We start from the raw sequence: 72,089 nt of genomic DNA, 5'->3' as shown, positions 1-72,089 counted from the left end.
AAATAAATATATTTGATGTATATTTTGTATATAGTGAAAATGGCTGAATTATCATTGTAAAATAATAAAGTTCTATTAATCACTTCTGTGTGAACAAAATATTTCTCTGTAATTTTTTGGTCTAGTAAGCTTTATTTCCTTTTCAGTATTATAATTTGTTTTGCTAATCCATTAATATTTTTATTTTCCTCATCTTCATGGGTTGAAGCTTTTGGATAAGTCTGAGAAGTAGACGGAATTCAGAATATAATTGTGAGAAATCCAGGGAATTCTGCGTCCTAAAAAAGAATTTTACTTAGGTCATTAAGTCATCATATTATAATAATAATTCTAATTCTAAAGACAATGAACCACAGAATGTAGTTGATAAATACGGATAAACTCATAGAAGCTGCTGCAGTCGAATTTGATTGATTCAGTCATTGAACAGCATTAGGCCCTAGTGATATTCGTAAATGTTGGTGGTTAATCTGGGAAAATTGTTTATAACATTAAATGTCTCATCCTATCAAAGGTCAGCTCAAGCTGCAAAATTGGACACAAAATCTATCTTTTTCTGCTGCTGTTCAATTCCCTTTTCTCTCATTCTCGTAATTGGAACATTACTCCTGGTGCTGAAATGAAACAGAATGAATCATTAATATAAAATCTTAACAAAACATCACAACCTGCAAACTAATTCAGGGAGTTAAAAGAACCATAATGTGATTTTGAATATCTTCCGTAATTCTCCATTTGGTGGGGCATTACTTCAGGAGACAGATGAAGTACACAACTTTAAGTTGCACCTCTTTGGAGCTGGTTCAGGAGCAAGTTTGCAAAGGAATGGTGCTAGTTTATCTAAACTTGGTATTTCCTTCAAGATGTGAAAAGATATCCTGGTAAAATATCTTGCAGGTTTTTTTTACCTCTGTATGTGACTATGCTTGATCAGTGTTTTCATTTTGTTGAGTGGTTTGCCTGGAGAAGTTAAGAAGTATTTGTGCAAAAAATGCAGGTAATGAGTTTCAGAACAGAAGAACCTTTACATACAGGTAGAGCCTATTCAATTTGATGCAGAACTTTCCTCAATTCATGTAGACTGTCCCATATATCTAACGAGCAGTTTCTTTTGCACCCAAGGAATGGCTTTTAATAACTCAAGTTCCAAAGATTTCTCCACAGGCATGCTTTGTTACTGGTCAATAATATGAAGATTGATGGCTATTAGGCATTTCTCTGTTAAAATGAAGTCAATATTCCAGTCATCTGGCTGGAACTTAAAGGAGGGCTTATGCCCGAAACATCGATTCTCCTGCTTCTTTGATGCTGCCTGACCTGCTGCGCTTTTCCAGCGACACATTTTTAAGCTCTGATCTCCAGCATCTGCCATCCTCACTTTCTCCTGGAACTTAAAGCCACTCAGTTACATGAGCAATGGGATTGTGTTATCAACTGATGCCAAATTGCAAACCTGCCACTGAATTAGGCAGTTTCTGAAATATATATCGAGCTCAATAGCTGATCCAACCATGTCATACAATTTTTTTGTATATTTGATTAGATTACTTACAGTGTGGAAACAGGCCCTTCGGCCCAACAAGTCCACACCGACCCGCCAAAGCGCAACCCACCCAGACCCATTCCCCTACATTTACCCCTTCACCTAACACTACGGGCAATTTAGCATGGCCAATTCACCTAACCTGCACATTTTTGGACTGTGGGAGGAAACCGGAGCACCCGGAGGAAACCCACGCAGACACAGGGAGAATGTGCAAACTCCACACAGTCAGTCGCCTAAAAAAAGCCTCCAGGTTAGCCTTAACAGATAGGATGGTCAAAATTCAACGAATGCATAAAGAACATTTACGACATTAACAATCCTATACGTAGGTACCACTAAGTAGTAAAAAGAAAGGAAACTTCCAGTAAATGGCTGAATGGATCGTGTAACCACATTTAAAGTTGTAATCTTGCACACAAACTAAAAGCAATATTGATTAGATAGTATTTTGTAACTCTAAATTACAGAAAAAAATACCCTATTTAACATTTGGCAAAAACTGAAAAATTTGCAACTAGTTTTACGTTACTCTGTCCCTTAAGTAGGACAATTTATTCTCTAGGAAGCAATCTGTCCTCACTCCCTTTTTACCTTCCAATCTCTGAACTGATTGCCACACTATGTGCTACATTAGAGGTCTCTTTATTTAGTCAAAGCTGGGAATATTTTCCAACTTCATTTAAACCTTCGTGATCTTGGTCTGTTTAATCTGATTGTGCTTAAAGAACAGAAACTTGCTACCTCTATCTCTCTGTTGACTCGCAGATGTCTGCAGATAGGGTCAGTCTATGAAGACTACTGATACTTGGGAAAATCTGTAACCTGATCCAACAATGGATTCCCATGGACTTTTGCTCTCTGACAACCCAAAGTCATGGTAATGTAAACCCAAATTGGCCTTATCTTCAGGTAGAACCGCTAATTAGTTATCCTCTAAAGCCGAGGAGAAAGTGAGGACTGCAGATGCTGGAGATCAGAGCTGAAAATGTGTTGCTGGAAAAGTGCAGCAGGTCAGGCAGCATCCAAGGAACAGGAGAATCGACGTTTCGGGCATAAGCCCTTCCTGAAGAAGGGCTTATGCCTGAAACGTCGATTCTTTTGTTCCTTGGATGCTGCCTGACCTGCTGCGCTTTTCCAGCAACACATTTTCAGCTATCCTCTAAAGCCGTCCAACTCCATTCTTGGAATTAAATAGGTTAAAGTATAACCATTTCCAAACGTGCTATTCCACACCTCCCTGGGATTTAGAGATAAATAAAATCTGTTCACTTTCAAAACAGTATGTCAAGGCATTGTTTACAGATGTGAATACTTAGCACTTTCTTCCCAGCTGAACAACCTGGGAGCCCCTCTAATCCTTAACTACAACAGCATGTTGACGGCAGAATTTAGAACAGGTCATGTGATCCCCTTCATTCGTCAATTTTAACCTAAATGAAAGACATTGTGCCAAAACACTACAATGTTATAAACATTGTAACAACTGTTTGCAAAGCTAACTTCAACATTAATTATTTTCATATTAATAGTCAAGAGAACAAGAACGAACAGTGACACTATATCGTGTATCTGTGAAATCAATTCTATTTTGTTAATTAGTAGAAAAAACATTTTCAGTTTTCTTGTTTCTGTCCTTCACTGAAGCTATCTGTGCTGTTCTCTTCATTCTGAGCATGTTGACATTGACCAAAGAACAAATTTGAGGCCACCTTTGTCGATACAATAATGATTCTCCAGCACAAATAGTTCAGTCTTCTGAGAAGGATAGACAGGTTCTTGTGAAAGTTAAGGACGGAAAGATTCGAAAACCTTTGATGACGAGGAAAATTGTGAGCTTAGAATGAAACAGAAAGTATATACAAGGTTTCGGAAACTTAAGACCGACAGAGCCCTCGAAGAATATAAAGAAAATAGGAAAAAACTTAAGATTTTGGAGCACTTAAAGGGGCCTTGATATGATATTTGGAATTAGAATTAGGGAAAATCCAAAAGTTTTTTACACATATATAATGAGCAAGAGGAAAGGGTGGGTCTGCCCAAGGACAAAGGAGGAAATTTGTGTGGAGTTGGAGGATGTGGGTGAGGTCCTCAGTGAATACTTTATATTGGAATTTACAAAAGAGAAGGACATGCTAGATGGTGAGTCTAGAGAGGGGTATGTTGATATTCTAGGGCATATCAATATAAAAAAAGGAGGTGGTGTGTGTTTTGAAAAGCATTAGACAACTCCCTAGGACCTAATGGGATCTATCCAAAAATGCTAAGGGAGACAGGTGAGGACATGGGTGCAGCTTGTACAAAATCTTTGTATCCTCTTTAGACACAGAAGAAGCCTCAGAGGACTGGAGAATAGCCAGTATTGTTCCTTTGATTTAGGAGAATCACATTTAGAATATTGCATACAGGTCTGGTTGCCAATTAACCAGGAGGATATGGAGACTTTGGAGAGGGATCAGTAAAGTTTACTAGGATGTTGCCTGGTTTGAAGAGTATGAGCTATGGGACAAATTCAGTTCATTTTCACTTGAATATTGGAGGCTGAAGGATGACTTAATAGATGACAAAATTATGACAGGCATAGATAGAAGTGACAGTCCGAAGCTTTCTCCCAGGGTAGAAATGTCAGTTACGAGGGGATATAGGTTTAAAGTAAAAGGGGGAAAGTTTAAATGAGATGAGGGAGGCAGGTTTTTTTTTACACAGAGGGTGGTAAATGCCTGGAATGCGCTGCCAGAGGAGGTGACGGAGGTCGATGCAATAGCAATGAGGCATCTTGACAGACATATGAATGGGAAGGAACTAGAGATACGGATTGCATAGTGGCAAAAGGCTTTAGTTTAGGAAGGCATCATTTGTTGGCACAGGTGTGGTATGCTGAAGGGCCTTTTCCTATGCTGTACTGTTCTTTGTTCTTTCTGGGTTTTATCTTTCATGGGTGTTTTGAGTGTACCTGGAAAGTGTATAGCTGTTACCTTTGCAATACTGTGGCTGTTACCTAAGCCCTTTAGAAGGTGATAGTAAACCAGAGTTTTGAATCAGGACAGTGTATCTGCTCAGGAGTGTGCTCCAGTGTTCTGACAGTGAAGGAGCAGTGATGTGGTTCCAAGATTAAAATGCTGTGAGACTTCAAGGGTACTCTCAAGTGTTGATGTTCCCACACATCTGTTTCCCTTTTCTAGGCTGTGTTTGGAAGGTGTCATTGAAGGAGGCTGGGTGAGCTGTAGCAGTGCACCTTGTAGATGCTACTGTGCCAGTGGTAGAGGGAGTGACTGTTTAAGGTGGTGTTGAGGTGCAGGCCACTTTACCCTAGATACTGTCGAGCTTATTGAGTGTTGCTGAGGCTACATTCATCGAGAAGGATAGCACTATGTTCCTGGATTGTGCCTTGTGGGCAGATTTTTAGGAGTGTTTAGGAATTCTAGAATACCCAGCCACTGATCTGCTCTTGTCATCACAGTATTTATTTGGCTGATCCAGTTCAGTTTTTAGTCAGAGATAATCCCCCAAGATGATTACTGTGGAGTACTCGGTGGTGGTAATGCATCAGGTGTCAAAGGGAAATGGTTGGATTTTCTTCTGTTGGAAGTGGTCATTGCCTGGTATTTATTCAAACCATGCAAATGAAATGGGCTACTTATCAACCCAATGTTGTCTTGGTTTGCCACATGCAATAGAGATTGCTTCAGTACCTGAGGATTACTGAATGGTACAGAATACTGGCAATCATCAGCAAACATCCATGTCACTGGCCTGATATGGTAGGAATGATTGATTGAAGTAACTGGAGACAGTTAAACCTAAAACATTGCTCTGAGAAACTCCAGCAAAGCCTGGAGCTGAAAGGACAACAATCACAGCCTCTCTGCTAGGTATGACTCTAACCAGTGGAGCTTTTTCCCCCAATTTCTATATTCCTCAATTTTGTATGGCTTATCGATGCCACTCTTAATCAAATATGACTATTATGTCACTGTCACACTACCTCTGGAGTTATACTCTTTGGCTAATGTTTGGACCAAGGCTGCAATGAGCTCAAAGCGCTCCTGGTAGAACCCAAATTGAGTATTCATGAGCAGGTTATTGTTGCTTAAGCAAATTTTGATATTACTTAGAGTGATCCCTTTCCATCACTTTGGAGATGGTTAAGAGTAGACTGATGGTGCAGTTATTGGCTTGGTTTCTTGTACAGGACACACCTGGGCCATTTTTCATCTATAGCTGCACTGGAGCAGATTGACTAGAGGAACCACAATTTTAATCACAAGTCTTCAGAACTGCTTTGTCAGGGCCCAGAGATTCCGCTGTGTCCGGTACCTCAGCCTTTCCTCATATCACGTGGAATAAATCTGTTTTTTTTTCAAAAACACACTGGTATCTGTAGCATCTATGATGCTGGAGACCTTGGGAGCAGGCCAAACTGAATCGCAACAGAAGACACTGAAACATGTTCGTTCACATTTGCAAAACATCCAGCTCCTGAGATTTACAGTACCAAGCAGAATGATTCATGGGAATTTTCACATAATTGTTTCCACCTAATGCTATGTAATTACCTTTTACAGTATGACTGGGCAGGCAATTTTGTCCAAACAGTAACAGAGTTTGAAAGTCTGGCTGCATCTCTGCAGAGAGAAACTGACTTAACATTTCAAGTCCAGAGACCCTCAATAATTGGTCACTGGATTTGAAAGTTTACTCTGTTGCGTTTCTTTTTTTAACTCTATTGCTTAAGTAATGATACTAAAGTTAATGACGTCCAGGATGTTGTTATGTTTGTTATTTGCATGTACTGTGTGGGTAGGGGGTAGTGACTTCAGTCAAGTTTGGTGAGCACTAATTTGGACAGGACTAGAACAAAAATTGTTTAGATTAGATTAGATTACTTACAGTGTGGAAACAGGCCCTTCGGCCCAACAAGTCCACACCGCCCCGCCGAAGCGTAACCCACCCTTACCCCCTACATCTACATCTACCCCTTACCTAACACTACGGGCAATTTAGCATAGCCAATTCACCTGACCTGCACATCTTTGGAGTGTGGGAGGAAACCGGAGCACCCGGAGGAAACCCACGCAGACACGGGGAGAACGTGCAAACTCCACACAGTCAGTCGCCTGAGGCGGGAATTGAACCCGGGTCTCTGGCGCTGTGAGGCAGCAGTGCTAACCACTGTGCCACCGTGCCGCCAACAATTAAATTGTTGTTGGGCACCATGCTGTCATCAGACCTTGATTTGTATTTTGACCAGAAAGTACTGTCCTGTTTGGGCAGTTTGTTGTTTCCTCAAAGGAGGAGGTTAAAAGACCACTGGATGGATTTTAACTACCCACTTGCTCAGTTTGCACTGTAATGATATAGTTCAACTATCTTTAAACCTGAACTGAATGTCTTTGAAAACAGAGAGTGCAAAATGTTGGTGAAGAATTACGAACAGCAGGTGTGCCATTAAAGGCCAACAGGAACTTTACTCGTCACAGCTACTCAATTATCTTGCTGAACGTCTTATCATCCATAATGACACAGATTCCTATTATCTAACTAATTAATAATTTAATTTGCCACATTCTTCAAGATCCCTGTGCATTACTTTTTATCAAAATATCCCTAATGAGAGACCTGAATAAATCCTTTTTGAATTCAAGAATGAATGCATTACAGCTCTCTATTCTGACTTCCTTAGCCAGTTGCAATATCACTGAAATCTGCAAAAGTTTATTGTTCTCAGTCATAGAGATGTACAGCATAGAAACAGATCCTTCAGTCCAACTCGTCCATGCCGAACAGATATCCTAACCTTTATGCATTTGCCAGCACTTGCTGCTCTGGCTTTTGTCAACCAGTATTGATGGGAATAATCTTTTCTTCATGTTAAATGTTCATTGCTTTCAGAAGTTTATGATACCAGTGCCATATGTATTTTATTGTGATATTTTATGCTGTGTTTCCTTGCTTGAAGGTGGGGATGGGAGGGAATAGCAGATTGTCACTTGTTATGAACATTAATTCTATATAAACATGCAGGCATGGACCAGGAGTAGGACATTCAGTCCCTTGAGCCTACTCCATTATTTAAGGTCATGGCTAATCTGATTGTAACCTCACATCCACTTTGCTATCTACCCTGATAACCTTGCTCACTATTAATCTATCGCCTCTTCCTTAAAAATATTTACAGACTCAGTTTCCACCACCCTTTCAGGAACATAATTCCAAAGATTCGCAACCCTCAAGAGAAAAGAAATATAATCACCCATCTTTGTTTTAAATGGATGGCCCCTAATTGTTCATTTTCCCAGAAGAGGAAATATCCACCCTGTCAAGTTTATTTAGTTAAAAATCAAACAACACCAGGTTATAGTCTTAACAGGTTTAATTGGAAGCACACTAGCTTTCGGGGTGATACTCCTTCATCAGGTGATAGTGGAGGGCTCAATCCTAACACAGAATTTATACCAAAAATTTACAGTGTGATGTAACTGAAATTATACATTGAAAAATTGATTGTCTGTTAAGCCTTTCATCTGTTAGAATACAGTGATAGTTTCACTTCTTTCATGTGTAAATCACAAAACCTTTTTTTAAAAAGTTGCATTCTCGTGTTAGCTGTTAACAATAGTGATAGCTAGACAATATGTTGAAGGTGTTGGCCCTTCAGGAAAGATGTACTGGCCCTGGACAGGGTCCAGAGGAGGTCCACGAGAATGATCCTAAGAATGAAAGGCTTAGCATATGGCGAATGTTTGAGGACTCTGGGACTATACTTGATGGAATTTAGAAGGAAGTTGGGGGGGGATCCAGTTGAAACTTTCAGAGTACGGAATGCCTCGGATAGAGTGGGTGTTGGGAAGATGTTTCCATTGGTAGGCGAGACAAGCACTCGAGGCCACAACCTTAGAATAAAGGGAAGGCCCTTTAGAACAGAGTGTGGTGAATCTCTGGAATTCATTGCCACAGAGAACGTGGAGGCCGGGTCATTGAGTATATTTTTTTTAAAAAATAGATAAGTTCTTGTTTGCTAAGGGGATCAAAGATTACAGGGAGAAAGCGGGAAAATGAGTTTGAGAAACCTATCAGTCATATTGAATGGTGGACCACACTCGATGGGCTGACTGACCTAATTTCTGCTTCTATGGTCTTATGGTCCTATGATGTTATAAGAGTCCAAGTTTGTTGTGTGTTTACTTGGAAATGCTTTCAACAAGACACATTCAATTCTTGCAGAAGCCAAAGATTAGCAGATCAAGGGCATTTTAATTCTGTTGATCTAGGTTGTATTTCAATGTAAATTTGGAAGTTAATGGACCTCGTGCTAATCCAAGTAGCACAGTTTATTTGTATTTACCCTGAATCATGTTAATTACCTTCTACGGCTCAATTATACACTTTCTACAAACTATTTTGTAAAGGGTCGGTGACTAATGTCCTTTTCACTAATTTTCTGCCACAAAACACATCTTGGATGCATTTCAAATATATCAAGTATTTTAAAATAGAATTCCTACAGTGTGGAAACAGGCCCTTTGGTCCTACAAGTGTACACTGACCCTCCAAAGGATATCCCACCCAAACCCATTCCTCTACATTTACCCCTAACCTATACATCCCTGAACACAATGGGCAACTTAGCATGGCCAATTCACCTAACCTGCACATCTTTGGACTGTGGAAGGATACCCACGCAGACACTGGGAGGATGTGCAAACTCCACACAGACAGTCACCCAAGGTGGACATGATCTATATGGACTTCAGTAAGGCATTCAACAAAGTAGATTGATTAGAAAGGTTAGATCTCATGGAGTACAGAGAGAACTAGCCATTTGGATACAGAACTGGCTTGAAGGTAGAAGACAAAGGGTGGTGGTGGAGGGTGACCTTTCAGACTGGAGGCCAATGAGCAGTGATGTGCCACAAGGTTCAGTGTTGGGTTCACTGCCTTTTATCATTTATATAAATGATGTGGATGTGAAAGTAGGAAGTTTAATGGACAGTGAAGGTTACCTCAGAGTACAACAAGATCTTGATTGGATGGGCCAATAGGCTGGGGGGGGTGGCAGATGGAGTTTAATTCAGATAAATGTGAGGTGCCACATTTTGGAAAGGCAAATCAGAGCAGGACTTATTCAATTAATGGTAAGGTCCTGGGGAGTGTTGCTGAACAAAGACACATTGGAGTGCAGGTTCATAATTCCTTGAAAGTGGAGTTGCAGGTAGATAGGATGGTGAAGAAGGTTTTTGGTATGCTTTCCTTTATTGGTCAGAGTATTGAGTATAGGAGTTGGGTGGTCATGTTGCGGCTGTTCAGGACATTGTATTCCAAAAGTGGTCTAACCAATGTGCAATTCTGGTTTCCCTCCTGTCGGAAGGATGTTGTGAAAGTTGAAAGGGTTCAGAGAAGATTTACAAGGATGGTGCCAGGGTTGGGGGATTTGAGCTATAGGGAGAGGTTGAACAGGCTTGGGCTGTTTTCCCTGGAGTGTCGGAGGCTGAGGGGTGACCTTATTGAGGTTTATAAAATCATGAGGGGATGGCTAGGATAAATAGACAAGGTCTTTTCCCTGGGGTGGGGGAGTCCAGAACTAGAGGGCATATATTTAGGGTAATAGGGGGAAAAGTTAAATGGGATGTAAGGGGCAACCTTTTCACACTGAGGGTGGTGTGTGTATGGAATGAGAGGAAGTGGTGGAGGCTGGTACAATTGCAACATTTAAAAGGCATCTGGATGGGTATATGAATAGGAAGGGTTTAGAGGGATGTGGGCCAATTGCTGGCAAATGGCACTAGATTAGGTTAGGTTATCTGGTCGACATGGATGAGTTGGACTGAAGGGTCTGTTTCTGTGCTGTACATCTCTAGGACTCTATAGTGGGCGGCACGGTGGCACAGTGGTTAGCACTGCTGCCTCACAGCGCCAGAGACCTGGGTTCAATTCCCGTCTCGGGCAACTGACTGTGTGGAGTTTGCACATTCTCCCCGTGTCTGCGTGGGTTTCCTCCGGGTGCTCCGGTTTCCTCCCACAGTCCAAAGATGTGCAGGTCAGGTGAATTGGCCATGCTAAATTGCCCGTAGTGTTAGGTAAGGGGTAGATGTAGGGGTATGGGTGGGTTGCGCTTCGGCGGGGCGGTGTGGACTTGTTGGGCCGAAGGGCCTGTTTCCACACTGTAAGTAATCTAATCTATAACTATCACTGCACCCTAAGAGCCCCAGTACACCTGACTGTGGGGAGTTAGGAGGTGAGTTACTCACTGCAGCTTTCCCAGCCTCTGACCTGATCTTAGAGTCAGAGAGATGTACAGCATGGAAACAGACCCTTCGGTTCAACCTGTCCATGCCGACCAGATAGAACATAGAACAATACAGCGCAGAACAGGGGCCCTTTGGCCCTCAATGTTGTGCTGACTTGTGAACTATTCTCAGCTCATCCCCCTACACTATCCCAAAATATTCCATGTGCTTATCTCAGGATAGTTTAAATCTCCCTAATGTGGCTGAGTTGACTACATTAGCAGGTAGGACATTCCATGCCCTTACCACTCTCTGAGTAAAGAACCTGCCTCTGACATCTGTCTTAAATCTATCACCCCTCAATTAGTAGTTATGCCCTCTCGTACAAGCTGATGTCATCATCCTAGGAAAAAGTCTTTCACTCTCTACCCTTTCTAATCCTCTGATCATCTTGTATATCTCTATCAAATCCCCCCTTAACCTTCTTCTTTCCAATGAGAACAGACCCAAGTCTCTCAGCCTTTCCTCAGAAGATGTTCCCTCCAGACCAGGCAACATCCTGATAAACAGATATCCCAACCCAATCCAGTCCCACCTGCCAGCACTTGGCCCATATCCTTCTAAACCCTTCCTATTCATATACCCGTCCAAATGCCTCTTAAAAGTTGCAATTGTACCAGCCTCCACCACTTCTCTGGCAGCTCATTCCATATATGTACCACCCTCTGCGTGAAAGAGTTACCCTTTAGGTCCCTTTTATATATTTCCCCTCTCACCCTAAACCTATGCCCTCTAGTTCTGGACTCTCCCACCCCAAGGAAAAGTCCTTGTCTATTTATCCTATCCATGCCCCTTATAATTTTGTAAACCTTTATAAGGTCAGCCCTCAGCCTCCGACGCTCCAGGGAAAACAGCCCCACCTTGTCCAGCCTCTCCCTACAGCTCAAATCTTCCAACCCTGGCAACATCCTTGTAAATCTTTTCTGAACCCTTTCAAGTTTCACAACATCTTTCCAATATGCAGGAGACCAGAATTGCACGCAATATTCCAAAAGTGGCCTAACCGATGTCCTGTACGGCTGCAACATGACCTCCCCAACTCTGCAACATGACCTCAATACTCTGACTGATAAAGGAAAGCATACCAAACTCCTTCTTCACTATCCTATCTACCTGCGACTCCACTTTCAAGGAGCTATGAACCTGCACTCCAAGGTCTCTTTGTTCAACAACATTCCCTAGGGCCTTACCATTAAGTGTATAAGTCCAGCTAAGATTTGCTTTCCCAAAATGCAGCGCTTCACATTTATCTGAATTAAACTCCATCTGCCACTTCTCAGCCCATAGGCCCATCTGATCAAGACCCTGTTGTAATCTAAGGTAACCTTCTTCGCTGTCCACTACACCTCCAATTTTGGTGTCATCTGCAAACTTACTAACTGTACCTCTTATGTTCACATCCGAATCATTTATGTAAATGACAAAAAGTAGAGGACCCAGCACCGATCCTTGTGGCACTCCACTGGTCACAGGTCTCCAGTCTGAAAAACAACCCTCCACCACCACCCTCTGTCTTCTACCTTTGAGCCAGTTCTATATCAAAATGGCTAGTTCTCTCTGTATTCTGTGACATCTAACCTTGCTAAGCAGTCTCCCATGGGGAACATTGTCAAGCGCCTTACTGAAGTCCATATAGATCACATCTACTGCTCTGCCCTCATCAATCCTCTTTGTTACTTCTCCAAAAAACTCCAAGTTTGTGAGACATAATCTTCCATGCACAAAGCCATGTTGACTATCCTTAATCAGTCCTTGCCTTTCCAAATACACGTACATCCTGTCCCTCAGGGTTCCCTCCAACAACTTGCCCACCACTGTCGTTAGGCTTACTGGTCTATAGTTCCCTGGCTTGTCCTTACCACCCTTCTTGAAGAGTGGCACCACGTTAGCCAACCTCCGGTCTTCCAGCACCTCATCTGTGACTATCTTGTAGTCACTGTATTTGTATGGCTAGTACAGTTTGCCTTCTGGTCAATGGTTTATCCGTTCATCTCCAGCCAATTCTTCAAAACTTACATTATTTTCCCTGACTAACCAACCCTGCCCAAGACTTGCTTCTACTAAAGTTCTTTTCTCAGTGATTTGCATTTTACACTCAAGATAAAGCTAATTGTCATAGTTACACATGAACCCTCCACACAAGAAAAATATTGTTGCTTTTCATTCTTTAATAAATGCCAGTGAAATGAATGGGCTATACTCCCCAGAGTTCAATGTGAACAGTTCCTGCAGCTACTCTTCCAGTTCAAGAAAACTCCCCATTTTTCCAATTAAGTTTTGGGTGATTAAAATCTCTCCTAATCAACACTTTCTCCATTTTTTAAAACTTGAATAATTCTATTTCAATTTAAGCTCCTTGCTCTGCTAATCTATAATGATCCCAAATTATTAACTTCTTTCTCTTGATATTACACGCTTCAACCAACTGACAGTCTGCCTCCTGTCATCTGCAGCCCATATGTCCCTCTCGATTAGTGTCAAGTCCTCTTAGCAACATTGTTCTTTTTAAAAATTTTTTTCAGTCTTTTATGAATCCTACCGTATAAAGCTCATCCTCATCCTTGGACTTTAACTCTATTTTTGGTAAGCCAATTGCATTTACCTCCTTTTGTCTATAGCTTTCAATTATATCTTGTACGTTACTGTAGCATGATCTTGCATAAGGAGTTGAAAGGTGAGTAGCTGGGTCAGGGAGAGAGATGGCAGAAAGCAGCAGGATTGGGGATCTAATTTTACAAAACGGTTTCGTTGCCAGAAATCAAACTTTCTTTGATGGGGTGCTTGGAAGTACGGCTACTTACATGTTTTAATGACCGTCCGGTTTTGTAGGACATAGGGACTGAAGTCAAGTTTCAGCCCAATGCTGTTCTCATATCCTGTTACTACACATACAAGCCAGTAAAACCAGAAAATGAAGTGGAAAGTGAAATGAGCTTCTATTTCACATGGCCTCAAGAGCACAAGGCAGACATCCAAGTGCAAAAGTGCAGAAAGAAATTGGCAGTAAACTTTGTGTCTGGGCTCCCTCTTTCCTTCAACTGGCAGAATCCAAGAAGGAATCTCATTCAAGCAAACCATCTTATTTTCTGCCCACGCCCCCCACCTTCCTCTACAGTGGGGTGACTCTTTGAATGGGGAACTGTTTGCTGGGAGTTATAGAGTCATAGTGTTGTACAGCACGAAAACAGACCCTTCAGTCCAACTCATCCAGGCCGATCAGATATCCTAATCTAATCTAGTCCCATTTGCCAGCACTTGGCTCATGTCCCCCTAAACCCTTCCTAATCATATACCCATCCAGATTGTATAATTGGAGATGTAGTGGACAGTGAAGAAGGTTACTTCACAGTACAATGGGATCTTGATCAGATGGACCAATGAGTGGCAGATGGAGTTTAATTTAAATAAATATGAGATGCTACATTTTGGAACGGGAAATCAGGGCAGGACTTACTTATACACTTGACGATAAGGTGGGCATGTTGCTGAACATAGAGACCTTGGAGTGCAGGCTCATAGTTCCTTGAAAGTAGAATCGCAGGTTGATAGGGTAATGAAGACGGTGTTTGGTATGCTTGCCTTTATTGGTCAGTGCATTGAGTACAGGAGTTGCAAGGTCATGTTGCAGCTGTACAGGACATCAGTTAGGCTACTTTTGGAATACTGTGTGCAATTCTGGTCTCCCTGCTAGAAGAAGGATTCAAAGTCTGTGAGAAGATTTGTAGCTCGGGTGCTCGTTGTTGTGGTTCTGTTCGCCGAGCTGGGAATTTATGTTGCAGACATTTCGTCCCCTGTCTAGGTGACATCCTCAGTGCTTGGGAGCCTCCTGTGAAGCGCTTCTGTGATCTTTCCACTACAAATGCCGGAGGAAAGGTCACAGAAGTGCTTCACAGGAGGCTCCCAAGCACTGAGGATGTCCCCTAGACAGGGGACGAAACGTCTGCAACACAAATTCCCAGCTCAGCGAACAGAACCACAACATAGAGAAAGGATATTGTGAAGCTTGAAAGGGTTCAGAAAAAATTTACAAGGATGTTGCCAGGGTTAGAGTGTTTGAGCTATTGGGAGTCTATAGCTGGATAGGCTGGGGTGGTTTTCCCTAGAGTGTCAGAGGCTGAGGGGTGATCTTATAGCGGTTTATAAAATCATGAGGGACATGGATAGGATAAATAGACAAGGTATTTTCCCTTGTTTTAAGATGAGGAGTTGTGTTAATGCAGTTGATTCTGAAGTTGGGGGTCACAGCAGCAAAACTCTGTTTAATCTGAGCACAAGCAATATTGTGGGAGGAAGCTTGTGTAAGACGGTACATTATTACTGTCCTGTATAGGCACAATGCTTAATACTCTTACACTCAGCAGCTTTTCTCTCAAAGGACCAAATATTATCAACTCCTGACACATTTGGTAACCCACAGAGTGATGTGTCTTGTGAGCTGTCATTGAATTAGGGAGGTAACAATTGCGACTGCAGATGCTGGAAATCAGATTCTGGATTAGTGGTGCTGGAAGAGCACAGCAGTTCAGGCAGCATCCAAGGAGCTTTGAAATCAACGTTTCGGGCAAAGGCCCTTCATCAGGAATAAAGGCAGTGAGCCTGAAGCATGGAGAAATAAGCTAGAAGAGGGTGGGGGTGGGGAGAAAGTAGCATAGAGTACAATGGGTGAGTGGTGGAGTGGATAGTTGGAAAAGGAGATAGGCAGGTAGGACAAGTCCGGACAAGTCATGGGGACAGTGCTAAGCTGGAAGTTTAGAACTAGGGTGAGGTGGGGGAAGGGGAAATGAGGAAACTGTTGAAGTCCACATTGATGCCCTGGGGTTGAAGTGTTCCGAGGCAGAAGATGAGGCGTTCTTCCTCCAGGCATCTGGTGGTGAGGGAGCGGCGGTGAAGGAGACCCAGGACCTCCATGTCCTCAGCAGAGTGGGAGGGGGAGTTGAAATGTTGGGCCACGGGGCGGTTTGGTTGATTGGTGCGGGTGTCTCGGAGATGTTCCCTAAAGCGCTCTGCTAGGAGGCGCCCAGTCTCCCCAATGTAGAGGAGACCGCATCGGGAGCAACGGATACAATAACTGATCTCCTGGGAGCAGATCTTGCAAAAATGCTATCCCGTATTCCCAATTCCTCCACCTCTGCCGTATCTGCTCCCAGGAGGACCAGTTCCACCACAGAACACACCAGATGGCCTCCTTCTTTAGAGACCACAATTTCCCTTCCCACGTGGTTAAAGATGTCCTCCAAAGCATCTCATCCACATCCTGCACCTCCACCCTCAGACCCCACCCCTCCAACCGTAACAAGGACAGAACTCCCCTGGTGCTCACCTACCAACCTTTGCATAAACCAAATAATCCACCGACATTTCCGCCACCTCCAAACAGACCCCACCACCAGGGATATATTTCCCTCCCCACCCCTTTCCGCCTTCCGCAAAGACCGTTCCCTCTGTGACTACCTGGTTAGGTCCACAGCCCCCTACAACCCACCCTCCCATCCTGGCACCTTCCCCTGTCACCGCAGGAACTGTAAAACCTGTGCCCACACCTCCTCCCTCACCTCTATCCAAGGCCCTAAAGGAGCCTTCCACATCCATCAAAGTTTTACTTGCACATTCACTAATATCATTTATTGTATCCGTTGCTCCCGATGCAGTCTCCTCTACATTGGGGAAACTGGGTGCCTCCTAGCAGAGCGCTTTAGGGAACATCTCCGGGATACTCGCACCAATCAACCACACCGCCCCGTGGCCCAACATTTCAACTCCCACTCCCACTCTGCTGAGGACATGGAGGTCCTGGGCCTCCTTCACCGCCGCTCCCTCACCACCAGACGCCTGGAGGAAGAACGCCTCATCTTCTGCCTCAGAACACTTCAACCCCAGGGCATCAATGTGGACTCCAACAGTTTCCTCATTTCCCCTTCCCCACCTCACCCTAGTTCTAAACTTCCAGCTCAGTAACTGTCCCCATGACTTGTTTGGACTTGTCCTACCTGCCTATCTCCTTTTCCACCTATCCACTCCACCCTCTCCTCCCTGACCTATCACCTTCATCCCCTCCCCCACTCACCCATTGTACTCTATGCTACTTTCTCCCCACCCCCACCCTCTTCTAGCTTATTTCTCCATGCTTCAGGCTCACTGCCTTTATTCCTGATGAAGGGCTTTTGCCCAAAACATTGATTTCAAAGCTCATTGGATGCTGCTTGAACTGCTGTGCTCTTCCAGCACCACTAATCCAGAATTGAATTAGGGATTTCTTATATTTAGCTGCCAGTTGTGTGGATTTAGTTCCGTGTATCTGTTGGTACTTGCTTTTTAATGAATTTCACTGATTATTTTTCACTGACTGTCATCTTGTTTTTAATCTGTAGATTCCCTTTCTCACAGCACTGTGGGTTAAATTAAACCTACGCTATGATCTGTAATCCCAGTAGCAATGTCATGATCTGAGCAAATAGATTCACAGGACAATAATATTGAGGTTGGGTTCACCTGAAAGGGTTTCAAAAATAGACCAGAAACATTGACTTAAAATAGCTTCAGGTATCACCTGATCATGCTAGTGATGAAGTTTCATAAAATAGATGTAGATTAGACAAGACCCATCTGAGAACCACCTAAAGGAGCGATGCTCCAAAAGCTAGTGCTTCCAATTAAACCTGTTGGACTATAACCTGGTGCTGTGTGATTTTTAACTTAATCTGAGGTAAAATTAACATTTTATACAAAGGCAATTAAAATTGTTAACACAGCCCTGGTATGAGAACATGCCCACCTCCTATACACCATCATAAAAATCACCACTCAGAATTGTGAAGACCGAGAAACACAACGACACCAACAGACAGAATATACAACTTTTATTTCAATAGAGCAAGACAGATGCTTCTTTTCACTGCAAAAAGTGAAATGTCTGCAAAAGTCTTCCTGTCTCCAAAAGAAAAAAGCACCTGGGGACAATATTGATTGGAAATAAACATCAGACCAGTAAAGCCTGAAGGAGTAACAGCAATATTCATTACTGTCGATAGTGCAAGACAATACCCAACTGTGGTCTCAGGCTAACACCTCAAGGACACCCTAAGGTCTGTAATTTACATATCTCCTTACGTTATACTGAATATAATCCCCTTTTCAACTTTGCACTCTGTTTATGTGAGAGTTAACATGATTTTGCAGAGGTTGTATGCTTATTTTTCAAGAGGTTAGCAGGATAATAAAATTGCTCATTTTTTCACTCAAGATCTTGTCATTGGCTCAATATTGTATTTGGTTGGAACAGTTAAGTAAATTTTAACTGGGGAAAGATATAACCATGTGCTAAAAAGAACTTCAGTTTTTGTTGTGATCAACCAAGGAAGTTGTGAAGAGCTGATTCACCCCTCCTTATCTCATCATAACCCCGCCCTGGAATCCTCTGGTTCTCTTCCCAGCTGATTCATTAAGGGAGGGGGGGGGGACCGGAAAAGCTCCGGTCTTATCAAAATGATAATGTTCAATTTATTCAGTTTGCTCTTTACAAAGAATGGAACGTTGTTGTTGGAATGCCTTTCTGTGTTTGAATCCCTGTCACCATTCATTCAGTACACCCTCAAGTAATAAATAATCACAAAGTAAGTTCCATGCAAATAACCTCCACAACATGTTGTAGCCCTAATGTAAAAGGAGTAACTAATACTATATCAGGGAGCACTTCGATTTTTCATAGCAGCCTGTTTGTTTGGGTAAAACTGATGATTGCTAGAAAGTGGCAAACAGCATGGGAGTAGGCTTGAGTTACATTTTGCTTCCTGAGTTGTATTGGAATGATGACCCACTATACAGAAGATGTATACAGTCATCATTGTACCCTTTCACCGTGAACTTAATGCTCTCCCTCAGTGTTGGTTGAACCATCCTTGTATATTAGACCATACACTGCTATCATAGCAAGGACCTCAACTTAAATTCTGTAAAATATTCCAACAAACACCAAAAAAAGATGCCAAATCAAAGAATTTGATATAATCAAAGATAATCAGATCTTCCCACTGTTTAGTCTTAAAGTCAATTTAAACAATGTTTACATGTTTTAAACAATGTGACAATCCTCTAAGTCATTGGATAATGATTGCTTTCAGGAGCAGATTTTCTCAGCTCAAAGGAAATCACCCTAGTTTTAACTTGATACGTACACAGGACAGCAGAGATGGTGCAAAACAAAGAGAAAATACTTTAAATTATTCCATTCAGTAAACAGAAATATTCCCTCAGACGAATGACTACAAATTTGGACGAGCCTGTCATTGTGTTTATTTTATAATGAGGCTCATAGAACTGGTGACAGTGAAGCCAGCTGGATTGAAAAGTGACTTGGCAACGAGAAGGCACAGGCGGTAATAAACAAAAATAAAAATCACTGCCTCAATGTCAGTGAGCAACAGCATGGCACACAAATCTGTGTCAGCTCCCTACTGTTTACAGGATTCATAAATAACCTGCAGCAATATACTTACGTCAAATGTGATGATGATTTCAAGCTAAGTGGATAGGTAATAAACCTAAGATAGATAAACAACATTCAGAGGCCCAAACCAATTAAGCATACTAGGTCCAAGATGTGTAGATGGATTTCAGTGCAGTGAAACATTATTGTTAAAGAAACTGCGCAGATAGATAATGAAGAATTGCTATTTGCAGAATAAACCCGGACCAAAGACAGCAAGACTTTGGGCCACTCAAAAGAAACAGTTTTTGTCTTGCGATAAAAATTGGATAGGAAATGTTTCTGGGTGTGTTTACCAATCATTTTGTTCTCACTATGAAGTTGTTGAAAGTTGTTTTTAAATTGAGATTGTCACGAATAAGACCAGCATTTATTGCTTATCCCTAATTGTGCTTGGGACAAAACTAATCAAATCCTGAATCCTGCCTGGTGACAATTAGAATTTATTCTAAACTTGTAGCAGCCAGTCTCGTTGATGAGATTCTTGTTATGGTCAGACTTTCCAAAGCGTTGTTGTTATTTTAGAAGTGTCAGAGTACAGCAACATGGACTGATTCTGAGATTGAGGGTTCTAAATTACGAAGAAAGATATCTCAAACTTACAGGAGGAAAGGGAGATGGGGAACAGGAATGATTTACATCTTTAAAATGTTGAGACATGTCAGTCACGCAGAGAAAGCAAGTTGTTGGAAAGAAACTGGAACATGCACAGCTTTAAAGATTAAGTAAACCTTGTGTAAGTGCAGGTATCAGTCGGAATGTCTTGATGATTATTCAGCAGTGGCAATATGAAACAGACTACCAACAACAAGAATTAAGGTTGAAAATATACATTCCTCTAAAACAGAATTGGGAAGCAGCCGGTTGGGAATGTTGGTGTAATGATTAACTTGTCAGGTATAGATTTGTCGTGCTGTTGGGATGGGCATGGACAGCTAAGGTGTTTCGACAATGATAAAAAATGTACCATTGCGTCTAAGTAGACAGGGTGGTAAAGAAGGTGTTTGGAACACTTGCCTTCGTTGCTCAGACTATTGAGTATAGGAGTTGGGATGTCATGTGTAGTTGCACAGGACGTTGGTGAGGCCATTTTTGGAGTACTGATTATAATTATGGTCACCCTTCTATAAAAAGGAAATTATTAAATAGGAGAGAGTGCAGAGAAGATTTACAAGGATGTTCTCAGGACTGGATTTGGAGATGCCGGTGTTGGACTGGGGTGTACAAAGTTAAAAATCACACAACACCAGGTTATAGTCCAGCAGGTTTAATTGGAAGCACTAGCTTTCAGAGCACCGCTCCTTCATCAGGTGGTTGTGGAGAATTGTAAGACACAGAATTTATTGCAAAAGTTGACAGTGTGATGTAACTGAAATTATACATTGAAAAAGTACCTTGATTGTTTGTTGAGTCTTTCATCTGTTCGAATACCATAATAGTTTCACTTCTTTCATATGTAAATCACAAAACTTTTTTTTTAAGTTACATTCTCAGGTTAATTGTAACATTTGGTATGAGCCAGATAATATGTTGAAGGTGTTAGCCCCCTGTGTTCTCTGTCTGTGCCATAAAGTTTAGACTGATTCTAATCTAACCTACGCGTACACCGGATCTGTTCAGATGAGGAGGAACGTGACGGACACCTGGAAGTACTCAGGGATGCCCTCATAAGAACGGGGTACGATGCTCAACTCATCGACCGCCAGTTCCGACGTGCCACAGCAAGGAACCGTAATGACCTCCTCAGGAGACAGACACGTGCTGCAACCGACAGGGTACTCTTCATTGTTCAGTATTTCCCAGGAGCTGAAAACCTACACCATGTTCTTCGCAGCCTGCAACACATTATCAATGAGGATGAGCACCTCGCCAAGACCTTCCCCACACCTCCACTGCTCACCTTTAAACAACTGCTAAACCTCATACGGATCATTGTTCGTAGCAAGCTGCCCGGCTCTCAGGACAACTCCATACAACCCTGTCACGGTGGACGCTGCAAGACGTGTCAGAGTATGGACATGGATACCACCATTACACGTGGGGACTCCTCCCACCTTGTACGTGGCAAGGACTCCAGTGACTCAGCCAACATTGTCTATCTTATACGTTGCAGGCAAGGATGCCCTGAGGCCTGGTACATTGGGGAAACTGAGCAAAGGCTACGACAACGGATGAATGGGCACCGCACAACAATCAACAGACAGGAGGGTTCCCTCCCAGTTGGGGAACACTTCAGTGGTCCAGCACATTCGACCTCGGACCTTCGGGTGACCATCCTCCAAGGCGGACTTTGGGACAGGCAGCAGCGAAAAGTGGCCGAGCAGAGGCCGAGCTAAGTTCGGTACCCACAGGGAGGGCCTCAACCGGGACCTTGGGTTCATGTCACATTACAGGTGATCACCATTACACTATACACACACACACACACACACACACATATGGATACACATATACACAGACATGTACACAGCCACTCACACACACCCCTACAGACACACACTCCCACACTCACACATGCATCCTCTCACAGACTTACACCACTCTACACTCTCACACATACATACCCTCTCTCTCACAGACACTCACAACCCCTAACCCAGACACACACACACACCCCTACAGATGCACACACTCCCACACTCTCACATGCACCCCCTCACAGACTTAAGACACTACACTCACATACACACACATATACACTCTCTCACACACTCACAACCCCCAACCCAGACAGAAAAACATACAGACACACACACACAAACCCACATGCACACATATACATATACGTTTGTGGAGTGAATTTGTACTTGCAGAGTTACATTGTACTTTGCTCAAAAACTGCATGAATCCATGTAAGACTCTGTTAACTTACCTTTTAGATTAGAATCAGTCTAAACATTACGGTACAGACAGAGAACACGGGGCCTAACACCTTCAGCATATTATCTGGCTAGCACCAATTGTTAAAGTTAACCTGAGAACGTAACTTAAAAAAAAGTTTTGTGATTTACATTTGAAAGAAGTGAAACTATTATGGTATTCGAACAGATGAAAGACTCAACAAACAATCAAGGTACTTTTTCAATGTATAATTTCAGTTACATCACACTGTCAACTTTTGCAATAAATTCTGTGTCTTACAACTGTGTTCTCCACAACCACCTGATGAAGGAGCGGCGCTCCAAAAGCTAGTGCTTCCAATTAAACCTGTTGGACTATAACCTGGTGTTGTGTGATTTTTAACTCAGGACCGGAGGGTTTGAATTATATGAAGAGGCTGGGATTTTGACTGGAGCGAAATGAAGTTAAGGGTGACCTTTATGGAGATTTATAAAACCATGAGGAGCATGGATAATGAGAGTAGCATAGGTCTCTTCTCTAGGGTAGGGGAGTTCAAAACTAGAAGGCAGAATTTTAGGGGGAGAGGAGAAAGATTTAAAAGGGACCTGAGGGGCAACCTGTTCACGCAGGGTAGTTGTATATGTGGAATGGACTGCCGGAGGAAGTGATAAATACAGATAGTTATAACATTTTAGACATTTGGACAGGTACATAAATAAGGAAGATTTAGAGGGATATTGGCCAAATGCAGATAAGTGAGATTAATTTTGTTTGGGAAACTTGGTCAGCATGGATGAGTTGGACAGAAGTATCTTTTCTGTGTTGCTTGATTCTATGAGATGAGGAGGCCAACTGACTAGTTCAGACTTTGGTTTTATTTTCTTTAGCGATCGAGCAATCTTTCTGAGGAAACCTTACTGAGGAGGCTGAGTAACTGAGTTGGATTGTACATGATTTGAGTTTGACATGTTCAGTTCCACACTTCCAAGCTCTGAAAATTGCTTCATGAATAGTTACTCAAAGGATCATCCTGTTATCAGTCATACACTTAGTGTGAATTACAATCTGATTTCATAGAAATTAAACTGTTGTTACTCAAGGGAAAGATTTGGCAGAATACACTTCCTCTCCAGTGTTAACATTCAGTTGGAAGAGGCAGCTTGTTGGTGTCCTGGCTGGTCCAATAGCTCTTCAACCATCCAAGACCATTGAAGGTGCTGCCTGTTTAATTACAAAAAGAGAAACCAATTAAACTGAGACTTTAAGAAATGATTATTGTCATTCGAGCTCATGCTGTTTTACCTCTGGAGCTGCCTGCATGATTTTATTGTTATGGGGTTATTCATCTCATACTTTAAAAGATGCACAAAAGTAAATAACTCAGAAATGAGCTTTCCTTTTAATAGATTGTTAAGTTGTTCCAGAACAAGCTTTTTTTTCCTTTTCTGCTAACATACACACTGCAACAGATTTTTTAGTATCTTGCAAATTCTTCAAACTGTTGAAAAACATGGATTTATTATAAAAAGACAGATTCAACAGTGTAATGAGGTCAGAAACTCAGTGGTCCCAGAGGAACTCCAAAAACAGCATCAGTGAGAAGGTTATTACTTTCCAAGGGCCACTTGATAACACTTCAATCACTGTACTGATGATCAAGAGTAACTGGGCTAATTTGGACGTCTGAGACAGGCCTGGGTGATTTTCCACATGATCAGGTAGATGCTAATTTTGTAGTTGTACTGGAACAGCTTGGCTGGGGATTCCAGAGCACTGGGATTGCTGGAAGGTGGGCTTTGCAGTATCTAGTGCTTTGAGCCATTTCTTGATTCATGTGGCATGAATAGATGCTGTGAATATAAGACAAGGGTATCAAGGAGGAATTCCGAAAAAGAAATGGTCAAAAGGTGGAATTTGTTTCCAAAGGCAGTAGCTGAATAGAATAGAACATGAGGACAGAAGGAAGAAGCTGTGATTGTTAATCTGGCTGGAGGTGAATGCAAATGCTTCAGCCTTGCGTTCTTCACTTAAGGTGCTGGTTCTCTCATCATTCGGGATGGGGATATGTGTGGAGTCGTCACTTCCTGTTGGGTCTGCCTAATATATATGATTAAATATGGCAGGACTGCAGAGCTTAGATCTTGTTTAGTGATTGTGGGATTGCTTAGACCTCTCTATCACAAGCTGCTTCCACACACATATAGTCATATTTTATCACGTAACCAGGGTGACATGTCATTGTCAGATATGCCTGGTGCTGCTCCCAGCATGCCCCCCTACACTCTCCATTGATCTCTGGGTTTGATGAAATGGTAGAGTGGGGATATGCTGGACCATGAGGTTGCAGATTGTCATCAAATACAATTCTGTTGCTGATAATGACCCACACCACCTCCAAGATGCCCAGTCTGTGTTGTTACATCTGTCCCATCTGGCATATTTGTCATGCCACACAACCCAATGCAAGGTATTTCTAAGGTAAAAGCAGAACATTGTCACCATATTTTGAACAGAGAGGCGAGGAGAGAGGGCGGAGAGAAGCCAGGGCTGCCGGGTAAGTCAGTTTTTTCCCACTTAAAAAGGGACTTTCCTTGAGAGTTGGGCGTCCATTTTGAACAGAGTGGCGAGGAGAGAGGGTGGAGAGAAATGAGGGCTGCTGGGAAATTTTTCAGTTGGTGAGAGCTAAAGTGAGATTGGTTCAAGACAAAAGAAAGCCTAACCTCGGTTGTGGGTAAAATTCTAGAATCCATCATTAAGGATGAGGTTTCTAAATTCTTAGAAGAGCAGAGTCTGATTAGAACAAGTCAACATGGATTTAGTAAGGGGAGGTCATGCCTGACAAACCTGTTGGTATTCTTTGAAGAGGTGACAAGTAGGTTAGACCAGGGAGACCCAGTGGATGTGATCTATCTAGACTTCCAAAAGGCCTTTGATAAGGTGCCACACGGGAGGCTGCTGAGCAAGGTGAGGGCCCATGGTGTTTGAGGTGAGCTACTGGGATGGATTGAGGATTGGCTGTCTGACAGAAGGCAGAGAGTTGGGATAAAAGGTTCTTTTTCAGAATGGCAGCCGGTGACGAGTGGTGTCCCGCAGGGTTCAGTTTTGGGGCCACAGCTGTTCGCATTATATATTAATGATCTGGATGAAGGGACTGGGGGCATTCTAGCGAAGTTTGCCGATGATACGAAGATAGGTGGACAGGCAGGTAGTACGGAGGAAGTGGGGAGGCTGCAGAAGGATCTAGACAGTTTGGGAGAGTGGTCCAGGAAATGGCTGATGGAATTCAACGTGAACAAATGCGAGGTCTTGCACTTTGGCAAAAAGAATAAAAGCACAGACTACTTTCTAAATGGTGAGAGAATTCGTAAAGCCAAAGTACAAAGGGATCTGGGAGTGCTAGTCGAGGATTCTCTAAAGGTCAACATGCAGGTTGAGTCTGTGATTAAGAAAGCGAATGCGATGTTGTCACTTATCTCAAGAGGGTTGGAATATAAAAACACCATTGTGCTACTGAGACTTTATAAAGCTCTGGTTAGGCCCCATTTGGAGTACTGTGTCCAGTTTTGGTCCCCACGCCTCAGGAAGGACATACTGGCACTGGAACGTGTCCAGCGGAGATTCACACGGATGATCCCTGGAATGGTAGGCCTAACATATGACGAACGGCTGAGGATCTTGGGATTGTATTCATTGGAGTTTAGAAGATTAAGGGGAGACTTAATAGAGACGTACAAGATAATACATGGCTTGGAAAGGGTGGATGCTAGGAAATTGTTTCCGTTAGGTGAGGAGACTAGGACCCGTGGACACAGTCTTAGAATTAGAGGGGGTAAATTCAGAACAGAAATGCAGAGACATTTCTTCAGCCAGAGAGTGGTGGGCCTGTGGAATTCATTGCCGCAGAGTGCAGTGGAGGCCGGGACGCTAAATGTCTTCAAGGCAGAGATTGATAGATTCTTGTTGTCTCGGGGAATTAAGGGCTATGGGGAAAATGCAGATAAGTGGAGTTGAAGTGCCCAGCAGCCATGATTGAATGGCGGAATGGACTCGATGGGCCGAATGGCCTTGCTTCCACTCCTATGTCTTATGGTCTTATGGTTAAAATGAGTCAGTTTTAATGCAAGGAGTGTCAGAAATAAGAATGATGAACTTAGAGCATGGATCAATACTTGGGACTATCATGTATTGGTTTCGGAGACATGGGTTTCAGAGGGGCAGGAACGGTTGCAAGATGTTCCAGGGTTTTCAACGTTTAAAAAGAACAGGGAGGTGGAAAAAGAGGAGGGGATGTAGCATTGTTAATCAGAAAGTGCATCACAGCTACAGAAACGAAGGTTATTGAGGAAGGTTTGTCCACTGAGTCAGTTTGGGTGGAAGTTAGGAACAGCAAGGGAGCAGCCACCTCACTGGGGGTTTCTACAGATCCCCTAATAGCAGTAGGAAGATTGAAGAACTCATAGGCCGGCAGATTTTGGAAAAATGCAGATGTAGCAGGATTGTTGTTATGGGTGACTTCAACTTTCCCAATATTGACTGGAATCTCCTAAGTGCAGATGGTTTGGATGGAGCTGTTTTTGCCAGGTGTGTTCAGGAGGGTTTCCTTACTCAGTATGTAGACAAACCGATAAGGGGAGAGACCATTTTGGATTTGGTGCTCAGCAATGAGCCAGGACAGGTGTCAGATCTCGCCGTGGGAGAGCATTTTGGTAAAAGTGATCACAACTGCCTCACATTTACCATAGTCATGGAGAGAGAAAGGAGCAGTTACCAAGGGAAGGTATTTAACTGGGGAAAAGGAAACTATGACGCTATCAGACAGGAGTTGGGAAGTACAGATTGGGAGCAATTGTTCCACAGAAAGGGCACAACAGACATGTGGAGGCTGCTTAAGGAGCAGTTGGTGCGAGTGATGCACAAATTTGCTCCTCTGAGCCTGATAAGAAGGGGTAAAATTAAGGAGCCTTGGATGACGAGAACAGAGAAGCTTCTCGTCAAAAGGAAGAAGGCAGCTTACATAAGGTGGAGGAAGCAAAGATTTAGCACAGCTTTAGAGGATTCCTGGCTTGCTAGAAAGGAGCTCAGAAATGGACTGAGGAGAGCCCAGACAGGACACAAGTAAAAGGCTTGGCAAGAAGGATTAGGAAGCACCCAAAGGCATTTTACTCATACGTGAGGAATAAAAGAATGATCAGGGAGAAGATAGGGTCAATCGGGGATAGCTTAGGGAACTTGTGCGTGGAGTCTGAGCAGATAGGGGAAGCCCTAAATGAGTTTTTGCTTCAGTTTTCACTAAGGAAAGGAACTTATTGTGAATGAGAACTTTGAGGAGCTGGGATACAGACTTGAACAGATCATGATTGGTGAAGTTGATGTACTGTAAGTCTTGGCAAACATTAAGATTGATAAGTCCCCAGGGCTACACCAGATTTATCCCAGGCTGCTCCAGGAAGCGAGAAATGAGGTTGCTAAGCAGCTGGAGAAGATCTTTGCTTCCTCACCTCTCTATGGGAGTCGTACCAGAGGATTGGAAGGAGGAGAATGTTCCTCTTTTCAAGAAGGGGAATGGGGAAATCCCTGGCAATTACAAACCAGTCAGTCTTACGTCTGTGGTCAGCAAGGTTTTGGAAAGAACTCTGAGGGATAGGATTTATGAGTATTTGGAAAAGCATAGCATGATTAAAAGCAGTCAGCATGGCTTTGTGAGGGGGCAGGTCATGTCTAACTAATCTTATTGAGTTCTTTGAGGAGGTGACAAGACAGGTCGACGAAGGTTGAGCAGTGGATGTGGGGTGTATGGACTTCAGTAAAGCATTTGATAAGGTTCCCCATGGTAGGCTCATTCATAAAGTCAGGCCGTAGGGGATACAGGGAGATTTGTCTCTCTGGATTCAGAATTGGCTGGCTGACAGAAGGCAGAGAGTGGTTGTAGATGGAAAGTATTCTGTCTGGAGGTCAGTGGTGAGTGGGGTCCTGCAGGACTCTGTTCTTGGGCCTCTGCTCGTTGTAGGTTTTATAAATGACTTGGATGAGGAGCTTGAGGGGTGGGTTAATAAATTTGTCGATGACACAAGGTTGGAGGTGCCATTGATAGTATCGAGGGCTATTGCAGGCTGCAGCGTGACATAGACAGAATGCAGAGCTGGGCTGAGAAATGGCAGATGGAGTTCGACCAGGGTAAATGCAAAGTGATGCATTTTGGAAGGTCGAACTTGAATGCTGAATATAGGATTAAAGACAGGGTTTTTGGCAGTGTGGAGGAACAGAAGAATCTTGGTGTTCAAGTACATAGATCTCTCAAAGTTGCCATCTAAGTAGATAGGTTTGTTAAGAAAGCATATAACGTTCTGGCTTTCATTAACAGGGGATTGAATTTAAGAGCAGCGAGGTTTTGCTACAGCTCTACAAGTCCCTGGTGAGACCACACTTGGAATATTGTGTCCAGTTCTGGTTGGCCTACTATAAGAAAGATACAGAGGCTTTGAGAGGGTGAAAAGAAGGTTTACCAGGATGCTGCTTGGACCGGAGGGCTTGCCTGATGAAGAGAGGTTGACTAAGTTCGAACTTTTCTCTCTGGAGTGAAGGAGGAAGAGAGATGACTTAATCGAGGTATACAAGGTAATGAGAGCATGGATAGAGTCAATAGCCAGAGACCTTTCCCCAGGGCAGGACTGACTGGCACAAGGGGTCATAATTGTAAGATATTAGGAGGAAGGCATAGAGGAGACGTTAGAGGCAGGTTCTTTACGCAGAGAGTTGTGAATACATGGAATGCGTTGCCAGCGATGCTGGTGGAAGCAGAGTCATTAGGGACATTTCAGCGACTGCTGGACATGCACATTGAGGGGTGAATTGAGGGGTGCGTAGGTTAGGTTATTTTACTTTAGATTAGGAATAATCCTCGGCTCAACATCGTGGGCCAAGGGGCCTGTCCCGTGATGTACTTTTCTATGCTCTATGCTCTACAAGAACTTTGAGCAGTCACTCTGACAGATACTGTCATAGACGAAGGCATCTTTTAACAGGTGGATTGGTGAAAATAAGGTCAAATATATTTCCCTCTAGTTGGTTCCCGCACCATTTCCCTCAGACCCAGTTAAGTAGCAATGTCCTTTAGTATTTGGAGAACTCAGTTGGTAATGGGCTACCAAGCCTCTCTTTGTGACGGAATTGAAGTCCCCCAAAGAGGGCACATTCTGTGCCCTGTCCATCTTGACTGTTTCATTAGCTGAGGTAGGGGCAATATGTGATGGTCAGTAACAGGCTTCCTTGCCAATGTTTGACATGATGCCATGAGACTTTATGAGGTCCAGAGTCAAGGTTGAGGACTCCCAGGGTGACCATTAACCAATGCCACCACCTGGATCTGCTAGGACTGGGCGTGTCAGGCCTTTGCTTGATTACTCTATGGGACAGCTTTCCCAATCTTGGCATCAGGTGCCAAATCTTGGTAAGGGCTTCCCCAGAATGCAGTGGACACCAGATCAATGGACTTACTCAAGTCTGAGTTAGACCTTTGGTGGACAATGTGAAAAGGGTCGTAATGAGAATACAGGAAAGTGAAACCGAGATCAGATGTAATCTTACTGATTAGTAGAACAGGCTTTGAGGGGCTGAATGGCGTACGCTTTCTCTGAATCCTACGGTTTCAGGAGTTGAAGTGTTCAGCAGTGTCCCCTCCGATATAATGTTCAATATATAAAAATTACCTGGACATCACTGCTCAGGGCACAAGTTTCCAAATGACATGAAACTCAGAAATGTAGTGAGCAATGAGGAGGACAGGAACAGACTTCAGGAAGACTTAGACAGACCAGCGAAATGGAAAGATACATAGTGCTTAAGGTCTGATATAGGTAAGTGTGACGTATAAATGAGGAGAACCAACATAAACTAAACCATAAAGTATTAGGGCTTTAGAAACAGGTTGGACTGGTGAGGTGAGGTAGTTCACTTCGGAAGAAGTAACAGGAATGCAGAGTACTGGGCTAATGGTAAAATTCTCGGCAGTGTAGATGAACAGAGAAATCTTGGTGTCCTGGTACATAAATCCTGGAAGTTGCCACCCAGGTTGATAGGGTTGTTAAAAAGGCATATGGTGTGTTGGCATTTATTGGTAGGGGGAATTGAGTTTCAGAGCCATGAGGAGAAAGTGAGGACTGCAGATGCTGGAGATCAGAGCTGAAAATGTGTTGCTGGAAAAGCGCAGCAGGTCAGGCAGCATCCAAGGAGCAGGAGAATCATGAGGTCATGCTTCAGCTGTCCATGACACTGGCAAGGCCTCAGGTGGAGTATTACGTACAGTTCTGGTCACCGCATTACAGGAAGGATGTGGAAGCTTTGGAAAAGGTTCAGCGGTGATTTACTAGGATGTTGCCTGGTATAGAAGGAAGTCTTATGAGGAAAGGCTGAGGGAACTAAGGCTGTTTTCGTTGGAGAGAAGAAGGTTGAGAGGTGAATTAAATGAGACGTATAAGATAATCAGAGGGTTTGATCGGGTGGACAGTGAGAGCCTTTTTCCTCGGAAGGTGAAGGCTAGCATGAGGGGACATAGCTTTAAATTGAGGGGTGATAGATTTAGGACAGATATCAGGGATAGATTTTTTATTCAGAGAGTAGTTGGGGCATGGAATGGCCTGCCTGCAACAGTAGTAGACTCGCTGACGTAATGGGCATTGGACATACATATGGGTAATAACAGAACGATGTAGGTTAGATGGGCATCAGATTAATTTCACAGGTCAGCGCAATATAGAGGACCAAAGGGCCTGTACTGCGCTGAAACGTTCTATGTTCTATGGTGGTGTACTTTACCAACTCTTTAAATGTGGCAGAACCAGTTGAGAAACTTATGATGAGTTCTTTGACTTTACAAATGGAAACATGGGATATACTGGTTAGACCTCAGCTATTGGTGTTGTGTCCAATTCTGGGCAGTACACTTCAGAAAAGATGTTAAAGCCATGGAGGAGATGCAGAGGAGCTTTACCAGAATGGTGCTAGGGATCAAAGACATCAGTTAAGTGGATCGACTATCAAAACTGACCTTTTCCTTAGAGCAGAGAAGAATAAGGAAGGACAAATTCAGTAAAAGTGTTCAAAATTCTTGGAAGATTTTAATAGAATAAACAAATACAAACTGTTTCCAGTGGCAGAAGAATTGGTAACCAAGGGACACGGATTTAAGATGATTGGCAGTAGAACCAACAGTGACACAAGGCAACATTATATCACAGCAAGATGTTATGATCTGGAATGTACAGCCGACTGGAAGTAGATTCAATAATAACTTTCAGTTGAAAGTTGGGTAAATACTTGAAAATGGGCAAATGCTCCACTGTGGGGCAAAAACAGGGGAGTGGGATTTTATTGGATAGGTCTGCGAAACAGCTAGCTCAGGTAGAATGGACACAAAAGGTCTCCTTCTATTCTCCATTTGACAACATAAGTACTGTCTATAAATAATGACAAATGTGAGGACAATACACGTACCTTTTGGAGAATATTCACAGCCTATATAACCTTGATATCCCAACTTCTCCAGTAAGCTGAATATATAGCTGTAGTTGATCTCTCCTGGACTGTCTGGTTCATTCCGGTTAGGAGCTTGGGCAATTTGGACATGACCTGATGGTGGAAGCCATATCACATCAGAACAGCAGTATATTCTTCAAGACTTGGGATTAAAAGCGCAATTATCTCTGACAGGAGATCTCTGCACGGAATTCACTGACAGCATGTATGTCATCAAACTTGGTGAACTGAATATATTCTAATGAAAAACACAGTTCTTAATTATGTTTCTGGGAATGACAGCTTTAGCAGCGTATTCATGACGGCTGGTTTGCTCAATGTAATATCTCATCAGCCTGGGCAAAACTTCAGTGTCTTTCTGCAAATTAACTGACTTTAATGATGTACCAGTCTCAAATATAATGCCCTTTCTACAGATCTGCACTGCACAATTCCACAATGGGAACTGCTTAGTGTGATTGAACCATTGGGGAATTCAGCTACCCAAGACAATCAGCAGCTGAACTTCATGCAGGGACAATTCATTCTATACTGGACAAATGAGCACTGAAATTTCACTTCAACATTTCACTCACAAGCCTACTGTAATATGCCTGAGGACTCCACTTACATTCTGTACCTTGATTACGAGACGTTAAGTCAAGGGAATAAAAGACTTGCAGCTTTTAGTCATTCTTAGGGTGTTTTTAACCTTGAGAGAAATGCAATCCTTAAAATTTAATTTTAATTCAAATTTCAGAAATTGGGTTGCTGAACTACTCCAATTAGCTCTATAAAATTGAACATTCTTTCTCATGAGCCGCAATACTTTGTCAGGCAGTGAATTTTTATCAGTAGCTGCAGAATGCTAGAGTACCTAAATAACACATTGTGGGTTAGCTCCGTAATGGGCATTTTCATAAAGGTCATTAGAGCAAAAACGGATGAGAGGTAACTTGATAGAGGTGTACAAGATATTGAGAGGCAGAGATAGAGCGGATAGACAGAAGATTCTTTCCCAAGGTGGAAATTTCTATCACAAGGGGACATAATTCTAAGGAAATTGGAGGAAGGTTTAGGGGAGATGTCAGAGGTAGGTTCTTTACACAGGGAGTGGTGGGTGTGTGGAATGCACTGCCAGCAATGGTAGTAGAGTTAGATGTATCAGGGACATTTAAGTGACTCTTGGATAGGCACATGGAAGTTAGTACAATGAAAGGTATGTAGGTTAGTCTGCTCTTAGAGTAGGATAGAAGGCTGGCAAACATTGAGGGCTGAAGGGCCTGTACTATGCTATACTGCTGTTGAGAGTTGGGAGCATTCTCGCCTCTAAATCAAATCAACACCCAGAATATCTGATGTGAAAAAAAGGCAAGTGAGCCCAATCCAGTCCTTGTGTTCCATTTGAATCCCTTCCTTATCTAATGATTTGGAGATGCTGGTGTTGGACTGGGGTGCACAAAATTAAAAATCACACTACACCAAGTTATAGTCCAACAGGTTTATTTGGAAGCACTATAAATTTGCTATAAATTCTGTGTCTTACAATCTTATTCTCCACAATCAACTGATGAAGGAGCAGCGCTCCAAAAGCTAGTGCTTCCAAATAAACTTGTTGGATTATAACCTGGTGTTGTGTGATTTTTAAAACTTCCTTATCTAACTCCAGCAGCACACTTTCTATTCACTTCTCCTTCATATGCCAAGCCAGCTTCCCCCTAAATGCATCATTTCAATTGTTCTTTCCACTCCCTCTACTCCTTCTGGAAGTGAATTCTACCTATTAACCAATTTTCTCTGAATTTCCTACTTGATTCCTTTGGGAATATCTTACTGGTCCCTCCTTTTGCTCCACTCATGAATACAAATGCTCTTGTTATGTTAACTCTGTCAAACCCTTTCATAATTCTGATGATCTTCATTAGGAGAAAGGTTAACATTTCAGATCAATGACCTTCCAATTATGCTACTTCCAAAATAACACTTCCTTTTTCCTCAACTGAAGATAACTCTCCAGCATGGGTGATAGGGACATTAACTGCATCTGCTCAATTTCCTCCACCTGTGCTCTCACCCCTTACCTGTTCTCCCAGAACTGGGATTGAGTTGCTTTCCTTTCCCCTTTTCTGACTCTGTAACTGCTACATTTCCAACGTTCTTCCATTTTATTCAAACACTGGGTTGGATTTTCCGAGGAGGGGCAAACATTGCTGCTTTTTCATTTTCTCGGAGGGTGTGGGAAGACTGATTTTGGACCCCAGTTGGTGGGGGTGGGTGGGTGAGGCTGTTATCAGTCTCAATCGGGGTGGGGGTCCCAAAAAGGGAGGGGCTGCTGGGTCCTAGGACTACAGGGTATGTCAGGTTCAACAATGTGATGTAGAGGGGCGTCTCGGGGAAGTATAGTTGGGCAGATGTTCAGCTTAATAGTTATCAAGAGCTTGACTGGGTTTTTAATTGTCTAACGTTTCCCAGTTAACTTAAATGCCGAGGAACCCTCCAAATTCTCAAACTACATGGATATTTTCCGAGGGCTCCAGCCATTGGAGAATGTCCAGCAGAATCTTAATTGCCCTGGGTAATTCCCTTAGAATCTGCTCCTTCAGGAATTCTCCAGGGTCCTGATGCACAAATACCATCCGTGCTGCACAAACAGCTATTTAGTTATTGGAAAATTCAGGCAAGCAATTTTGCTTCACTCGACAGACGCTGCCTGTATTTCCAGCATTGTGTGCTTTGATTCATTATTTATAATGGTTTTGAGTTCTCTGAACGTCATTTCTGAAGAACAGAAGACAAGCAGTGCTCACTCTCTAAGCAACAGAGCTCACAGACACAACCCTACCCCACAACAGAAACACCAACACCGCAAAAATGCTGGAAGATCAGCTTGAGCCACACTTAATGACTTTCTTAGTATACGGGCAGATCACTGGTTACAATCCACCTGAAACATAAACATGTAAACAGAACGCAAGTACTTGCCTATTCGGGAGAAGTAGGTGGATATATTCTGAGTGAGATTCCCATCCATTATCTGGCAGTGAAACAAGTCCTGCAGTGAAACACAATTCAGTTAATCCGGAAACAGCCAGTCTCTGCACAGAAAGTTGCACTATGTTACCTCAGTTTGAGGCACCAAATTTACAAGGAACAACCTTGTACAGAAAGAATGTCTGATCATGATAGAAATCGAGTGAGACTGAGGATTGCATTCCCTCAGAGGATAGGGGTTTATCATGCTGTTACAGCAGAGTTGAAACAGGAGTCCATGCCTCACATTAGCTGCCTCCCGCCTTACTTCACACATCCTTCTATACCTTTTCCCTTCTGTATGTGTCTAACTTCCTCTTCAATGTGTATAGGCTAATCTAATGGGTCGCAAATTTCACATTGTAAGAACACTAAGTAAATTCCCTTGAATTCCCTATTAAATTACTTAGTGCCTCTTTGGAGAAATATCATCATTCAAACAATTCAATTCCCAATGAAAAGATGCACGCCCCAATATTAAATATCAATAGAGGAATTTTTCGGAATGTCCAAAAATTTGTGATGCCTGGTGTCACAACAGAAGAGTCAATGGTAGCCATGATGTGGAGGAACTGGTGTTGGACTGGGGTGGACAAAGTTAAAAATCACACAACACCAGGTTATAGTCCAACAGGTTTATTTAGAAACACTAGCTTTCAGAGTACTCCTCCTTCATCATGTGATTGTGGAGTATAAGATCATAAGTTAACTGAGAAGGTGATTAAAATAAGTTCTGAGATTTACATATTAATGAACTGAAACCTGCAACCCATTCTAAAAGATGAAAGACTTAACAATTCAGGTTTGCTCAATATATCATTTCACTTGCATGACACTGTGTTCTTTTGCTATAAATTCTGTGTCTTATGGTTGTATACTGTACAAACACCTGATGAAGGAGCAGCACTCCAATTAAACCTGTTGATTTTTAACATTTACAACATAAGAGCTTATGGAGATTCATACGATCATGAGGGATATCGATAAGGTGAACGGCAGGTGTCTTTTCCCTGGGCTGGGGAATTTCAAGACTAGGTGAGAAGAGAAAGATTCAAAAAAGACACGAGGGGCAATTCTTTTTACACAGAGAGTGGTGGGTGCGATTACAGTTACAACATTTAAAATACATTTGGGTAAATACACGAATAAGAAATGTTGGAAGGTATATGAGCTAATTGCAGGCAGATGGGACTAGTTTATTTTGCGATTATGGTTGACATGGACTGGTTGGACCGAAGGGTCTGTTCCGTGCTGTCTGACTCTATGACTGGATTACTGCCCACAATGCTTTCTTTACATCTTTTCAGACAGTGAATTTCTGATTTTGGGAGAGGCTGCTTACTGTCTAAGGGCTAGATTAGAGTGGTGCTGGAAAAGCACAACAGGTCAGGTAGCATCCAAGGAGCAGGAAAATCGACGTTTCGAGCAAATGCCCTTCACTATCATTCCTGATGAAGGGCTTTTGCCTACAATGTCAATTTTCCTGTTCCTTGGATGCTGCCTGACCTGCTGTGCTTTTCCAGCACCACTCTAATCTAGACTCTGATCTCCAGCCCTCGCTTTTGCCTTGCTGTCTGAGGGCTGACTAGTGGCATGAGATCTCACAAATCCTGCCATGCGACTGTACAAATTGCTGATGGTGATAGCAGCACACAGATGCTCCATGTGTTGGCACTTTACATGACAGGTAAGGCATTACTTCATTCATTGCCAAAAAGAGAGCAGAACCCTCAATATTCAAAGTAAATCTCTAACTATGTTCATCAGTAAATAACTGGAGTGAGTGGAAGGGAATTTCCACTGACCACATGTAAAGTTTCTCAAATCTGGCTACACCAAAGGAGCTGTGCTAGTGACCAGTGCCAGCGTTAAGTGGAACACCTTGTGCATATATGTAAGGTTGGAGACATTGTTTTAAACTTAGTCCAGCATCAAACAGATCACCTTTCCTGGTGTTCAGATAAATACTAAACCTTTCAAAGACTTAGGGGCCCTAGTCAATATGAACAACTGTTTATTATGGATGGATATGTAAAGTCTTCATGTAGTTTAGCTGGATTGGCCATGCTAAATTGCCCATAATATTCAGGGAGGGTAAGTATGGACTTGATGGGCTGAATGGCCTGCTTTCACACTGTAGAAATTCTATGGTTCTACATAGCTCATGCTACTGACAGGGGAAATAACAGAGTACCATGAAATACCAGCCATTCCTGAGCATCCAGAAAAAGTTTAGTATTTGCAAATCCAAATATTTTGTTTTAATTCATCACTTATCACGCTGTGGCCTTCTGATCATGGTGGCTATTTAGTCAGTGTGTATCAAAAAGGGTTGGGTACTAAAACACACGTGCAACAGATCATGCAGGACATTTTCAATGGTGACACCCTATCTCCTGTGTGGGGAACACAGTTTGATCCAAAAACTGTATTTGTCCAAAAACCCAGACACTTAATTTCCAGGCAGCATCAGTATGGGAGTGGAGAGGCTGTTCGCTGACTGGACCAAAAGCACAAGATCACCAAGAGCCACATACTCAGATGATCCGAGTCCTTTACGGTGCTTTCAGACTTACAGCCAACCTCTAGCCCTCCTTATTCTCCGGATACAGCAGCAGGAATGTCGCAATGTCAATATTCCTGGCTACTTTTGGGGCAGAGGATCAGAAATCAGCCAATTCTCTCTGTTCCCATTATTGCAGGACTTTCCCCGCAAGAGTCATGTCAATGTAAGATGAATAGATCTCTTGCCTAATCAAACCTTAAAATCTTTTTTGCCCAAAGCAGTTACAAGGTCTTGAGGCACCCCCAGCACTCCCTAACAGTGATCTATAACCTAGTTAACTTTAGCACTCTGATGATCAGTACAAAGTGTGGCATAAAGAGGGATTTGGTTCCAAAATTTGGAAAAAAAACCCCCAAATCCATCAAAGTCTCAATCCTGATGGTGCCAGACGTGAAACACCGAACCTGCACAGGAGGGAGTATCCCACACTATTGCCAATTAGTCCCCTCTTGATCACTTCCACTCACTTTTATCAATTATTAATAATATTTAAAGCAGCATTAATATTAATAAGGTAATTAACTGTGAGCTGATGTGATGGCCGCTGAATGGGTATCTGGAGGCAGGATGATTTGGAATGAGGCACTCACTGAAGGGTCAAGAATTTTGATGCAATAATGACGAGTTCAGTAGAAATTTACCCAAGCTGGATTGCTGAGAAGCATTTCTGTCAACATCAAAAACCAGCATTCGGACAGGGATGTTATATTAATATTCCAAGTGAACATGAATATGCTGACTGCTGTCCTCATCAAAAGAGGATGTGATTACTGATTCATCAGACTTTCTGTCATCCATTATTCTTACAGATTGTAAATCGCTGACGACTCGGGAATTTAGGAAATTATTTTCTATTTATGGTGTCACTCACCAGCTGGAGTTTCAGGTTCGGCCTATCCACTTGCTGCAGAACCTTCTCAGCTGAAACAAACAGCACAGCCCGTATTAAATGGGTACAGAGGGAAACGGTTACGAACCTGCAGATTAAGCCACTTGAATTTCATCTCAACTTTAAACCACTTCAGGACTAATCTTTAAAGGCTGGGTTAAGCTAGCGGTTTTATTCCAAGGGGGTTTACTATAATGGCATACTGCTGCAATCAGAGGTGCTGTAACTGTGATTGTGAAAACAGGCAGGCTGGTGTTTACATTGTTGTCAGCTGTCCCTCAATTCCAGGATGATGTCTACGCAGGGTTATGAGGTTCTGCAAGGGGGCCTTCTGTTGACTGAACAGGTCAACTCTCGACCCAGAGATCTTTGTGGTCAGGCAGCTGCTTGATGTAGTGGGATCCAGAGTGTAGGGTTGACTTGTTCTTTATTACTGCTGTTTTCCCTCATCAATGAGGCATTTGGACTCAACGCTTGATGCAGCTCAATGGGCAAACTGTTTTGAACGATTGGTATCAAGCTCCACCCAGTCATTCATGTGACTGAAAACAGCAATAGATACAATCTCCAAAAGAGATGCTCATTTAAACAAAACTAATAATGATTCAGAATCATAGAGGACAGAAGATGGACACTCAGCCCATCATGTTCATGGAACTCTTTGGAAGATCTAGTTATTCCCATCCGTTGTTCTCTATCCATAACCCTGCGAACGTTTCATTTAACAGTGTAGATCTTACTCCATTTGGAATGTTAAGAGGCTTCCAACATTCCTTCAAGCAGCACATTTCAGATCACAATAGCTCATCACATTAATAAGCTCTTCCCCTCCATCTGATTCCTCCAGCTCTTTTGCCAATTAACTGAAACCAATATCCTCTAAATTACTGAGTCTCCTGGATTCATCTCAGCTCAATGTGGTATCCTCTTGGCCCGGTGTGGTATCCTCTCGGCCCTGGTGTGGTACCCTCTCGGCCACGGTGTGGTACCCTCTCGGCCACGGTGTGGTACCCTCTCGGCCCGGGGTGGTATCCTCTCGGCCCGGGGTGGTACCCTCTCGGCCCGGGGTGGTATCCTCTTATCCCAGTGTGGTACCCTCTCTCCCTGGTGTGGTACAGAACATAGAACAATACTGCACAGAACAAACCCTTCGCCCCATGATGTTGTGCCGAACACTTGTCCTAGCTTAAGCACCCATCCATGTACCTATCCAATTGCCGCTTAAAGGTCGCCAATGATTCTGACTCTGCCACGACCACAGACAGTGCATTCCATGCCCCCACCACTCTCTGGGTAAAGAACCCACCCCTGACATCTCCCCTATACCTTCCACCCTTCACCTTAAATTTATGTCCTCTTGTAACACTCTGTTGTACCCGGGGAAAAAGTTTCTGACTGTCTACTCTATCTATTCCCCGATCATCTTATAAACCTCTATCAAGTCACCCCTCATCCTTCGCCGTTCCAATGAGAAAAGGCCTAGCACTCTCAACCTATCCTCGTACAACCTATTCTCCATTCCAGGCAACATCCTGGTAAATCTCCTCTGCACCCTCTCCAAAGCTTCCACATCTTTCCTAAAGTGAGGCGACCAGAACTGCACACAGTACTCCAAATGTGGCCTAACCAAAGTCCTGTACAGCTGCAACATCACTTCACGACTCTTGAATTCAACCCCTCTGCTAATGAACGCTAATACACCATAGGCCTTCTTACAAGCTCTATCCACCTGAGTGGCAACTTTCAAAGATCTATGAACATAGACCCCAAGATCCCTCTGCTCCTCCACCTGACTAAGAACCCTACCATTAACCCTGTATTCCGCATTCTTATTTGTCCTTCCAAAATGGACAACCTCACACTTGGCAGACTTGAACTCCATCTGCCACTCCTCAGCCCAGCTCTGCATCATATCTAAGTCTCTTTGCAGCCGACAACAGCCCTCCTCACGATCCACAACTCCACCAATCTTCGTATCATCTGCAAATTTACTGACCCACCCTTCGACTCCCTCTTCCAAGTCATTAATAAAAATTACAAACAGCAGGGGACGCAGAACTGATCCCTGTGGAACTCCACTTGTAACTGGGCTCCAGGCTGAATATTTACCATCTACCACCACACTCTGACTTCGACCGGTTAGCCAGTTCTCTATCCAACTGGCCAAACCTCCCACTATCCCATGCCTCCTGACTTTCCGCATAAGCCTACCATGGGGAATCTTATCAAATGCCTTACTAAAATCCATGTACACTACATCTACTACTCTGTCCTCATCCACATGCTTGGTCACCTCCTCAAAGAATTCAATAAGACTTGTAAGGCAAGACCTACCCCTCACAAATCTGTGCTGGCTGTCCCTCGTCAAGCAGTGTCTTTCCAGATACTCATAAATCCTATCCCTCAATACCCTTTCCATTACTTTGCCTACCACCGAAGTAAGACTAACTGGCCTGTAATTCCTGGGGTTATCCCTATTCCCTTTTTGGAACAGGGCACAACATTCGCCAATCTCCAGTCCCCTGCTACCACCCCCATTGACAGTGAAGACGAAAAGATCCTCTCGGCCCTGCTGTGGTATCCTCTCGGCACAGTGCGGTACCCTCTCGGCCCGGTGCGGTACCCTCTCGGCCCGGTGCGGTATCCTCTCTTCCTCGGTGTGGTATCCTCTCGGCCCCGGTGTGGTATCCTCTCTTCCTCGGTGTGGTATCCTCACAGCCCGGTGTGGTATCCTCTCTTCCTCGGTGTGGTATCCTCTCGGCCCCGGTGTGGTATCCTCTCGGCCTGTTGTGGTAGCTTCTTGACCCGATGTGGTATCCTCTCAGCCCCGGTGTGGTACCCTGTCGGCCCGTTGTGGTAGCCTCTTGACCCGATGTGGTATCCTCTCAGCCCCGGTGTGGTACCCTCTCGGCCCGTTGTGGTACCCTCTCGGCCCGATGTGGTATCCTCTCGGCCCCGGTGTGGTACCCTCTCGGCCCCGGTGTGGTACCCTCTCGGCCCCGGTGTGGTATCCTCTCGGCCCCGGTGTGGTATCCTCTCGGCCCCGGTGTGGTATCCTCTCGGCCCCGGTGTGGTATCCTCTCGGCCCCGGTGTGGTATCCTCTCGGCCCCGGTGTGGTATCCTCTCGGCCCCGGTGTGGTATCCTCTCGGCCCCGGTGTGGTATCCCCTCAGTCCGGTGTGGTACCCTCTCGGCATGGTGTGGTATCCTCTCGGCCCCGGTGTGGTATCCCCTCAGTCCGGTGTGGTACCCTCTCGGCCCTGGTGTGGTACCCTCTCGGCCCCGGTGTGGTATCCTCTCGGCCCCGGTGTGGTATCCTCTCGGCCCCGGTGTGGTATCCTCTCAACCCCGGTGTGGTATCCTCTCAACCCCGGTGTGGTATCCTCTCAACCCCGGTGTGGTATCCTCTCGGCCCCGATGTGGTATCCTCTCGGCCCCGGTGTGGTATCCTCTCAACCCCGGTGTGGTATCCTCTCGGCCCCGGTGTGGTATCCTCTCAACCCCGGTGTGGTATCCTCTCAACCCCGGTGTGGTATCCTCTCAACCCCGGTGTGGTATCCTCTCGGCCCCAGTGTGGTATCCTCTCGGCCCCGGTGTGGTATCCTCTCGGCCCCAGTGTGGTATCCTCTCGGCCCCGATGTGGTATCCTCTCGGCCCCGATGTGGTATCCTCTCGGCCCCGATGTGGTCTCCTCTCGGCCCCGGTGTGGTATCCTCTCAACCCCGGTGTGGTATCCTCTCGGCCCGGTGTGGTATCCTCTTGGCCCCAGTGTGGTACCCTCTCGGCCCCGATGTGGTATCCTCTCGGCCCGGTGTGGTACGCTCTCGGCCCGGTGTGGGGTCCTCTCGGCCCGGTGTGGTACCCCCTCGGCCCGGTGTGGTACCCCCTCGGCCCGGTGTGGTACCCCCTCGGCCCGGTGTGGTATCCACTCGGCCCGGTGTGGTATCCACTCGGCCCGGTGTGGTATCCACTCGGCCCGGTGTGGTATCCACTCGGCCCGGTGTGGTGTCCTCTCGGCCCGGTGTGGGGTCCTCTCGGCCCGGTGTGGGGTCCTCTCGGCCCGGTGTGGGGTCCTCTCGGCCCGGTGTGGGGTCCTCTCGGCCCCGGTGTGGGGTCCTCTCGGCCCCGGTGTGGGGTCCTCTCGGCCCCGGTGTGGGGTCCTCTCGGCCCCGGTGTGGGGTCCTCTCGGCCCCGGTGTGGGGTCCTCTCGGCCCCGGTGTGGTATCCTCTCAACCCCGGTGTGGTGTCCTTGCCGCCCGGCATGGTGGTCTGAGCAATCCCTCAGCCTCATGATCCTCAAGGTGAAGTCTGGTGCGGTCTGGGGTTAGGGCCCGGTGAAAAGCTTAGGCCCTAAAAATGGGCCCTCCTGCTCCTCGAGTCCGGTCTGACCTTCTGTACTGTTCCAACGTCACACCTTTTGTCACTGACCCTCCAACATCGGCAGTCACTGCTTTCTCACAGGAGCCAGCTTTTTTTTTTAAGATCTTGTAATTGAACCTGTACCTAGTTACCTTTGTACCTAAGATGATGCTGTAAGTGGCAACATATTCACCTTTTATCGCACTCATTAAATATACGCGACAACAAAGCTTATTCATGCATTCATTCAAAGGAATGTCTTCCCATTTACTCAAATCAACATCCCTCATAATTTTGAAGGCTTCTAGCCAACTTCCTAAAGCCTTCTGTGTTCTAAAGTGACCACTTCTGGGTAGAAGGGTTTGAAAGGGTTAATGTCTAGGACAGAGGGACTATCACGTCCTACACTGATCCTGTAAGAGATGAGACAGAAGCATCATTGCTACAGTGGAGTTGGTCAGAGTTCTGTAAAGCTGCACTTTCTTAATATGTAATAAAGTCGTTATTATTCAAACCTAATGGGGATTCAGTAATCTCTCCTAGCCAGACTGTCAAACATGCAGCAAATCACACACACACACGCGCACACACACACACGCGCACACACACACACGCGCACACACACATGAACTGGTTTGTATCCTTTGTAAATAAAGGAGCAGCTGTAAAGGAGTGCTGCTTTGAAAAGCTAATGGCACTGCATGCCCTCTCTGTCATGACTTCAGGAGATAAGACTGCAGTTTTCACAAATAATCCACAGTAAATACAACGCAGAGCTGTCTCCACATGATATTAAAAACCCAGGTAAACACAATTCCTCAAGGGGCATTCTCACAGGCCTCTCAAACCCAGTTACTCTCCTATGGTTGAGTATTAGCACAGCATAGAGTTCTTACAGTATTAAAAGAGGGTGTTTGGCTCATCCTAGACATGCTGAAATATCACTTTGGTGCTAAAGTGACTTGTAAATAGTATTAAAATCTAGAAAAAAATACCTAAATGCCAATTTTTATAAAGCAGATTCTGACAGAAGTTACACTTGTATGGCATTTGTATCTCAAGAGTATTTCATATGAACTACCCCTGAGAGACTGGTGACGTTTACACGTCTGAAGTGCGCATCATTATTTGTTTGCAAGGCTTTGGTGCCACTAGTACAGCCAGCATCTGACGCCTATCTCTAATTGTCTCCAAGGAGGTGGTGGTGAGCCACCTTCTCGAAACATTGCAGCCTTGTAAAGGAGGAAAGTATAGTTTAGATTAGAGTGGTGCTGGAAAAGCACAGCAGGTCAGGCAGCATCCGAGGAGCAGGAAAATCGATGTTTCGGGCAAAAGCCCTCCATCAGGAATAGAGGCAGGGAGCCTCCAGGGTGGAGAGATAAATGGGGGCGGGGGGCTGGGGGGCTGAGGGGAAGGTAGGAAAGAGTACAACAGGTGAATGGGGGTGGGGATGGAGGTGATAGTCAGAGGGGAGAGTGGAGCTGATGGATGGGAAGGGAGATTGGCAGGTAGGACAGATCATGAGCTGGAAGGTTGGGGAAGGGGAAATGAGGAAACTGGTGAAGTCCACATTGATGCCCTGGGGTTGAAGTGTTCTGAGGTGGAAGATGAGGCATTCTTCCTCCAGGCGTCGGGTGGTGAGGGAGCGGCAGTGAAGGAGGCCCAGGACCTCCATGTCTTTGGCAGAGTGGGAGGGGGAGTTGAAATGTTGGGCCACAGGGCGGTTTGGTTGATTGGTGCGGGTGTCCCGGAGATATTCCCTACGGTGCTCTGTGAGGAGGTGTCCAGTCTCCCAATGTAGAGGAGACCGCATCGGGAGCTAAGGATACAATAAATGATATTGGTGGATGTGCAGGTGAAACTTTGATGGATGTGGAAGGCTCCTTTAGGGCCTTGGATGGAGGGAGGTGAGGGAGGAGGTGTGGGCGCAGGTTTTGCAATTCCTGCGGTGGTAGGGGAGGGTGCCAGGACAGGAGGGTGGGTTGTTGTGGGGGGGGGGGGGTGGGCGTGGAACTGACCAGGTAGTCACGGAGGGAAAAGTCTTTGTGGAAGGCGGAAAGGGGTGGGGAGGGAAATATATCCCTGGTGGTGGGGTCCATTTGGAGGTGGCGGAAATGTCGGCGGATGATTTGGTTAATGCGAAGGTTGGTAGGGTGGAAAGTGAGGACCGGGCGGGGGTTCTGTCCTTGTTATGGTTGGAGGGGTGGGGTTTGAGGGTGGAGGTGCAGGATGTGGATGAGATGCGTTGGAGGGCATCTTCAACCACATGGGAAAGGAAATTGCGATCTCTAAAGAAGGAGGCCATCTGGTGTGTTCTGTGGTGGAACTGGTCCTCCTGGGAGCAGATACGGTGGAGGCGGAGGAATTGGGAATACGGGATGGCATTTTTGCAGGAAGTAGGGTGGGAAGAGGTGTAATCCAGGTAGCTGAGGAAAGTATGCCTGCAGTGCGGTTAGTGAGGGAGTTCCAGGATTTTGATTCAAGGCAGTGAGTTACAGTGACAGATCTTTAGGTCAAGAGAACAGGTGACTTGGACAGAGGCGTTCGGGTGGTGGAGGCATATTGAGGTCACAGATTTGTAAGATGCTGTTGATGAAACCTTGGAGAGTGTATCTTGCAAATGGTACATACTGCTCTCACTGCCATTGGTGGAGGAAGTGATGAACAGGGTGCACATAATTGGGTTGCTTTGTCTCGGAGAGTGCTAAGTTTCTTGAGTCTGATTGGGGCTGCCTTTATACAAAAACGTGGAGACTATTCATCAGACTCCTGAATTGTGTCTTGGAGAGTCAGGAGGGAAGTTACTCACGGCATGATCATCAGCTTCTGGACTGTTCTGTAGTACTTACGTGGTGGGTTTAATTCAGTTGCTGGTCAATGGTCATCCACAGGATGTTGGTTGTGGAACATCCAGAGGAGGCAATGCCATTTGGGGAATCAGCCATAGTGAAATGGTTGAACACCATGGGACAATGATCAGGTTCTCACTTAGAATCATACTCCCTCCCTAACCGCACTGCAGGCATACTTTCCTCCATTTCAAGGCTGCAGTGTTTAATTTCCCACGGCTAATTCAGCTAGCCTATCTGTTGGAGACAGTCCCTGCTGGGCACTTGTATGACATGGAAGTTAATGCATGGATCAGTATGAGAAATATATTAAAAACTTAATATATGTGCTTCACTTCCCAGATGGTAAAACCATGCTGGTCAGTACAGAGATGAGTGTGCAGAAATCTAGATCGCAGATGAACAAATATTGTGGAGGTTGTATCTGTCATACTCTAGAACCTTCATTCCAGAAGAACATTCCCAATTTACGTTTACTTTGTACGACACTTAGATTTTACATCTTCATATATCTTTACAAAAACGTACTGCAATTTGGGAAGTGGTGAACAAGTTTTGTTAAAGTCGAAGAGGTTGTTTTGACGAGATGACAGGCTGGGGACCAGGAAGACACAAAGAAAACTCAATCGACAGTGCTGTCACTGGCAAGATGATATAACTACAGAATGACAAATTTACATGGTCATTGTAACTGTCAACAAAAGTGCACACAGACTCTTAATATGTTAGTTGATGCCCAATATATTTCCCAATTCATGTACTGCTCCCTAATAAATAATATGAAAAATAGCAAGAGGTGATCATAGTGTGTGACACGTATTTCTCTATCCAAACTCTTTATCAGCTGAGCAAATTTAAACTCAATTGCTTTTTAAATTTTATGAATAACCTGCCTGCCCGAGGATTTTACAGACCTTGAATGGAACTGCCTAAAGATCAATATTCACACTTACCTTGATGTGGAGTATTCAGGAAGTAACGGGGATCTGTGATTCGAGAGTTAATAGGTTCAATCAAACCTTGCATCTCTTCCTGAATAAAAGTAATAAGTTTAACGTTACGCTCAGGTGGTTAAGTTTGGCAAATAATAAAAAAAAGACAAATCTTTGCAAGGTTGAAAAATTATAGTATCAGCCAGTCTTCCAGTGCATCAATGGATCAGTAGACTGTAACCCACAGTAAAAGGGCTATGGACAGGCAAAAGGTCTATGCACTCCAGGTACAATTGAGTAGGGAGGGACAAAAGAGGGGAAAACAATAACATCTGGTTCAAAGAACAAAAAATTCTATGTCAGTCATACCATGTCTCAACTCATTAATGACTCAACTCAACAGTGCTATGGTCTTTCCAGCAAACCCAATCTCACAAACCACATAGATGCTGCCTGATCTCGAGTGTTTCAGCATTTACTGCTTTTATTTCAATTGTACTCAGAACATTACCACTGTCTAATCTCACCAGCAACAATAACAATCCCAAGTCAATTGCTTTTACCCATAACTACAAGGGCCGGCTCTTAAATGTGAACTTTATTCCAGAAACTGCAGAGCTGAGATGTACTCTCGGTTTAAGGCTCTTTCTGAAACAGATTTATAGTGAAGAGGATGGAGGAGGAAGATCCATTAACAGTCATTGTGCACAACAGATATCACCACATTCCTCCTGAATCATTAGTCTTTGACATTTTACTGTTCTATTAGAAAGTTACCTTTGAAAGGATGTCTGCAGCATACTTCAGATTTTCTATAAATGTGGTCTCCATTGCCTTGGCAACAGATGTTCTGTCTAGGTCCACTGGAACACGTCCTGCCATCAAATGGATCCTTCAGCAGAAAGAATAGCAATACTGCGTAAAACATACTCATTACTTTAGAATGTATCTTATAGACTATTCTAACATTTTGCATTCATTCTCTGGCAAGGTTGGTATTTACTGTCCAACTCTAGTAACCTTGGTTTCCTATAACTGAGTGGCTTTGTGGTCCATCATAAAGATCAGATAAGATTATCAGATTTGCTTCTCTAAGGAACCACATGGGTTAATACCATGATCACTTTTTTCCTTGTCATTCATAGGATGTAGGTGTCACTTGGTTGGGAGTCATAGGCAGTTAAGAGTCAACAAATTGCTGTGGTCTGGAGTTACATGTAGTCCAGATCAGGTAAGGAGAGCAAATTTCCTTCCCTAAAAGGACACTAATGAACCAGGTGGATATTTATAACAATCGACAGTGGTTACATAGCCACCATTAGGCTTGCTGTTTATTCCAGATTTTTATTGAATTCAAATGGTGTGATTTCAACTCATGCTGCCAAGACATTAGCCTGGGTTCTAGATTATTATTCCAGTGACTACTTTGTCAATATATAATTATAACATTATCATTGCCGCCCCATTCATTACCACTATGGGCTTGGTGAGCCAAGTGGCTGCCTTTGCCCAATTTATTTATGGATGTACTGAAGGCAAGGTTAGATAGATTAGATTCAGTTTCCTACAGTGTGGAAACAGGTCCTTCGGCCCAAGAAGTCCACACCGACTCCTCCGAAGAGTAACCCACCCAGCCCCATTCCCCTACTCCCAACTAATGCACCTATCACTATGGACAATTTAGCGTGGCCAATTCACCTGACCTGCACATCTTTGGAGAGTGGGAGGAAACCGGAGTACCCATAGAAAACCCACGCAGACACAGGGAGAATGTGCAAACTCCACATGTTGCAGACAGTCGCCCTAGGCTGGGATTGAACCCAGGCCCCTGGCGCTGCGAGGCAGTAGTGTTAACCACTGAGCTACCATGCCACCCGGTGCTGCAAGTTTTAAGTCCCAAGTTGGACTTCAGATATATAGGCAGATTTCATTACTTTTGTCCTCTGTTATTGTCTGGCTTAAGTATTTCTAATTTTCTTCTGATATTTGCTTCAAGAATTTATTTATACATTTGATCATTAATCTGTGGTTATTGAGCTAAAGGTTCAAGGAGCAGCACTCCAAAGGCTATGGGCTTTTGCCCGAAACGTCGATTTCGCTGCTCGTTGGATTTATGATGAAGGGCTTTTGCCTGAAACGTCGATTTTGCTGCTCGTTGGATGCTGCCTGAACTCCTGTGCTCTTCTAGCACCACTAATCCAGTATATGATTTCAAATAAACCTGTCAAACTATAACTGGTGTCATGTGACTTCTGACATTCTACAGTCTTACAGCAGGTCTCTCCCTTTCTTGCCTCTTGCTTTATCTTCTATTGCCAGTGCACTTCTCCCCCTCTCCCTGACCTTGTTTTAGTTTCTCTTGCTCTCTTCTCTGAACAGTTCTACATTCTCCTGCTCTCACTTTACCCGAAATCCAGCTGAGCTAATCAGTTTTAGAGGTATCAGTTGCCAAAGTATCGGTTCTACATGGGATGGCTGATGCTGCAACAGCCTGAACCTCAGCATTTGCGCTGTCACACCCTGCAGCACTGCACTGTGTACCTGTCTGTCAATACACACATCTCACTGACACTCAGTTGAATACATCAATGAGTATTATAATTGGAAGCTTCCAATCAATAACCTCTAGCTTCTTGTCTTCTTAAGCAGCACTCTGCTACACACATGTTGACTGACAAAACCCACAAGCTGACTGGAACCATTCATGCTACTTCTCACGTTCCAGTTTTGGATGACATGTTCAAACCACCTACTGTCTGTCTTCCATCTCATCACCCCATATGAATCAACTTTCCTGAATAAGATTCACCAGCAGACACATATTGAATCAAAGATTGGAAACAGGGGAAGTCACTAACAAAGCCTTGTCCAAAACCTTATTTGTCAAAAGGCAGGCTTTGATTTACCACAGTGACAGTGGTCATTCTTCAACAGACCTAGAAAAAGTTGGGGGTCCCTGCACGGCTAACTTCTACTTCTGAGACCTCACCACAAATCTCTAAGTGGGGAGATGCAATCAATGCTGCATATTACCGAGAAGTGTTCCCTCTATAGACTACATAACAGACTGATCATCTCAAAACTTAACCAATCAGCAGGCTATTGTTTGGCTTAAGGGGTTTGCATTCACTATGTAACTACAATATAAATGGCAAAAGTCCTAAACTAGCACCTGAATGATACTCACTGTTTGCACCCTACAGTTTTAGCATACTTCACTGCCAATTCCAGTCCTGTTCGGAATTCCACTTGCTGCATAGGAAGTGCTCCAAGCCCCAGTTCTCCTTTTGCTTTGTTTCCTGGAAAGGAGAAAGCCAACACAGAAAAAATCCAGCAAGAGATCTAATGAGTTGTGGGGTGGAAGGATGTGAGAGATAATTGGGAGGGGGGGGGGGTGCTGGGGGACGGTAGCTGCGAATGTGATGGGTGGATGAAGGTGAGGGAGAAGGTGATAGGTTGGAGAGGAGGATGGAGCAGATAAGTGGGAAGGAAGATGAACAGGTCAAGAGGGCAGTGCCAAGTTGGAAGGTTGGATTTGGGATAAGGTGGGGCATGGGAAATGAGGAAACTGGTGAAATCCACATTGATCCCATGTGGTTGGAGGGTCCCAAGGTGGAAGATGAGGTGTTCTTCCTCCAGGTGGCAGGTGATAAGGATTTGGCGATGGAGGAGGCCCAGGACCTAGATTGAAAACCTGGTCAGCATGAATGAGTTGGACCAAATGGTCTGTTTCCGTGCTGTGTGACTCTATGACTCTAGGGGATGCACGACTGAAGTATTTATGATTGAATCTAAACTTTACATAGTGGTTGATTATTTATCCCTCACATTTTCATCCTTTAGACATACATTTTGGATTTGGAATTAATGGATATATATTTACCAGGTGGGGTATTAATCAGTACAATCTCCATTCCATTCCTCTCCAAAACTTTCTTTAGCTCTGTTGCTTCAGTACCATACGGCCATGCCACCTCCATTGCTTTGAATCCTGCCCGGGCAGCTGCTTCCACCCGTTCGCACAAGTTATCCAACTCCAGGAAAAGCCAGGAGAGATTGGCAGCGAAACGCAGGGGATACGACATTGGGACTGCAAGTGAAATGGAAGGAAAAGTATCAGTGAAAAGCTTTGAAAGGTCCAAAGGTGAAATCTCATTCTCTAAAGGTCAGAGCACAGATTGATTGAAATGCCAAAATTACTCTGTGCATTATCATTAGCACACAGTTATTACACATATTGAAGGGCATGACTGAATTACTACAATTCACTACTGCCACACACAATTTGTATTCATCTTTAGTGACTCATTCCTTATTGCTTTAAACACAAAGAAGCAGGTATGATGAAGCTACATTAGACTGCTATTTTTCAATGGCCTATTAAGCAAATTTAACAGACACTAAAACCTTCTCTTTTTGGATGATATTCATTAAACAACAAATATTCTACAACATTTCTGCTAAATATAGATTCATTTGAGAAGTTAATTATTGAACTTTATTATCCTTCAATGTAATGTCACAGTGGGTGATCCATGCAATGTGTGATCATTTTAAACCACCAGCTGTGATTACATCATTTTGTCACATATTTCAAAGGGTACTAATAATTTAACATTTACCAGGAGAGAAACCTTCTGCATTTTTTTTTGTTCATTACAAAACTTTTGCTCAGTCCTTGGGTTCAGATTCTTTAGCATAAAAGGTGAACAAATTATCAGAATTGCCAACAGATATTCCTTCAGCACTAAAACATCAATTTAAAGCTATGTAGATTTATTGTTAAACTGTTCTTTATTCATTCATGGGACATAGGCATTGCTGGTAGGCCAGTATTTGTTGCCCGAGAGAAGGTGCTGGTAAGTTGCCTTCTTGAGTCACAGAAGGCCTTGGAGTGCAGAGACACCTGGTCCTGTAAGGAAGAGAACACTATGATTTTGACTCGGTGAGAGAGTGAAGGAACAATGATATCGTACCAAGTCAGGATGGTGTGTGATTACCTTCAGGTGGTGGTGTTCCCATGCATCTACTGCTTTGTCTTTCTGGATGGTAGAGACTGGGGTTTGGAAAATGCTGTCGAAGGAGCTTTCTTGAGATACTTCAAGTGCATTTTGTAGCCAGTACACAGTGTTGTTACTGAAGGTCTTGGATGGGATGCCAATCAAGCACATAACTTTGTCCCAAACAGTGTCAATCTTCTTTAATGTTATTGGTGCTGCACCCAATAAGTGGAGAATATTCCATCACACTTCTGACTTGTGCCTTGGAGATGGTGGACAGACTTTGTATTGACTCCATGCTGAAGAATTCCTAGTCCCTGATCCGAGCTTGTAGTCACAGCATTTAAGTGAGTGATCCAGTTCAGTTCTTGATCAACGGTAACTCCTAGGCTGTTGATAGTGGGTAATCTGGTGTTGCTAATGCCAATTATCACTGGAGGAGTTCCTCAGGGTTTTAAAAAATATTTTCTAATTAACCTGTTTAGAGATATTATTACATTCCTCTGGGCTTGATGGGACTTGAACCTGGAATGTCGAGGGCTGACAAATTCGATCTTCCCTCATTGGAGATAGTCATTGCCTGGTACTTCCATGACATTAATGTTATTAACCACTTATTAGCCCAAGCTTGCACATTGTCCAGAACCTCTGCATTTGAACATGGACTGTTTCAGTATCTGAGAAATCGTAAATGGTGCTGAATACAGTGCAATCACTGGTGAACATTCCTACTTCTGACTTTAAGATGGAAGAAAGGTCATTGATGAAGCATCCGAAGATGGGTTGGCCTATGACAACCTTGAGGAACTAGGGTTCTTGTGGCACCGTGGTAGTAGCCCTAGCTTTAAGCCTGGAGGTCCGGGTTTAAGTCCCGGACAGGTTAATTAGAAAATATAAAAAAAAGAGACCCTGAGGAACTCCTCCAGTGATGACCTGATAATGGATCATCTTTAAGAATCACAACCATCTTCTTTTGTGGCAGTTTTGACTCTAACCAGGAGTGTGTTTTCCCTGATTTCCATGGACTCCAGATTTGCTAGTGTTCCTTGTTGCCACACTCAAATGCAGGCTTAATTTTGAGGGTAGTCCCTCTCATCTCACTCCTGGATCTCAGCTCGTGCCCACATTTGAATAAGGCTATAACGAGGCCAGGAGCTGAATGGCCCTGGCAGAGCCAGGACTGAGTGCCAGTGAGCGGGTTATTCCTTTGCATGTTTTATATTGATAGCAGTGTCGATGATGTATTGCATCACTTTGTTGTAGTTAGCCAGTTTGAATTCATCTTGCTTTTTGTGGACAAGGTATACCTGGGCATAAACTGTCAGGGAGGTGCCAGTGCTGTAGTTGTATTGGAAACATTCAGCTAGGGGTGTGACTAATTCTGGAGCTCAAGCCTCGAGAATTATTCCCTTCAGCTGTTTCTTGATATCACAGGGAGTGACTTGAATTAGCATCTGCGATGTTGAGATCCTTGATTAGTCCGTGAGACAGTCTCCCAAATTTTTAATGGTCCTCAAATGTTAGTCAGGAAGACAGTGCAGGGTGGACAGGGCTGGGTTCATTTCTCTCTCCACCCCAGAGGCTCCCAACCTCATTCCTGATGAAGGGCTCCTGCCCAAAACGTCGATTTTCCTGCTCCTCAGATGCTGCCTAAGCTGCTGTGCTTTTCCAGCACCACTGTAATCTTGACTTCATTATTAGCATGCCTGGTGTCTAGCGCAATATCAGGTGGTCCTTCCAGTTTCATTTCTTCCTTTAGACTTTTCTAGTGTTTGATACTTTGGAGCACCTTGATAGACCATTTCAGAGTCAAGCACTTTCCTGTCAGTCTGGAGTTGCATTTAGGTCAGACCAGGGAGGGACAGCAGATTTACTTCCTTAAAAGGCATTAGTGAACTAAATGGGATTTATTTTATCCATTCACAGGACGTGGGTGTCACTGGTTGCTCATCCCTTATTGCCCAGAGGCCAGTTAAGACACAACACATTGCTGTGGGAGTGGAGTCACATGTAGGCCAGACCAGGTTTTTTTTTGAACAACGATGGTTACAGTGTCACGACTAGCTCCTTTTGGAATTGCAGCTACCTTTTCCAGAAAACAATCCAAGTTGCACTGGCGGCTGCGGCATAGGCTGCAGCAGAGCAGGCCCAGCATAGATTCTGTCACAAACAAGGCCTACACCAGGTAGATGGTCCCCATTATTCACATTAAATATGACAGGGTAATACCTGTTGAAGGCAGACTTCAGGCATACCTGAAAGGTGTCCCAGCTCAATTTAATTCAGACGCCTTTAAGCTGTCTTTGGACACCACTCCCCAAAATGGGAGCTCTCCTGATGTTCACTTAACACCTACAAGGACAAATGTCTACCTCAGCCAATCAGCTGCCCACATGCGAGGGAGAAAATTGTAGCAAATCAATGTAAAGTGACAGTGTGCAGACAGAATTACCAATTACAATAGCAGAGAGGAAGTATGAGATCAAACACAACATTACTAACCCAGCACTAATCACAGACAGGGCCTGGAAGATAATTAATTCTACAATCATTAACTTTTATAGTTAATTATTAAATTTTATTCCATCAATGAGGATTAAAATACTAGAGTTCTGGAACTTGGCAGTTGATTTATTATTGATATTTTTGCTCTCCTTATTGCATATAAATTAACTTAAATGAATCAACCCCATACTGGTTTTAAATTAAGTCATTCTAGTAAAAGACCTCAGGGCGAATGATCCTGTTGCATAAAAACGAACCTGCATGGGTTTCCATAACAACAAAACACTTAGGAAAAGAAATCCGGAGGCCTTGGGAGCTGCAGAGAAATGGTGAGAAAACACTAATGATAACGCTTAATGATATTTACAATTAGATTTTTAAAAAGCCTAAATTTAGAAAACTGTTATCTGTAACACACCAATTAAATTTACCAATATGATTGCAGGGCTCCAGTAAGGTACAATTAAGGAGCTGGAGTGTAAGACTCGGGAGAAAGAGTATGTTAAATTGATGGGTGTTGTACTCATATTCCCTGTGGAGGATGGGAACACAAGAGTCCAGCAAAACGTCACACTGGACAATGACAATCAGTGAACTTAAACTGTTCAGGTTACAATTCACACAACACCAGGTTATAGTCCAACAGGTTTATTTGGAAGCACTAGCTTTCGAAGTGGTGCAAAAGCTCACTGTTAGTGAGTCCAACTACTACTGTTAGTAGTCCAAAACCTGTTGGACTATAACCTGGTGTTGTGCGATTTTTAACTTTGTCCACCTCAGTCCAACACTGGTTCCTCCACATCAGATTACAATCGTAAGAATGAAGGCAAGGAAGGAAGACTTGCATATGTATCGTATTTTCCATAAGCACTGGACATCTCGAGGCACTTTAGTCATAGAGTCCCTACAGTGTGGAAACAGGCTATTTGCCCGTTGAGTCCACACCAACCCTCTGAAGAGCATCCCATCCAGACCCACCCCCCCAACCCATCCCTGTAACCCTGCATTTCCCATGGCTAAACCCACTAGCCTGCACATCCTTGGACAATTTAGCATGGGCAATCCACCCAACCTGCACATCTTTGGACTGTGGGAGGAAAGGACAAAGTGTGGACTGCAGATACTGGAGATCAGAGTCAAAAGGTGTGATGCTGGAAAAGCACAGCAGGTTGAGCAGGATCCGAGGAGCAGGAAAGTGAACGTTTCAAGCATAAGCTCTTCATTACTAATGAAGAGCTTATGCTCAAAACGTCGACTCTCCCGCTCCTCAGATGATGCCTGACCAGCTGTGCTTTTCCAGTATCACACCTTTTGATTGTGGGATGAAACCAGAACACCCAGAGGAAACCCACACAGATATGGAGAGAATGTGCAAACTCCACACAGACCGTCGCCCAAGGCTGGAATCAAACCTGTGTCCCTGGTGCTGTGAGGCAAGAGGGCTAACCACTGAGCCACCGTGCCATTTAGTCACGGAAGTGTAGTTGCTGTGGTGATATAGGAAATGTAAGATCAACAAGAAGTGAACATTTCCCCAGTGAGACTTGGGAGCAGTAGCTTGGGCAGGCATCCCATTCTGTGGGGTGACCTACCCTTCTCCAACCGCCGTGGAAGATTAGGGAAGGTTACTTGAGTGTAGGTGATTCCTTCACCCGAGCAATGGTTACTGTAGGAGGCAAAAAGGATGGAATGACACCATAACCAGCTATCCCACAGCAGCGTGTCAGGCCAAAATGCAAACTTCTCAGCCTGACTGACTGCCATTAGAAAGATCAAAAGGATGATTTCTTCTGTCTTGGGCCTCAATCGACTCACCTCCAATGGATCAGAATGATACTGCTAACCAAAGCTGCCTCCCAGTGAGATGATACCCACCAGATATCACAGTAGGAAATCTTGCATTTATATGGGAACTCAGTTAGGATCTGGGCTGGGGAGGAGCTGATAGCTCTAATCACCAGATCCATCGCCTGAGCTGATTGGCTGAGTAGCTTGTCAGTCAGAATATACAGTATCCAATGTAACTAATGAAGTCAGGACACCACATTGATTTACAGTCTCGTTGACTAATGATTTCTGATGTTCTGACGAACAGTGTACATTGGTTGAGTAGGGCACACCAAACTCCCCCATCCTTCCTTTCTTACCTTGTGTGGTGACTCACGGGCTATTCTGATGGCCCTGGGTGGAGGCTGTTGCAGTGCAAGATGAGGTAAAGAACCTTGTCGTGCTCACCTTTAGACTCGAAGGTCCTTCTTGACCTCCTTCCTCAATGGTGTATGTGGCCCTCCCATGGACTGAACAATGCCACCCCGATATCCTGACCTCCTTCTTCCCAGTGTCTGACGCTGGCTCATTACCTGTGTCTAGACCTGACCTTATCCCTCCCTCTGCAATAGAGAATGGATGGCATGCTGGCTCAGTGGTTAGCTCTGCTACCTCACAGTGCCAGGGACCCAGGTTCAATCCCAACCTTGGGTGACTGTCTGTGTGTAGTTTGCACATTCTCCCCATGTCTGCATGGGTTTCCTCTGGGTGTTCCAGTTTCCTCCCACAGTCCAAAGATGTGCAGGTTAGGTGCATGCGAAATTGTGCATAGTGTCCAGGGATGTGCAGGCTAGGGGGTTAGTCAGGGCTGAAAATGTGTTGCTGGAAAAGCGCAGCAGGTCAGGCAGCATCCAAGGAGCAGGAGAATCAATGTTTCAGGCATGAGCCCTTCTTCAGGGTTAGTCAGGGTTAAAGTAGAGGAATGGGTCTAGGCAAGATAGCCTTCAGAGGTTTAATACGAACTTGTTGGGCCAAATGGTCTGTTTCTGCAGGGATTCTATGGGAGTGTGTGTGTCTGTAAGACAGAGAGAAAAGAAAGACAGGAAAAAAAAGGTGCACACGTGTGTGAGAGAGAGAGAGAGAGTGTGAGAGAATGAAAAAGACTGAGAGTGTGTGAGAGAGACTAGGAGTGAGCTGGACATACACAAATAAACAGAAGCTGATTGGTATGGGGGAGGATGGGGGTCACAAAAAAGCCCACCCCTTCCCAATATCCATCCACAAACTCATTTAGGAAAGGAGGAATATGTAGGCTGAAAGGCAACCCACTTCCAATTTCTAGTTTCATCTCAATTCCACAGTGACCAACTTGGAGTGTGCACCATCAGAGACAAATACAACCTACAACCAACACCTTCACTCTGCTGCAGTCCCCTCCCCTTCCCTGGTGACCTGGACTTGAGGTCCACTCTCTCTGTCTCTAGATGTATTTCTTAATCAAAAAAGCAGAAAAAGGTTTTGTTAGCTTTGCTGTTGGAAACCAACACTTATATTTTTAAATGATCAATTATTTCTCAAACATTGATTTCTCTTTCGCTCAGCAGGTTCTTTCCATTTTCTTCATACCATTACCAATTTTTTTCAAGTTGATGTTTAATATTTTGCCGAACCACATCTCAGGCAGCCAGTGCTGGTTTCCTGCTGAAAGGGAGTTCTGAAGAAGGGTCACTGGACTTGAGACGTTAACTCTGCTTTCTCTGCGTAAATGTTACCAGTCTTGCTGAGTTTTTCCAGCAATTTCTGATTTTGTTTCTGATTTGCAGAATCTACAGTATTTGAGAAAAGGGGTCATGTCCAAAAGAAATGGAATGTATTGGAAATGCTCAGCAAGTCTGGAAGTATCTACGCAGAGACACAGAAAGAGATAGACAGATAGACAGAGAGAGAGAGAGAGAGAGAGGCAGGGCTCTATGACTTTTCATCAGAACTAACACAGATTGTGAACCGGATGAGTTGAGTTTGTTTTTCCCTCCGCAGATGCTGCCTGGTCTGTGACTATTTCCATCATTTTCTCGTCACAGTTCAGATTTCCACTATTTTGCTTTCCCACTTTGTGCTCCGAGGTAAGCATTTCTAAGATTGGCTAATTTCAATTTAAAATGAGAAAATACTGATCAATCAGTGAAAAAGTTTAATTCTACTATTGATGAAACTAAAGTCTTTTGGATAATGGGATCTGGATATTGTAGGGCCAGTTTCAAAGAGATGACTGCATTCAATGAATGACCAAGTTGTGTGTCATTGTCTAACAAAGCCATAGTGGTATTAGGGTTGGAGGATTTGAATTACAAGGGGAGGCTGAATAGGCTGGGATTGTTTTCCCTGGAGCGTCTAGGCTGAGAGGCAACCTTGTAGAGATTTATAAAATCATGAGGGGCATGGATAGGGTAAATATACAAGGTCTTTTCCCTGAGGTGGGCGAGTTGAGAACTGGAAGGCACAGCTTTACAGTGAGGGGAAAAATTTAAAAGGGACCGAAGGGGACACTTTTTCACACAAAGGGGGGAGGGGTGCACATATGGAATGAGCTGCCAGAGGAAGTGGTGGAGGCTGGTAAAATTACAACATTTAAAAGGATGGGTATATGAATAGGAAGGGATCAGACGGATATGGGCCAGGTGCTGGCAGGTGGGACTAGATTGGGTTGGGATCTCTGGTCGGCATGGACAGGTTGGACCGAAGGGTCTGTTTCTATGCTGTACATCTCTACGACTCTATGGATCACTCTGAGACCTGAGCTTTTGATCATCTTTATAAATAGAGGAACAGAGCACAAAGACCTGCAAAATTGCTAAGTCTATGTAAAACGATTTGACCCCACAGTGACTACAGTTCTCAATTCTGTCACCAGAAGGATAACAGCAGAAAGTTAACTTCTCACCCTGGCCCAGCCTTTAATGTAGAAACCATTCCAAACTGCTTCACAGGAACATGACTAATTAAAATTTGACAACTAACCTATTAAGGAAATATTAACACTGGTGCCCCAAAGCTAGGTCAAAGGTAGGTTTTAAGGAATATTTGTAAGGAGGAGAAGGGAGTGCGGGTGAGAGAGCTAAGCGGTTTGTGGAGGGATTAAAGAAGTTTAGGGCCTTGGAAGCTGAAGATATAATCACCAGTGTTGAAGAAATGAAAATAAAACACTTATGAGACCAGAATCAAGGTTGTCCAGAGATCTCGGAGGCTTCTAATGCTACAAGAGATTGCAAAGACAGAGGAAGAAAGTTATGAAGATAGTGAAAGATAAGGCTGTGGAAGGATTGGAACACGGATGAAAAGATTAAATCGGAGGTATTTCTGAACTGGGCATCAGCAAACACATCTCATGCTGATGCAGAAATTGATGAGAAGGTACCATGTCATCTGCTACATTTCAAATAGGGAAGTGGGCAGTCAGGATTTTCTGAATTATGGATTTCTTTTACTGCGCGATGATCATCAGCCATTGAAAACGTCCGGTGGGAAAAGAAAATTTTGCATCGATATAGCACATTTCATGGTCACTTGATACTTCAAAATATTTTACAATCCATTATATACTTTTGAAGTGCAGATACTGTTGTAATGTATTTGATGGGCAGACACTATATACCAGCACCTAAAACCGACATTGCTGGAGAAACTGAGCAGGTCTGGCAGCATCTGTGGAGAGAAAGCACTTCTTGGATTACCCACCGCTTTCCATCATGTTCACAAAGAGAGTATGTGAGCTAGAATGAATTTCATGAGATTTTTAAATGTATCTAAGTGGAGCTTACATCGTATTGCTCACGACTAGGCTGAATATAGTTGCTCAGGCATTAAGATATACTTGGTTTGTCTCTTTGTGGTTATCTTCTGTGATGAAGCAACATAATTAGGCAGATGCTGAACTGCATTACAGGCTAATTGATGGAGGTTATAGTACATTACTTGTAAATTCCACCCCTTAACTAGGGAGAAAGGCCACAAGAGTAAGATTAGAAATGCTAGCAGGAACTGAGAAGCTTGCTACTGTGCTTAAAAAGAATGGATATTTTTCAGTTGAATTCTGAAATGTGACAGGTGCGTGTTTTATACAGTGCCCTATCTCTCCTGATACTGTAAGTGAGTAATTAAGGAAGTCAGTGCATACTGTGTAATGCATGATATATTATTCAGATGCAGCAGTTGCTCTTTAAGGCTGCAATGTGTAATTGTCAAGCCAACAGAGACAGAGAACAATCAAATTAATTGTTTGATCAGGGAACTTGGCAGATTGGAAGCTTGTCTGTTTCAGACTGCAGTGCACTTCTGGCAACCTTGTTTCTGAAAAGTGTAACTTCTGTGCACATTCGGTGAACCATTCCAAACTTCAAAAAATACACACAGGGAGATTTTTGAGCAGCGCTGAGCAATCTTAAATCTCATTAAATTTGATCCTTTTCCCTGAACTGTAATCTGTATAAGACACAGGCTGGTTAAAGGCGTTTCTCCATACACCATGTATTTCCTACAATGGTGCTATATTTTCCTGTTTGCTTAAGTAGCATCTGAAAGGTGGTGTTTAAGGAAGGAACCCCAAGTGAGGCCTGAGGCAGCTGACAACATGGCTGCCAATCTTTAATGTGAAGTAGTGGACGGAATGTCAGCAGCTCAGAGATCCTAGAGGGTAGGAGCGATGGAGAAGATTAGACAATTAGTAACGGACAAAGTAGCGATAGCCAATTCTCCTTCCCCAGCACACTAATGTTCCGGTTAAAATTTTCAAACTGTCCATCTGACAATAACTGTTGGATAAATGAAAATGTCCTTCAGATCGATGTCACGAAAAGAAAAGGACCTATATATCTCTGCCTCTGTCAAACGCGTTCAAGATGCCAGTGGGGATATATGGCCTGAGTTCAGATTTTTACTCCACATAAATAAAGGTGGACAGTAAAGGTCTTTACCCTAGGTTGGGGGAGTTCAAAAGCAGGGGGCATATTTTTAAGGTGAGAAGAGGAAGATTTAAAAGGGACCTGAGGGGCAACCTTTCCACACAGAGGGTGAAATGAACTAATAGAGAAAATGGCAGATGCAGGTACACTTACAACATTTAAAGGACGTTTGGACAGGTACATAAATAGGAAAGGCTGAGAGGGATTATGAGCCAAATGCGACTTGTTTAGTTTGGGAAACTTGGTCAGCATGGACGGGTTGGACCAAAGGGTCTGTTTCTGTGCTGTACGGCTCTATCTACATCATCTAGAATGCTATCACCCAGCCCAACATTCGAGTCCACAACTTGTGTTTATCTGCCTTGAGTCTACCACTGGTTTCCCCATTCCCTCACGTTACAGCAAAAGGGCGCTACGTCATATTACAGGGGCCAAATGGTCTATTTGTATTCCTATTTTGTAAGTTTTTATGTTCCCTGAAATGCTTGCCCCAGACCTGATACGCTTCCCAATCCTTTAAATGTCACCTGAAAACTAGCTCTTTCACCAAAGCCTCTGATCAAGCCTCCACATTTCCTGCTTCAAGCCTGCCCAAAAGCATTTGGAGACCTTTCTTATGCTGGGAGTGCAACTCTTGGCCAGTCTGGATTGAAATCCCAAACGCAGTTGACAAAAACTCATTACAGGAACAGCTTTCAACAGTCCCCTAATGAATCCATAATCCTGCAGTCACTCACTGATTCCCCTCCAGCCACCTCAGAAACACATCTGCAAATCAGGCCCCAAAAACAGACTTCCAATAACCATTAAATGTTTTTTTTAAAAATAATTTACAAAGTACTGCATAAAATTCTACATAGAATATATCCATTCACTGTAAATATTAATTGCCACAACCCTAATCCAGCAAACCCGCAGATTTGCAAGTTGTAAAACAGGCCTTGGTTTCCAGCAGCCTCAATTTGCAAACCACCCAAATCACAGCACTTTGTGAACAGGGCAGTTTCTAAATAAAGCTGTAAGCAATACTGAGGCCTACAATACATACTGTCAGCATGCAGAATTGTGTTCAACCACAGATATGTTTTGTTTTAAAAAACATAAACTCCTGCAAAAGAAGACGATTTTTAAAGGATATTTTTTATCTGCAAAATACCTTTTAAAAGGGTAATATTAATTCACTCCACCTAAACTGCTGCTCTTTCACCTTCCACTGAATGCACACTTTGCCCTATTAAAAAAATCCGCTCCATAGCACCACACAGTGGCTTGTATTGAACTAGACTAGTCCTTTATACTGCTCATGGGAATTGGGATAGAGCCAGAGTGGTTTGGAGGGAACCAATTTGGCAGGGAACCAGTGCGGCAAATAAAAATTCCTTATCCGGATGATGGGATGAACCTTTGCAATTTAGGAAATGGAAATTAAAGGGCAGGTCCAACAGGCCCTTTTTAAAATCTTTTTGTCATTCATGAATGCTTAATAATAGGCCAACTCACCAGAATTCAGTTCCTCTTACCAGTCAAGGCAAGCAATTCTAGCCTTGATGTTCCTAACTGTACATTAGAGGCATGTGCCAGCAAGGTTTGTACTTCCTAGATTTTGGAGCTGTTGGTTTTGAGGAATGTTCATCCGTGGCAGGCTACAATTGAGATCGGACGGTGGCAATCTAAGTTGCGCGGGGCTTGGAGGATGACTGAGAGAGAGAGTTGGATAGTCAAGGACACAAGTAAAGAAATGTGGCCAAGGGTGGAAGTCTGTCTGGACAAGCAGAACAGGCTGACCATGGAAAGGGGGTCCAACTGTGGAAAGGACAAAATGAAGCTGTGGATATCCTGTCCGACAGACAGAGTTTTGAGAGAAAAGTCTATTGGGGACTTTCCTCAACTCAACCAATACTTAAGGGCCTTAAATGGCCAATTACTGGCTATTTGACATGTGACATGTGAAGAGAGACTGGATTGTTTAGGATCATATTCACTAGAGTTGAGAAGAATTCACAGAGACCCATAAAAACCTAACAGGATTGGACTGGGTAAATGCAGGAAGGATTTACCTGATGACCAGGGAGCACAGAACAGGGGGTTACAGTCTAAAGATACGAGGTAGGCCACTTCGGACTGAGCTGAGGTGAAATATCTTCACTCAGAGAGTGATGAGCTTGTGAAATTCTTTGTCACAGAAAATGGTTGAGACCAAACCATTCAAGAAGGAAATAGTAATAATTCTTAAGGGAAAAAGGAATCAAAGGATATAAGGAGAAAGTGGATACTGATCAACCATGATCATATGTTATTAAGGAGCAAGCTCAAAGGGCTAAACAGCCTACTCCTGCTCCTATTTTCTATATTTCTATGTGAAGTGGATGACAGAAGTTTCTAACTGGGAAACTCTGATGACTAAAGTTTCTAACTTGGATACTAAAGTTGGGGAGAAGTTTCCAATTGCCCCAGTCTCCGGGAAATTGGAGACATGGATAAGGAGTAAGGATTGGCTTCTGAAAAGCCACCCAGTTCACTTGATTCTGATTCCTTGTACGCCGTCTCTGTCTGTGACACTCATCTTCCCCCTGTCCCCCAGGCAGTTCTTAAGAGACCTGTGCCTTTGAGGCCTGTGATCAAGTGAAATCCTGTCCTTGCTTGCCTGTCTTCTTAGTGAGTCATAAAATGTGGTGCTGGAAAAGCACAGCCAGTCAGGCAGCATCTGAGGAGCAGGGGAGTCGACATTTTAAGCATAAGCTTTTAATCAGGAATGTCTTCTTAGTGAGTTGACTGGTGACTGATTGGGTGAGTTATTTCGTGACAGTGGGAGTTGGATCACATATTTGTCATACTTAACATGCTCATCTACACACCTTTTCAAAAACGTTCTTTACAAATCCCATGATAAGATACATTTGTTACTTGTACTGAAAATTGGAATTCTTAACATGGTTATATCCTTATGCATTTTTAAAATTTGTTCATGGGATGTGAACATCACTGTCCTTCCCTAATCACCTTCTTGAACTGCTGTGGTCATAGACTCATGCAGTATGGAAGCAGACCTTTTGGTCCAACTTATTTGTGCTGACCAGTTATCCTAAACTGATTTAGTCTCATTTTTTTCATTCATGGGATGAGGGCATCACCAGCCAGGCAAGTATTTATTGCCCAACCCCAGAGGGCAGTTAAGAGTCCACCACATTGCTGTGAGTCTGGAGTCACATGTAGGCCAGACCAGGTAAGGATGGCAGCTTCCTTCCCTAATGGATATTAGTGAACAAATGCCATTTTTCCTGACAATCAACAATGGATTCCAAGTCATCATCAGACCTTAATTACAGATTTTCTCTGCAATTGAATTCAAATTCCACCACATGCCATAGCAGGATTCGAACTCAGGTTCGCGGAGCGTCACAGAGGTCTCTGGATTAACAGCCCAGTGATAACACCTCTAGGCCATCACCTCCCCCGCACTGTGTCCATATCCCTCTAAACCCTTCCTATTCATGTAACCATCCAGATGTTATAATTAAATGTTGAATTGTACCCTTCTCCAGCACTTCCTCTGGCAGCTCATTCTGGCTGGTACAATTACAACATTTAAGTATAACATCTGGTTGGTTACATGAGTAGAAAGAGTTTAGAAGGATATGGTTCATTGGTGTTGACTAATGGGACCAAATGGTGTATTTCCTCACTGTAATCTAATTGGCCATTCGTTACTGGACACAGAATGGGTATTCCAGGGACACTGGCATAAAGAATGCCAGCAATGGGACAGGGCATCTGTCCTGAACCGTGATGCTAAACTGAAACACATATTTGTTTTTTGCTTTTTCTTTTTTGTGTTGCCTTCACCAGTTGTTTTAAAGACCACTTTTTAGTTTACTAAAGAGCTGATTGGTGGAGCGTATATGGTGTTACACCCATACGTACCTAAATTCTGTACATATAATTCATACACTGAGGTAAAACTGGTTTTTGTACTGAAGAAGCTCAAGTTCTCAAACCCCCTACTGAGTGTCCATTTTCTACCTAGCTTCCAGTAGTCTTCAGGAGAACAGAGATTCCATCTTGTATAAAGGCCTCACACAGTTTAGTTAGGAGTTGTTCTACTCTCAGGAATATTAAATGCAAAGTTGCGTCTCCATCCGCAGTTTGAATGTTCATCATATCTAGAACAGTCCGATGCAGTAAACTTGCATTGCAGCATATAAATTAACAATCAAAGTCTCCAAAAATCCTTCCAAAAGCAAACCTTGAATTATGTTGAGTTTAAAGACTGGTGCTATTTTGAAATGGGGAAAAAAGTGAAGAATACTAGTAGGTCATATTAAATTATTAGATTATTAAATGACATATTTGTACAAAGATTCCTTTAATCATAATCAGAACATTCTTAAAATAAATGAAATTTATTGTCTTTGTTAATCAACACACAGTTCACTGTGTTCATTTTGAGTCAGTTTACTAGTGGTAACATTGTAATGTTCCCACACCAGATCAGATCCAACACTTTATTCAGAATTGCCCCTCTGCAGCAAATCATCTTCATCTTCATCCATTGAATTGGCTATTCTGTACTCTTTGAAAGCTGGGATGATGCTTGTTACACAAATAGCAGCCCACAATATATAACTGAATCAGAGGAAACATTTTGTGGGGAACATACACAATTCTGCTCCTTGTGAAGATTTTCTTTTTCTCTATCAACTAACCATCTATTCCATTCGGTTTGTGAACATGATCATGGAATGGCTTATTGAGGCACACATCCAGATGATTTTTCTTTTCACAAGCAAGACTTAATCAACTGCACCGAAATACCACATACAAGATTCTTAGATGATTCGACAGGGGAGATGCAGAGAGATTATGGAAGAGTCTAGGGCCAGAGGCACAGATGAGGAGGAATATTTTCTCCCAGAGAGTTGTGAATCTGTGGAATTCTTTACTACAGAGGGCTGTTGAGGCTGGGTCATTAGATCAATCAGCCCATTGAATAGTGAAGGCTGAGATAGACAGATTTTAATCAGTAGGAGCTAAGGTTTCTGGGGAACAGGCAGGAAAATGAAATTGGAGTTTATCAGCCATGATTTCATTGAATGGCAAAGCTGGACTGTATTGGCCTACTTCTGTGCCAACCTTAAATACATCAATAAATACTTATCAAAGTTGCTTTTTAAAAAGTAATGTTTTAAGATGTTGCGCAATATTGTGGCAAGTTTTGCTTTCTGTGATCTGTAAATAAATTTTGAGTGAAAGTTCAAAAGAAAGGAAAACATTTCTCAAAAACAGGCTCAGTTTGTGCCTTTTTCACAGAATGAGTTCAAAGCAGTAACTCTGACCCAAAGTGGTTGTCACTAAAAAGAAAGAGAAAAAATAATTAAAGGGAAAGAAAGTAAATATGAAATAGCATTCAACTGTACAGTACCAAAATACCATTCACATTAGGCAACTTGAAAAAAGAAACCACAGCAAAATGAAACACTATACTGTGAAATAAACCCCAACTTTGCCAGTCTATAAGAGATATAGTGAACAACACAATGGGAAGGCCAAGGACTGGGAGATTACAAAGTTGGAGAATGTAAGAGGAGACATTCGTGAGAGCCAAGATCAATATCAGGGACAGAAAAGGCATGAATAGGCACATGAATCCTTTACACAGATTTTAGAATTACTTTTAATTTCTGAGGTTAAAAAAATCTAGAATAAGATTTACAAAAGAAATTCAACTTTCAATACCAGTCAGCTGTTGAAACTTCTCTTTATTTCTTCCTCTGCAGATTTTCCATTATTGTCTTTTCAATGTTCTGCTGCTCAAATATCTTATAGACAGGTACCTTTCAGGGAGCTGTTCTGCTGGCAGTCTGCACTTGTTGGCGGCTTGGCAGTTCTCTCTCTAGCTGTTCAAAATGTCCAGTTTTATACCCCAAAATATCGGATCATGGGCCGAAGGGCTTGTTTCCACACTGTAAGTAATCTAATCTAATCTAATTTCATTGGTTTTAATATTATCAAAATACTATATTTAAATTTGATTGGATTCTGGTATCTTGGGGCATAATTTAAATGGATTGGCCGAATTTGAATTTTCTTTTTGTTTCATGGCAACCCAGATGTTGCTAGCTGTTTTGACCAAGTGTTACATTGTTACCTTGTTCTGGAATCTCTGTGCTTTGTTCTTGCTAGTTTTTCAACTCTCTTAAAGGTATAATACCGCTACACCTTCATAACATTATATACATATACAGCCACTGAATCAATTTGGTCCCATACAGTAACATATGAAGAAGCAAGCAAACACTGAATAAACCTGAAAAAAATTCAGAAACAAAAGCAGAACTTGCTGGAAAAGCTCAGTAGGTCTGGCATCATCTGTGGAGAGAAATTAAAGTTAATGTTTTGGGTTGAGTGACCCTTCCTTAGAACTCCTGAGGAATGTTCTGAGGAAAGGTCATTCAACCTGAAACATTAACTCTGATTTCACTCCACAGATGCTGCCAGACCTGCTGAGTTTTTCCAGCAACTTCTGTTTTTGAAGCAAACTTTGGAGTTTGACTGTGATCAACAAACAAACCGAAGGCATCTCTTATTTGTACAACACTATATTTGCATGCATTTGAGGCACTGGGAATGACTTAACTGACCCCCATTAACTTCGGCTGAAGGATCTCAGATGGTGCTCTTTCCCCACTGCACTTTGGCAGCAGCTGCCCCAAGCTTTAGTGCGTTCCTCAGCACATAGTCCTGGACTTCAGAATGTGTTAGTCTGCATCAATCATTGAAGTCAACTCCTTGCTTTGGAAGATCAATAGGTTTCAGGCAGACCAAAAAGCATCTCTCACCAGGTTGATAGTCTTACTGGAACGTGTCCAGCGGAGATTCACACGGATGATCCCTGGAATGACAGGTCTAGCATATGAGGAACGGCTGAGGATACTGGGATTGTATTCGTTGGAGTTTAGAAGATTAAGGGGAGATCTAATAGAGACGTACAAAATAATACATGGCTTTGAAAAGGTGGATGCTAGAAAATTGTTTCTGTTAGGCGAGGAGACTAGGACCCGTGGACACAGCCTTAGAATTAGAGGGGGTCATTTCAGAACGGAAATGCGGAGACATTTCTTCAGCCAGAGAGTGGTGGGCCTGTGGAATTCATTGCCACGGAGTGCAGTGGAAGCCGGGACGCTAAATGTCTTCAAGGCCGAGATTGATAGGTTCTTGTTGTCTAGAGGAATTAAGGGCTACGGGGAGAACGCTGGCAAGTGGAGCTGAAATGCGCATCAGCCATGATTGAATGGCGGAGTGGACTCGATGGGCCGAATGGCCTTACTTCCACTCCTATGTCTTATGGTCTTATGGTCTTATGGTCTTACACATGCCGTTGATATTTGTCTTGGTGTCTATCCCTGGGAACAGATTGTAAAGCACAGAATCCTGCTTCATGGAGCTACTTGGGATGAAATTTGAAGTATGTTAGAGGCATATTGGCAGACAGAAAGATTGGAAAGAGGGAGAAAACTGAAATCAAATCAGTAAGTACTGGAAAACATTCATTAGGTCAGTCGCAGAAAGAAAGATAGAGTTAAAAGGTTAATGATCTTCTAGCAGAGGAAGAGAGCTCTGGAGTTCTACTGAAAAACAGAATAATAGCAACTAATGAGAGATAGAAGTGAAAATGATCACAGCTGAGACTTGAGGAGGTGCCAAGAACCTTACAGAAGTACAGGTTAAGATGAGATAAATTGATGTACGTGGGTGTTGCAGTGCAGACGATCCATAATTTAATTAAATGTTAGAACAGGCTTATTAGATTTAATGGCCTGTTCTAGTTCCTCTGCTCTTCTGTCTGCTATGTATGTCTTCAAGGGTGTGACAAGTTGCAAATTTTTAGACTGTACATTTCTGTTATTCATGACTGATATAAGGAGATGCAAATAATTTGAATAAGGGATGATCTGGGATATGCGATCAATTCCATTTTGTTCTGAAGACATATCCTTAAAATTTTGGAACCATTCAGCAGGCTCTGGCTGTCAAAGAAACCCAAAGGCAAAATACTACAGCCTGAATATCAACCCAAGCCTATCGGATTGTCACACCACAGAATGTGGCTGATTCTAGAATTCTGCAATTGAATTAACCTGTGACATTTGAAAAAAAAGTAATGAAACTTCAAAAGCTTAGTTATAAAACTGAGATGGAAAAAGCAGACATAGTTATAAAAAGAGAGTTTTGTGACCCTAGCCTACAGGAACACGTAATATCAGAGTATGTGATTGGAATGCGGCCAGCCAAGTGGACCTTATAGAATATGAGTTCCCTGATTAGGGCTGCTCACCTGGTCCCATCAGGAGTTCTGGCTGACAGATATAAACAGGAGTGTCAGGGGATCTGTTCGGGCTAGGAGTGGGCTGTAAGCTGCTGGGTCAATGTCATATGCAATGCATGTGTAAATAAAGGATTACTTGGTGATGGGATACTGGCCTTCATGCAATTACTTCAGGGGCAATGAGAGAAAAGCACACCTCTGTAGACATTCACTCGCAATAGTTATCTTTGAGTGGGGTAAGCATTTCTGGCATCATGTCGCTTTTTGGGAAGCTCGACTCATTGATCCTGCCATCAAAGACTGGGCTCAGTATGTGGAAGGCAACAGGTAATTCTCTGAACAGCTTGTGGAGCCACCGCTTTTACAATTATTAGATGCCTAACTTTCCCTGAGGCACCAGATACTAAAGATTTGACAAGTTGGTGGATTTAGCTAAGGAATATGTAGACCCCAAGCTTCCTGTAATTCAAAGATGTTATTGGTTTTACTCAGCAGTTTGAGAACCAGGGAATCCATTTCTGGATTTTTTGACAACTTAAGGTAACTGGCAGAGGCATGTGATTTTGGTTTAATCCTAACTGAGATGCTGAGACACCATTTGGTATGTAGGATTAATGATGTGACTATGCAAAAGCACCTATTGGCTGAAGCTTAACTGGTCTTCAAACAGGCACTACAACTGACTGCGGCAGTTGTGTAAAATGTGGCAAATGGAGCTTCTGAGTTACAGGCTATTCCAAGTGGACACGCTCACCAGACTGACTGAGCTTGGGAAACATCATTCAAATGAAGGCAATTGCATCGCCTCACTCAGGACATATCCTGAATAGAAGGTCTCTAGATCAGCCCACAGCAAAACCCCAAAACAAAGCCAAGCCTTAGCTAAATACTTAAAATTTTGCCGAGGTTCTGGACAGATAAGCCCTTGTAGCTGCTCCCGGTATGTGGACTCAAGACAACTAAAGAGTCCCACTGGGCCTGCACTGAATAAGAGAACTCATAGGCCAGTATCCAGGAGAATGCACAGCCTGGAAAGTCCAGGAGAATGCACACTCTGGAAAGTCCACCTCCAGGTGGTTTGGAGCAGTTAGATACTTAGCAACATTGAATCAGAACTAACTAAAATAAATGTCTGGTTAAATGGTAACCCAATTCTGATGGAGGTTGATACCGGTGTGGTTGTATCAGTGATTGTGGAGCCAGTTTTCACTAAAATTCACTCTGGGCTCTAACACTTCAGTTTGCATAAGACATCAGTCAGGCTGAGAACCTATACTGGGGAACCTCAACAGATTAAGGGAACAGCTTCAGTTCCGGTCTCTTATGAGAAGCAGCTGGTTCAGTTACCACTGATTGTAGTAAAAACCCTGGGCCTGAGCTTGATGGGGCAAAATTGATTGAGAAAGATTCAACTTGATTGGCTCAACATTTTTTGATTAGAAAATGGCTGCCTGAGTGAAGTCCTGATTAAATTCCCAGAGGCTTTTCAGGAAGGTCTAGGGACTATCAAAGGAGCCAAGGCCACCTTACATGTAAACCAAGAAGCAATTCCATGATTCTGTAAGGCCACCAAGTGCCATTTGACTGATCTGCAAAAGTAGAGGCAGAAATTAGGAAGATAGAGTGCGAAGGAATCATCAAACTGGTACGAGAAGTTACAGGAAGAAGATTGGACCTATGTCTGAGGACTTGGAAGATGAGGGATGTAGTGATTGTTGTAAAAACCCTGGGCCTGAGCTTGATGGGGCAAAATTGATTGAGAAAGATTCAACTTGATTGGCTCAACATTTTTTGATTAGAAAATGGCTGCCTGAGTGAAGTCCTGATTAAATTCCCAGAGGAATTTCTACTAGCCATTGTCCACCAGTCAATGAAGGCAAGCATGCAGGTACAGCAGGTCGTGAAGAAGGCTAATAGCATGCTGGCCTTCATAACAAGAGGAATTGAGTATAGAAGCAAAGAGGTGCTTCTGCAGCTGTACAGGGTCCTGGTGAGACCACACCTGGAGTACTGTGTACAGTTCTGGTCTCCAAATTTGAGGAAAGACATTCTGGCTTTGAGGGAGTGCAGCGTAGGTTCACGAGGTCAATTCCTGGAATGGCAGGATTGCCTTACACGGAAAGACTGAAGCGACTGGGCTTGTATACCCTTGAGTTTAGAAGACTGAGAGGGGATCTGATTGAAACGTATAGGATTATGAAAGGATTGGACACTCTGGCAGGAGGAAACATATTTCCGCTGATGGGGGAGTGCCGAACCAGAGGACACAACTTAAAAATACGGGGTAGACCATTTAGGACAGAGATGAGGAGAAACTACTTCACCCAGAGAGTGGTGGCTGTGTGGAATGCTCTGGCCCAGAGGGCAGTGGAGGCCCAGTCTCTGGATTCATTTAAGAAAGAATTGGATAGAGCTCTTAAAGATAGTGGAGTCAAGGGTTATGGAGATAAGGCTGGAACAGGATACTAATTGGGAATGATCAGCCATGATCATATTGAATGGCAGTGCAGGCTCGAAGGGCTGAATGGCCTACTCCTGCATCTATTGTCTATTGTCTATTGTCTATTGTCTACAGTGATTGGAATGAAGCCAGCCTGATGGACCTCATAGAATATGAGTTTCCTGATTGAGGCTGTTAAACTGGTTCAATCAGGGAACCCTGGCTGACAGAAATAAATAGGCGTGTCAGAGATTCTGTTCACTCTCGGAGCTGGTTCTGAGCTGGCTGGGTCAGTATCATGTAATATGGACATGTAAATAAAGGATGACTTGGTGATAGGATACCATCCTTTGTGGAGGTGTTTCATGGAGAAGCAGGAATAGTAGCAAACCAGGGATCTGAGAAGATTTACTATGTGAAAATGCTGCTAATCAAAATAACTGAACTAACAAGTGGGAAGATTGATATAACTGTATTACATCACATATTTTTGTATTATAACTGCTAACATTAAAGAAACGGCTGACATTAATCCTCCTCTCAATGTATTTGCACACATTACAGTGTTAATGCCTGGTATACATCTTGAAGTGGTAAAGGATTTTCTTAAAACAAATCTCTGGTAAGGTAGAGGAAGTTTGATTTGTGGGGCAGAGTGGATGTGCCAAAAATTACTCTTATCACTGTGAACTTGATCTGACAGTGACTTCAACTGCTTGAAAGATTGAATCACATTTGCGTTATAAAATGAAATTTATTATGAGCCTTTGGACGGTATACTCATTGTAGCATGTCTTGCTGGATTATA

General features: G+C 43.4%; 2 protein-coding genes across 11 annotated transcripts in view; one reads left to right on the top strand and one right to left on the bottom strand.

Annotated features, from left to right (window-relative positions):
- szt2 (SZT2 subunit of KICSTOR complex) overlaps positions 1-73 on the top strand; it is a 266,338-nt gene extending 266,265 nt beyond the window's left edge. For 4 of the 8 annotated variants that reach the window (XM_072574543.1, XM_072574540.1, XM_072574542.1 and 1 more), the window contains exon 75: positions 1-73. This exon is cut by the window's left edge and continues 1,184 nt beyond it. The gene's annotated coding sequence lies outside the window, so the exon portion shown is untranslated. The other 4 variants (XM_072574544.1, XM_072574547.1, XM_072574545.1 and 1 more) reach the window with 1 other exon arrangement.
- Positions 74-22,513: 22,440 nt separating this feature from the next.
- On the bottom strand, positions 22,514-61,785 carry hyi (hydroxypyruvate isomerase). Of its 3 annotated transcripts, XM_072574536.1 has the most exons (10): positions 61,675-61,740; positions 54,051-54,109; positions 50,172-50,378; positions 49,476-49,587; positions 47,066-47,180; positions 46,310-46,388; positions 38,131-38,180; positions 34,646-34,715; positions 31,643-31,777; positions 22,514-23,374 (listed from the first exon to the last, which is right to left on the bottom strand). In XM_072574536.1, the coding sequence occupies exons 2-10, from the start codon at positions 54,064-54,066 to the stop codon at positions 23,289-23,291; spliced, it is 870 nt and encodes a 289-aa protein (XP_072430637.1). In that variant the 5' UTR covers positions 54,067-54,109; positions 61,675-61,740; the 3' UTR covers positions 22,514-23,288. The 3 variants fall into 3 exon arrangements, with proteins under 3 accessions (XP_072430637.1, XP_072430638.1, XP_072430639.1); XM_072574537.1 differs by lacking the exon at positions 54,051-54,109 and having other exon boundaries at positions 61,675-61,785; XM_072574538.1 differs by lacking the exon at positions 54,051-54,109 and having other exon boundaries at positions 61,706-61,749.
- Positions 61,786-72,089: the final 10,304 nt, after the last annotated feature.

This window comes from Chiloscyllium punctatum, chromosome 7 (genome assembly GCF_047496795.1).
Source record: "Chiloscyllium punctatum isolate Juve2018m chromosome 7, sChiPun1.3, whole genome shotgun sequence".
NCBI classification, from domain to species: domain Eukaryota; kingdom Metazoa; phylum Chordata; class Chondrichthyes; order Orectolobiformes; family Hemiscylliidae; genus Chiloscyllium; species Chiloscyllium punctatum.
This window is presented reverse-complemented; position numbering and strand designations above follow the sequence as displayed.

Bases quoted from the DNA above. Each gene is read 5' to 3' on its own strand.
- hyi (XM_072574536.1), bottom strand. The intron at 34,716-38,130 runs GTGAGTGACACC...GTTTCACTGCAG, and splicing joins CGAACCTGAAACTCCAGCTG to GACTTGTTTCACTGCCAGAT. The intron at 23,375-31,642 runs GTACGTGTATTG...GTAATTAAACAG, and splicing joins CTGTGAATATTCTCCAAAAG to GCAGCACCTTCAATGGTCTT.